Source organism: Pistacia vera, unplaced genomic scaffold (assembly GCF_008641045.1).
Source record: "Pistacia vera cultivar Batoury unplaced genomic scaffold, PisVer_v2 Contig489, whole genome shotgun sequence".
Taxonomy (NCBI): domain Eukaryota; kingdom Viridiplantae; phylum Streptophyta; class Magnoliopsida; order Sapindales; family Anacardiaceae; genus Pistacia; species Pistacia vera.
Window position 1 is genome coordinate 89,875 of NW_022196322.1, and position 72,089 is coordinate 161,963.

The 72,089-nt window shown below is 33.4% G+C and overlaps 1 protein-coding gene and 3 pseudogenes across 1 annotated transcript; all 4 read left to right on the plus strand.

Moving 5' to 3' along the window:
* The first annotated feature begins 16,674 nt into the window (after positions 1–16,674).
* Positions 16,675–20,778, plus strand: LOC116104957 (annotated as a pseudogene).
* Positions 20,779–21,956: 1,178 nt separating this feature from the next.
* On the plus strand, positions 21,957–27,162 carry LOC116104924 (annotated as a pseudogene).
* A 1,180-nt stretch (positions 27,163–28,342) lies between these two features.
* Positions 28,343–38,516, plus strand: LOC116104925 (annotated as a pseudogene).
* A 4,414-nt stretch (positions 38,517–42,930) lies between these two features.
* On the plus strand, positions 42,931–44,761 carry LOC116104926 (cleavage and polyadenylation specificity factor subunit 3-I-like; the record flags this gene model as incomplete). Its single annotated transcript, XM_031391351.1, has 1 exon — positions 42,931–44,761. A coding segment is annotated over one exon (1,647 nt), but the record flags the coding sequence as incomplete, so codon positions are not given.
* Between the last annotated feature and the right edge of the window lie 27,328 nt (positions 44,762–72,089).

The following is a 72,089-nucleotide window of genomic DNA, read 5'->3' on the forward strand; positions in this document are numbered from 1 at the left end:
GTCCAATGAAAAGAAGATCCCTCATTGGTTTCTACCATATCGCTCTCATCAACAGAGGCAGAATACAAAGCCATGGCCAAAACCACATGTTAGGTCACATGGATTCTTGGACTATTAAAGGATCTAAATCTACAAGTGGGGACACCAATTAAACTATATTGTGACAACAAAGCAACCAACGACATCGCAACCAATCATGTCTTCCATGAAAGAACAAAACATATAGAGATAGATTGCCACTTTGTTAGAGACACGATACAAGAAGGTATAATTAATACAGAGCACATCCGAACCACAGATCAACCGGTAGACATATTCACAAAACCATTGTGTTAGAGGCAACATTCGCATTTATTGGGCAAGCTTGGAGTTTATGACATTTATAAACCATGAGCTTGAGGGGTATTGTTGACATGTGAATGACTGTACACGCCATAATTAGAAGATTTGTAATATTTGATATTGTCCAGGTATGGTAGCTTAGCTAGAATTATATTATTGCCTTGTATGTATTGATTTATATTTATTCCTTTTATTTTATTTCCTTACATGTTACATTTACAATTGTATAAATTGTTACTCTTGTACATGAAATACAATATACAAAATCATTCCTCTCTCTTTCTTTCTTGCTTATATTCTCTCGGCATACTCAGCAACTAAAGTTGCTTCTCTTGCCTCTCATCTTCTTGCACTCTTTTGGTAACTCAGTCGCCTCTTCGTGCTACTCCAATATCAGATTCTTACAACTGCAATATTTAATTCTTAAATCACTTTCAAAAGCAAGGGTAAATTTTCATCTTCTCTCTTCAATCCATTGTAATGTTTTGACCAAAAGCTGCATAGAGATGGCTAGTAAAATTATCGCGGGTATCCTCACCTCTAAACTAAGGAACACATCATACTTGGTTTTGATGGTGATGAGAAAGCCATAGAAGAAAAATGCAACAAATTCACTTGACAGAACACAAAAATTATTCTTATTTTTAAGAATAGACTAACTGCAAAGATTATTATATAAACTAGAGAATACCAAGCAGCTGGAGTGTTGCCGAGTTTCATAATTGATAATTACTATTTATTTTCTTAATACCTGCTTTTTCTTTCCAAAAAATCTATTGGGAATCCATTGCAAGTCAAGTTTTCATTTCTGTGAATGGAATGTTGAAAATAGAGAATTAGGTGATATGATTATAAATGGCTGGATTCTGTAGACTGGCCTAGTCATTCTTGGACTTGGAATCATACCCTTCTTACATGGTGATATTGAATCATTTACGGATTGCAGAAGTGATATATGTCTCCTTAATTCAACATTCGTCCCTTACATGCACGGTGGGATCATAGCATTTTCCGTCCGTCCACCTTTCTTACTGGAAATCTTTTCGTTCATACTATTATGTGGTTAAATTAATACCAGCAGCTTAGAAATTCTGCAAAACTAATTTTTAAGGGACTTAGGATAGCAAGTATTGAGACCAAAAAAAAAAAAAAAAAAAAGGTTTTGTAATGTTAAGATTATTCATTAGAAGATGTTAGTTTTTTTTCTCTCTTTTCTCTGCTTTTGTATGCATATTTTCACAGAAAAAAATAGACGCCATGGGAGATTGAAATGTGATATTCGTACTCCCCACTCAATTTGTTAATTGATTTTTCACTAGATTTCTGCCATGGGGAAAGATGGAACTTTAGTAGTTTACTCATTTACTTGTCTCCTATTTACGTTAATGGTTTGTGTTGGAAATAACACAGAATAACATATATTCTAAAGTAATCCCAAGATCATAGTCACCCATTGCAATAACATTTGTATATAAACGAACTACAATGAATTTACACAGCATAAATACCTCTTCTCCTTATCTCTGAAGCAAAAAATTGACCCTGGAAGAATCAACTATATAGAGTATCTTCTTTTCAATTTTAGAGAGAGAGAGCGTGTTTTTTTCTTTGCGTATTGGTGAGTGTGTTACTGCCTAAAAGAAAGAACTTATCTTTTTTATATGGCAGCGGTTCGTGAGAAACTGCCAAAGGCAGTTTCCACTTCTCACGCCTCTTCATCATGGTGTATTTATCCAATATCTCCCACTCACCCATGATGGGACTATCTCTCTCTATGCTTCTTTAAGGTTCATACTTTAGTAAATATGCCTTGTGACCATGCATACTTCGAGAGCACGTTAGTCATATATATGTTAGAAATATATAACTTCTTGAATTGTGAAACTCAGGTTGTATGTTGTATGTAATACCCTAGATTACTTATCACATTTTTCTAACAATCTCATTTATAATAAATATCTGTTGTATTCATAATTATGTTTTGTCTTTACATAAAAATAAACATAATTGGTCGACCAATGAATACACGTGATTATAGTGTGATAATTCAAAAACGTAATCTTCCGCTTTTCTCGATTCTTGCAACTTTCATTTAACTTGCTTTTCTAGAAATGCCCCAGCAGATTGAATTTATCTTAATCCTTTGGTAACACTCTAAGATAGCAATCATTAAATGAGGTTTTCAAGAAACAGAATAAAGTAATAAGGGTATTCTATGAGATTTTATTCTTAAAAAACTCAGGGTCTCACACAATGTTAAAGTTGAGATTTTAACTTTCATTACCCCTTTGGTCAATGTTTTGCACATGTGGTATGAATCACATGCTACAGCATTTCCTCCTTTCCCATGGAGTGCATGTCTCTTTTCTTGTAAATGATGTACAGATTTCAGTTCAAACATACCTAATGTCTAACTTGAGTTCACTTTACATACTTTTAATTCATCAGAACTCTAATCTGGCAATTAGACAGATAAAGTGATCATTTATCACTTATGGTCATATTTCATTATGACATTATTTTAATTCTATTTTTAGGCGACGTTAAACATTTTAAGCTTGGCTCTCTATTATCACCGAGATAATAAGCTTAAAATCGTCTCATCTCCATTCCTACGAAGTAATGGAGGCGATTGCCTGTGTGAGAAGGCCAATCTTTTAACTGTCCGACATGCTTTTCAAAATAGACATATATATAATATTTACATAACTAATATGTATGTATGTATGTATGTATGTATATGTATATATATATACTTCTTCATGTATGTTCCATAATAATCTAAATTGAGCATTGACAATATTGTTATTTAATATTGATAAGACAAATGTGAACAATTTTGGGAAATCTCAAAGTATAAGTACATTCAACACCTACGTAAGCCTAGAGATCTAACATGTCTATTGAAAGTATCTCTTGGTATAGGCTTTGTGAATGGATCCGCAACCATGTCATGCGTAGATATGTACTTCATGTTCACCTCCTTTTGTGCCACCAAGTCTCGCACAAAATTATATTTGATATCTATGTGTTTCGTTTTACCATGATATTTGGGATCCTTAGTGTATGCTATTGCTGCTTAACTATCACAATTTATTCTTACTGGTTCAATAGGAACATTAATTATTCCCAGATGATTCATGAACCGTCTCAACCAAACGGCTTCTTGCACTGCAGTTGAAAATGCTACAAACTCAGCCTCCATTGTAGATAAGGTATACATGATTGTTTCTTACTGCTCCAAGATATGGCCCCACCATTTAGTAAAAAAACATATCCGAAAGTAGATTTCCTTTCATCTAAATCTCCTCCCCAATCAGCATCAGTGTAACCTCTCAAGTGTAAATCATTTCCTTGATAACATAATGAGTAATCAGCTGTCCCTTTTAGATATCTTAAAGTTCTCTTCACTGCTTTCCAATGTGCTTGTCGGACTGGTATCTACTTACCAACCCAACGGCATAACATAATGAGTAATCAGCTGGGTCGGACTGGTATCTACTTACCAACCCAACGGCATAACAGAAGTCGGCTCTAGTGCACATCATGGCGTACATGAGACTTCCAACAGCACTTGTATAAGGAACATTCTTCATTTGTTCCTTTTCTTGTGGAGTCTTCGGACACATTTTACCACTTAAAGCCTCGCCTTTCGCGATAGGGTTGTCTATGGGTTTACAATCTTGCATATGAAATCGTTCAAGAATTTTCTTAATGTACGGTTCTTGTGAAAGAGATACTAATTTTCTTGAGTGATCTCTTGAAATCTTGACTCCAAGAATATATGCAGCTTCACCCATATCTTTCATCTCAAAATGAGATGATAACCATCCTTTTATTTCATTGACAAATCTCTTATCATTTCCAGCTATAAGTATATCATCAATATATAATGATAATATAACAAATTTGTTATTGGACCTCTTTGTATATACACAGTGATCTTCATCTATCATTTTGAAATCATACGACATTATCACATTATGAAATCGAATATACCACTGTCTTGAGGATTGCTTGAGGCCATAAATTGACTTTAGAAGTCTACACACTTTGTGTTCTTGACCTTCTCTAATAAAACCTATTGGTTGGTCCATATAGATTTCTTCTTGTAATTCTCCATTGAGAAAAGCAGTCTTTACATCTATTTGATGCAATTCAAGATCCATGCTAGCAACTATAGCTAGAATAAGTCGGATTGAGGTAAACCGCACAACAGGTGAAAAAGTTTCTTCATAATCTATTCCTTCTTGTTATGTATACCCCTTTGTGACTAAGCGAGCTTTGTATCTTTCAATATTGCCATCAGCCTTACGCTTGATTTTGAGAACCCACTTGTTCCCAATGGCTTTACGTCCTTTTGGTAAATCAACCAATTCTCATACTTGGTTTGATTTCATAGACTCCAATTCTTCTTCCATTACTTTCATCCATTTTTCCTTAGAAGGTCAATTGAGAGCCTCTTTTACATTCCTTGGCTCTTCGTCATCTTGTGAAGTAACTAGAAAAATTTCCCCTCAATCTCAAATCGTTGACGTGGAACTTGTTTCCTATTTGATCGACGTATTGGAGATTGATTGGTGTTACTCCCACTTGGACCAACTATCATAGTTGGATCGCCAGTAAGGATGATGGAGGATCTGAAACTGATTCATCAACTTCCATATTGCTCCCACTGGGATGTAGTATAACCAACTAATTGTTGGCAACAGAATTGCCTTGGTCTTGTGTTTCATATAGAAACAAGTCTTTACCTATCTAGCCCTTCTTAGGAAAATCGGTTTCTAAGAATGTGACATCTCGTGATTCAAACTCAGTGATGCTACCACTTTCTTGTTCTCCTATGAAGACGTATACCTTTGAATGTTCTAAGTATCTTATGAAGATACATTTCTTCCCCCTTGGACCTCATTTTCCATAGTTATGGGAAGGATCATGAACATAGGCAGCACATCCCTATGGTTTTAGGAGACTCAAATCAGGTTTTTGATTTGTCCATAACTCATATGGTGTAGTAGTAATAGATTTGGATGGTACTCGATTGAGGATATATGTGGCAGTTAATAAGGCATCACCCCAAAAGGTGATAGGCAAGTTTGCTTGTGCCATCATAGACCTCACCATCTCAAGTAAGGTTCTGTTTCTATGTTCTGTAACGCCATTTTGTTGCAGAGTTCTTGAAATAGTTAATTGACTTTCTATTCCCATTTCATCACAAAAATTTCTGAACTGATCAGATAAATATTCACGACCTTGATCAGTTCGTAGGACTTTTATCTTTTTATATAATTGATTCTCAACTAAGTTTTTAAACTTCTGAAAGCATTTAAAGCTCCTGATTTTTGAGAAATCAAAAAAACATAACCATATTGAGTGAAATCATCTATAAATGTGATGAAATAAACAGCCCCATGTCTAGCCCTCACATTCGTTAGACCACATATGTCAGAATGAATTAGTTGCAATGGAACTTAAGCTCTTATCGCTTTTCCAAATGGTTTTCTTGCCCTTTTTCCAGCTAGGCAATGTTCACAAATAGTCAAGTCTACTTTTGTTAAGGATCCTAACAAGCCTTCTCTTGCTAGTATATTCATTCATTGTTGGCCAATAAGGCCAAGCCTTGCATGCCATACATTCACATCATCATTATTGGAAGATGTAATAAAGGAAAAACAAACATTACTATAATTATAACCAACGTCAAGTACTATAAAATCATCCGAAATATAACCACAACCATAGTATGTTGTGTCCAAAAATAAATGGACACCAGTACTGGAAAAGTTTAAATTAAAACCAAGTTTAACAAGTTCTATCACGGAAATCAAATTTCGACGAATATCGAGTGCAAATAACACGTCATGTAGGTATAGGATTCGACCTCCACGCATGATCAATTTGCATGTACCGATCCCTTTAACTTCCACTTTTGAATTGTTACCTACATATATCCATTTTGTTTCCCGTGCTATTCGTCGAAAATCCACGAAAGCACTCCTATCTTTTGCTATGTGGTCTGTTGCTGCTGAATCTACAGTCCACAAAGGATGAGATTCAGTTAGAAAAACAGAACTAGAAACATTTATATAACTTACTTGTGCAAACAAGTAATTTACCTTTTTCGATTCGCTACAATCGCGAGCAAAATGTCCCTTGTTACCACAATTATAACATTTCACCTTTGCCATGTTTCTCTTCCTGGCAGGATGCTTTCCTTTTCCATGTTTAAAAAACTTCCTCTTCTTCCCTTGAGCCTTATCAGAATTACCTTTTCTTTGGGATCCACCTTGGAATTTACGTTTAAATCCCTTCCCACCATGTGAACTGGAACCAGCCATATACACATCAGTATTTGCCTTACTCGCATTAAGGCGATCTTCTTCCAGTTCCAAATGGCGTATGAAATCTCTAAATTTCTGATGCCTCATTATGGGTAGGTGTATTTTCATATGTTCCCAATTTTGAGGCAATGATCTTATGACAGCTTGAACTGTTGTTCATCTGTAGGACATGACCTGCATCTCTCAATCACTTATCATGTTTGACAAATGCCGTAAATGTACTTCATGTGTGTTCAGGCTTCTTTTTATATGTGTCAAACTTGTAGTGAGTGACCGGAGTTGGTAATGGACGTACCGCCAAATTTGTAGCAAGGGCGGACCACATGTCCTTTACTAAATCGTAATCCGGTACTTTTCATGAGATCATTGTCCATGCTGCTCAACAAAGTGATGCGAGCAGTGGAATTCTTCTTCTTCCATATGTCATAAGCTGCACAGTCTGTCTATGTTGAGCCGTGACTCCTTCTTCAAGCTCTTCCATGGTTGAGTTAAAGCTTCAAGAACCTCTTGTTCTTCCAAACATATTGGATTTTCATGCTCCATATCTCATAATTGTCGCCGTTAAATTTTTCTCATTTATAAGTTCGGCGACAATGTTCTTAGATGCAGATGCCATTTCTAAAAAAAATTACACATTGGATAATGATGTTATTCAATGTTCGGAACATACATATACATTAAATAATTATATCAATATAATTGTATATTAGATTTGGAATCAAAAGTTAACAATGTCAACAATCATCATCCAAAATTCCAGTTTCCAATTATCATAGATATAATATTGCAATTCTAAAATTATATTTAGACACAATTATATAATATAAGTCAATAAATTCAAATAAAATTTTTAATAAAAAAAAAAAAACTAATTCCATTATGTAATAGAATCAACTTGTAATGAAATTAAAACAAACAATTTCCAAAACAAAAAAAATTAAGTGTACTGCCACATTCCTAAAACTGGGAAGGATCTGTAATCCTTATCCTAAGGTCTTTATAACTTGTAATTAACCCTAGGCAAGGGAACTCCCAGTTTCTTGTGAGTGTCCTTTACGAGTGGAGACTCCTATAGATGCACCAGCTATCTTTTTGGCACCCCAATCTATGTACTCCTTGATGTAGTTGTTGACTAAACGTCTATAATTTTTATTGTCATCTTTAAGTTTTGAACTTCAGCTTGGTCCAAACCATAAGGAGACCACGAGATTAGGGTAACCAAGAGTCTCTCTTAGAACTTGGTATTTCGATCTCCTTTATCCCCCTATCTAGATGATTTCCTGAATCTTTTCATTCACATGATGAAAGATTTACGAGTTACACCAACTCATCCTCTGTGTTCTCTTAAAAATAATGTGTGAGTTTGTAGAGTTCTAATCATGTTCGTAACCCTTTCTTTTGAGGGGTGTTTTAGCAACCATTGCACGTCTATAACGTAACATTTTTCTGTAACTACAAAAAAAAAAAAAAACTATTATTATCAATAAAGGTGACTATATTGTAAATAATATATATACGTGTTTATGGTTTTAACAACAAAAATTAGATCATATAACATACCAAGTATGCATTTTATTCTTATAGCAAAAGAAAAAAATTTAGAATACTTCAAGCGCCGCCAGAAGCGGCCACGCGCCGACAGGAGCTTCCACGCGCCCCACGGTCCGTTAGGTACTCCACGCGCTTGTCAGCGCCCCACACGAATTCGAGTCGGGTTCCACATTCAACTAAGTCAATCCTGACCGAGTTTGACCCGTGACTTGTTTGACTTATGGGTCAGGTGTTGACTAGGTTTGACTGACCGTTTGGTCTTATGGGCCAGGCGTTGACTGGGTGACTGACCGTTTGATCTTATGGTTGGGTTTGACTAATTACCGGTTTGACTAACCCGTTTGGTCATATGGGTCGGGTCCATGGGTCAACTTGACCCATTTATATTTTGGTTATTGGTTGGGCCGGAAAGGAATATATTGGGTTTGTGAGTTTGTTAACACAAAACAAAATAGCCAATGGTTAGGGAATTGGGCTTTAACGAGTCTTGGGTTCAAGTCTCACCAACCACGCTTATTTGCATTTTTTCTTTAAAAAAAAAGAAGTAAAACAAGAAATGACATGTCATTCATAAGGTTGGTCAAAACGACATGTCGGTCCTTGTCGTCTTCAACCTCTGTCCGGGTCTACAACTGGGTACCCGACCCGGAATTAACCCATACGAAATCCAAAACTTTAAAAGGCATATCTAAGTCATTTTAACTCCTTTTTATGATTCAAAAACCATTTTCTTCATAATTTCATAAGGAATTTAATAGTCTAATATCATTACCAAAAAGACAACTTTTACGTACAAAATTAAAAAATTCAGAACTGCATCTGAAAACCAGTAACATGCTTAACATAACAGTATGAATTTAAAACAATATGAATCATGGTCTGATACCAATGTTGGAAATAACACAGAATAACATATATTCTAAAGTAATCCTAAGATCATAGTCACCCATTGCAATATATTTGTATATAAACGAACTACAATGAATTTAACCGCATAATACCTCTTCTCCTTATCTCTGAAGCAAAAAATTGAACCGGAAGAATCAACTGCGAGAGTATCTTCTTTTCAATTTTAGAGAGAGAGAGCGAGTTTTTTTCTTTGCGTATTGGTGAGTGTTACTGCCTAAAAGAAAGAACTTATCTTTTTTATATGGTAGCGGTTCGTGAGAAACTGCCAAAGACAGTTTCCACTTCTCACGCCTCTCATCATGGGTGTATTATCAATAGTTTCGAACTAGGATTGGACAGGATAAAAAATTGAAACAAACACAGCCAGTTTTTAAGTGATAATTTTTAGTACCATGCGAACCAAAGTAATTTCCCAAAGGGGTAAATTATAAATGGACTTTTAACATAGCTTGAATAGAAATATGTAAGATTAATCTTCAAACTACAATGAATTTCATATTCAAAATCTTATATAATTACTTAAATCTAAATTACAAAAAATTTATATAAAATGAAATTACCACAATGGCAATTACAATTAGTATATATATATATAAATTATATATATATATAATATTAATGACAAATATAAACACTACGCTTGTACAGTTGTCTAATTGACTAGTACTAATCAAGGTGTTCCCAATTCTATTAAAGATCATTATGCCTAATATACAATCAAAATGTGATAATATAATGCTCTTCATAAAACTAGAGTTCATGGTATCTATTATGTGATAAACTTATATGATCTTGACATAAAATTCATATTTGTATGATATATATGTATCAATATATGATAGTGTTGATGCATGCTGAATTAAACAAACACAGTATGTGAATTCCCAAGGTATTAACTACTTTAGGTCATGGGGTCTACATATTTTTGTCTTGAAAAGACACCTCTAGATGGTGAGGTGTCTTTGTGATATAAACGACCAAGTCTTTGTCTCCTAACTAATGATTTTAACACCAACAAACAGTAATATATTAAGTAGTCGAGTTTTATATAATAATATTCATTTCACATTTTACAATAATACCATTTGAGATAAAAATTAATCAAGTTTAAGATAGTGGAAGAAATATTAATAATCACTTCTAAACATGGTCTCACAAAAAATCCATCTAGGTACCGATTTTGATCAATTTTTAAATATTATATGGAATTATTTATGTACAACTATTTTCTTTTGTTTTGTTCAATTTAATAAGGTTTTTTTTTTTAGGGAATACAAGAGAGATCCGTATCGATTTAATTTAACTGATTATCAATATGCATATATAAGAGGTGAAGTTACATGTGGATTAAGAAATAATATTGCAAATTCTTTTTTTTTTTTAATATTTTTCATCATCTTAACAATTAATACTCTAATTAGTAATTATAATGTATTATGTCATATAATCGTATATAATTCAACTCTAAGTCTTAAAATGATAAATTAACCCATAATTATTAAAATTATTTTTTTAATATATGTAAAAATAAAATAAAAATAAAAGGATTGATTATTATCTCTTTATTTCTCTTAATTTATCAATTTACTTCACTTAGAGCATCTCCAATGGGGTGAGCGGTTCCGGGTACCCTGCATTTTCCGGGGGAACCGGAACCGAACCGCACAGTGCAAGTTCCCACAAAAAAGGAACCGGAATCGCACAGTGCAAGTTCTTCATTTAAGGAACGGAACCTGCATTTTAGGTTCCGGTTCCTTTCCACGGTACCCTATAAAAAATCAATTACCCCCCTATTAGTTTAAAAAATAACAAAAAACACCTTATAAGTTTACAAAACACCCCTAACAAATTTTTCATTATTCATTCATTTGTGTCCAATGTAACTCATAACCTGTAATCTCTAAGCACACTTGAATTGTTAATCATTTAATTAAGTATTGTAATATGTGTTTATATAGAATGTTATAATTAATTAAATAATCATACCATAAATTTAATATAATGTTATAATAATTTGATTAAGTTTGTGTAATTAGTAAATTACTAATGTTTATAATATAATGTCATAATCAATTAAGTAATCATTTAATTATGTAATGTTATATAATTATATGATTATACTATAATAGTATAATGTGATGTTATAATGAATTAAGTAATCATACTATAAATCTATAATTTAATATTATAATTAATTAAATTTCAAATCATTTAATTAATATACTAATGTTATAAGGAATATTATAATTGATTAAGTATCATATTACAAATACATAAAGTAATGTTATAATTAATTAAATTTTAATCGTTTAATTAAGTATGTAATAGTTATGTAAATTACTAATGTTTATAATGATGTTATGAATTCATAATAATCAAGTAATTATGTAATCATTTAACTATATAATGCTATAATTAAATAAGTGATCATAATAATATGTATATATAATATTATAATTAATTGAGTATTATTTAACTATAATGTAATGCTTAATTAATGTTATAATGAATGTTTATAAGGTAATGTTATAATTAATTAAATTTCTTACATTAATTAGTATTGTGCTAATGTTATGAAGTAAATTAGTAATTACTAATGTTTAAACATATATCATAACTCATAATCAATTAAGTAATCATTTAATTATGTAATGTTATATTAATTATATGATCATACTATAATAATTATGTAATGTTAATGAATTAAGTAATCATACTAAATCTATAATTAATATTATAATTATTAAATTTCAAATCATTTGATTAATATACTATGTTTATAATGGAATGTTATAATGTGATATTGATTAAGTAATCATATTATAAATATAAGGTAATGTTAAATTAATTAAATTTAACGTTTAATTAAGTAATGAATAATAAGTAAATTACTAATGTTATAATGTAAGTTATAAATTCATAACTAATTATGTAATTATGTAATCATTTAACTATGCAATGCTATAATTAAGTAAGTGATCATAACATATATGTAATAATAATTATATATTTAATTGAGTAATTATTAACTATAATGTAATACTTAATTAATGTTTATAAGGTATATTATAATTAATTAAATTTCTTATCATTTAATTAAATTTGCAAATGTTTATGTAGTAAATTAGTATTACTAATTTTTAAAACATAATATCTACTCATAATCAATTAAGTAATCATTTAATATGTATGTTATATTAATTATATGATCATACTATAAGTATAATGTATGCTATAATGAATTAAGTATCATACATAAATCTATAATTTAATATATAATTAATTAAATTTCAAATCATTTGATTAATATACTAATGTTTATATGGAATGTTATAATTGATTAAGTAATTATATAAATATATAAGGTAATGTTATAATTAATTAAATTTTAATCGTTAATAATAATGTAATATATAGTAAATTACTAATGTTTTATAATGTAATGTTATAAATTCATAACTAATTAAGTAATTATGTATCATTTAACTATGTAATGCTTAATTAAGTAATGATCATAATATATAATGTAATATATAATATATAACTTTAATTGAGTAATTATTTAACTATAATGTAATGTTTAATTAATGTTTTAATGAAATATTTATAAGTGTAATGTTATAATTAATTAAATTTCTTATCATTTAATTAGTATTGTGTAATGTTTATTAGTAAATTAGTAATTACTAATGTTTAAAACATAATACATAACTCAAATCAATTAGTAATCATTTAATTATGTAATTTTATATTAATTATATGATCATACTAATATAGTATAATGTAATGTTATAATGAATTAAGTAATCATACTATAAATCTATAATTTAATATTAATTAATTAAATTTCAAACCATTTGATAATATACTAATGTTTATAATGGAATGTTATAATTGATTAAGTAATCATATTATAAATATAAAGTAATGTTATAATTAATTAAATTTTTAATCGTTTAATTAAGTAAGTAATAATATAGTAAATTAGTAATATACTAATATTTATAATGTAATGTTATAAATTCATAACTAATTTATGTAATTATTAATTATTTAACTATATAATGCTAATTAAGTAGTGATCATAATATATAATGTAATATAATAAATTTATAATTTAATTGAGTAATTATTTACTATAATGTAATGCTTATAATGTTTATAATGAAATGTTTATAAGGTAATGTTATGAGTTAATTAAATTTCTTATACATTTAATTAAGTATTATGCTAATGTTTATGTAGTAAATTAGTAATTACTAATATTTAAATATAATGACAATCAAAGTAATTATTTATATGTAATGTTATAATTAATTATATAATCATACTATAATGTAATGTTATAGTGAATTAACTATTAAGTAATCATACTATAATTTTTAATGTATATTATAATTAATTAAATTTTTAATCATTTAATTAAGTTTGTACTAATGTTTATAATAAAATGTTATAATTGATTAAGTAATATAATTAATTAAATTTATAATTATCTAAAGAATTAATTATATTTAATTATGTATAACTTATAAGTCAATAATTAAGTAGTAATCAATTAATGTAATGCTATAATTAATATACTACAAATCAATTAAGTAATGTTATAAATATATTAATTAATGTAATCATTTGACTATAATGTAATGTATAATTGATTAAGTATGATATTTAACTAGTAATTAAATTTATTAATGTTTATCAATTTATCTATATAATTAATTAATTACTAATTTATTATAGATATACTTAGAACTTGATAATTGAAGTAATAACTAAATATAGTATTTACTCAATCAAATATACTATTTATTCAAAAATAATTCTTTTAATAACATTAAAAATGTAAACACTTTTAATGGATATAATTCCAATTATTTCACTTAATTGATCAAAACTTAATATTAATGTATTATAATATATTAAAGCTTTTAATATGGTGTAATTTATATGTAATAAGTTAATTGTATTCGTGTATTTATTAATTAGGTATTCTAAAAATTAACTTTTTCTATTTAATTTTTTTTATATGTAAAATAATAGAAACTCCCCCATTATTTACATTTCACAAATATTTCTTATATCCAGTGTCCAAATAGGTTTTAACAGGTTCTAAAACAAGTCCAACAGGCCAAAGGTCAAACAGGTTCCAAGCAGGTTCCAAAACAGGTTCCAAACAGGTTCCAAACAGGTTCCAAACAGGTTCCAACTGGGTACCCCTACAGGTTCCAAACAGGGTACCCTTTTTACAGGTTCCGGTGTCCGGTTTCTCCATATGCAGAACCGGAACCGGAACTGCACAGTAGCGGTTTCCAAAAATTGGAACAGGAACCGGAATCGGAACCGCACAGTAGCGGTTCCAAAAAATTGGAACCGGAACCTACCCGCACAGTGCAGGTTCTGGGTAGGTTTCGGTTCCGGTTCCGATTTACCCCCCGGTTCCGGTTCTACCCGTACTCGTGCTCACCCCTATCTCCAATGGTGCTCTTTATTTTAAAAACATCTTTTATATAAATAAAGAGCATCTTTATTAATTTTTAAATATAAAAAAACACATTTTTTATTCAAATCAATAGACTCTAAATTAATGAAGATGCTCTTTATTTTTAAGAAAGAGACTTAACGGGAAAAGAATTATAAATAAAATGCATAAAAAACTTATAGTTTATTATTAAATTATGATAAAGTGAAATTTGACTCTCTAATGTAGAGAACCAACTCACTCTCTAATTTATATTTTAAAGATAAGAGTATGTTAGACTTTGTTTTATGAATAGGCTCTTTATAATAAAGAGTTTGGGTTATAAAGAGTCTTTGGAGATGCTCTTATATAAATATGTAAACCAAACTTTATAAGTTGCATAAATTTTTGTCATACTTATTTCAAATGGGCCGTGGCTTTTTAATACAATCGGCCCATAAGAGTTCATCATTGCAACTCATGTAAGACCATCTCTAACCCATGCACCCAATATTACACTAAAATGAATATTCTTTAGAATATTCTCTTTCTTTTCTTTTATTGTAATAACCAACAATTAATCTATTTCACTCATTATTTTAATATATATTAATTAAATATTAGGATGCTATTTTATTAAATAATAATTACTTTAAAAATATACTAATTTAATAAAATTAGCATTTATTAATCAAATAAACATTATAATTAATATAAAAAAACATTGCATCTAATATAAAATGATACCAAAAAAAAAAAAAAAATGACACAACAACACAAAATAAAATTAATTAATAGTATTTAATTTTCTGAATTAGTATTATCTTCCTACAAATGATCACTTAATGCATTTCGAAGAGCATGGTGAGTCTTTGTATCGTTGATTTGTCTATGTCGAGTAAGAAAATTTTGAAATCGAACATTTTCATCTACAATTTCAACTTCGGGAATTAGCGCTTCTATCGTCTTTTAATTTTAGTGTTTTTAAATTAGTTAATTTGTATTTGAGTATTATAGTTAATATTTGCATTGAATAAAGTTTTGTTTTTTAATTTTTCATCATTTTTAATTTATATCATTATTATGAATTTATTATTATAATATTAATATAAATAATATCAAATTAACTTAAATACAATAATCAAATTTGAGTGATTTTTGATGAAAAATTTAATAGTCAATAAACTTAACAAAATATAAAAAAAAAAAATTAATGATGCTACAGTACCACGCCAATTCGCGTAGAGCCTACTGTAGTGCACCAAAGTGTGGCGTGCCCTTGTAGCTCCACATCAATTTGGCGCAGCAAATAGCACTGGGTTGGACTTCAAATTTGCGTCATTTGGTGTTTTTACACAAAATGACGCAGGGTTGGAGATGCCCTAACTCAACTGCGAGATAGGCGGGGAAACGAAAGTGATTGAAAACTTTAAATTCTTGTTTGTACCCTCTCTGCCACGTTTTATCAAAAACCTTTGAGCACGGTAAGTTACTCCTTTTTCCTTACTCTTTTCTTTGTTCTTTTTTTAACTGGGTTTCATTTTTTGTGTGATATGGGTGAGGGTTTTGTATATTTGTCAAATATTTCAAGAACTCAATTGGTTCCGCTACAATTTTCATGGACATATTATATAATTTGTGAAATGGGAAGTGGGTATTTGGTATTATAGGTCTAGTTTTGAAAGATGTGTCTTTTCGTTGTTGAGGGGTGAAAGACTTTTTTTTTTTAATTGCATTTTGGTGTTACGGCAACCTCGTTTTAACGCTTCTACATGAACGCAAGGCTGAGACGCGGCCACTGGGCTGAACGCTGCAGAGCTATTGATTATTTATGGTTCCCTTAGACATTATTTAATTGATATTGTTAGTAAAAAGAAAGCAGAATGCTCACATTAGGTAATGCTACAGTATGAGGTTGCATGTTATGAATATGATGTTAATTGTCTTGTCGTTTCTGGTAATGTTGTTGGACTGCATTTCAATTTTTGTAGTTGGTTTCTTGATTGGGTGCTGAAAAACAATTTTTTGAATGTAACTTGCAGTGTGGCTTGAGCATTTCTCAATTAAAGAATGGCTTCAATGGGACAATTACCACCCTTAAAAGGCTGGATGGTCCCTCAAATAGAGAAGGGATCAACTTACTATAACCCCTTTAGGAGCCGGCAATGAAGTGGGTCGGTCCTGTGTGACATGTCCTACAAGGGGAAAAGTATTTGGTATGTCAGGCTTTAGATTTGAGTGTTTGCCATCTGTTTTTTATGAATTTTATTCTTAAAATGTGATGTAGAAGTAATTTTCCTGTTTTTAACTTGGCATGGATGATAGTTCGACTGTGGAATTCATCCTGCTTACTCGGCATGGCTGCTTTGCCTTACTTTGATGAGATTGATCCTTCAACAATAGACGTCCTTCTTATCACTCAGTATGTACCTTTTTACATATTTGTTTTCTTTTTCTTATGTTTAATTTCCATAATCATGTTTGATTGTTGACCAATTAAATCTATGAATATGTACTGGATGTCATGAAAAAAAATTTCAAGAATAATATTTTTGGGCAGTTAACTTTGCTTAGGGTTGAAATTAGGGTTTATAAAATTGTTTTAGTGTTTATGATTTAAGTTAGGCAAAGTTAGTAGGTCTCCTGTTGAACTGGGCTTAGTGTTTATGGTTTTGCATATGCTTATATAAGCTCTAACAATATTTGACAGCAGATTCTGAGTAAATAAAGGTGGAATCGGGAATTGTCGGCTCTTGTTTTTTCTTCCCTTCATTTGGTAATCTGCTAAATTCGATCCAAAATGGATCTATGCTTTACCCATTGGTTTAGGTTCAATGGTTTACAAAATTCTAACTTTAGCCAACATCATTTTTCCTTTCATATTCCCCTTTCATGTAGTATTTGATTTATCTTATTCGGCAGCTTCTTACTTCATTTGAGAAATATAGTAGAGCTTTTAATTAATAAAAAATTGACCTTTCTTTTTAGCTTAAGCTGTAGATTTTGGGTCACTATCATCTTAGTGATAAAAATTGTCGTAGCTCTTTTTTTGTCTCAAATTACATCGTCATGTAACTCCTGATGACTCTATATTCCTCTGCTTGCAGCTATCATCTGATCATGCTGCATCCCTACCTTATTTCTGAGAAGGTTTTTTGCATTCTTACTGTATTATACAAAATTATTCAATTTTTCTTCAGGGTTAAGCTATACATTTGAATTTTTATAGACCACATTCAAAGGCAGAGTGTTTATGACTCATGCAACAAGGCTATATACAAGCTGCTTTTGACAGATTATGTAAAGTGAGCAAAGTTTCAGTTGAAGACATGTTGTTGATGAGCAAGACATTATCGCTCCATGGATAAATTGAGGTGAGTTCATCATGTGCTGCATGTTTAAATTCTTTGGTATGCAGACTTCTGTTTTCCCTGAATACTTGGTTTCCATATCTCTCGATCTACATTCAGTTATTATAAAGTTTCCCTCGATCTTATACTGTTGTGAACTTTGGCTCTGTTTGTTTAGTTTTTTAGAGTAGTATTCTATATGAATAGGATTTTTGGAAAATAGGATAGATTTGAGAATGTTTTTGATATATTTTTGAAAATTTTGTGAAAATATTTAGATTATTTTTTAACCTCCTAGGTTTGTTAATTTAACGAAAACACCTCCATAATAAAGTTTTAAATTTACGAAACACACCCCCACCCACCCAACTATTGCCGACAGCCAGACCACCACCACCGAACGGTGGCCAGAAGCTGTAAGATAACGCCACAACCAGTTGGATCTGGCCGATCGTGCACGGATTGGCCTTTTTCGGTCATATGTATGACCAGATACTGGCGTTGATGACGGCCATATTTTGATTATTGTTGACGGCCAAGATATGGTCGTCATTACGGTCAAATTCTCTAGCCGTTAATGGTCAGATCTTTGGTTGAGGACAATCGGCGCACTACTAGCCAAATCAGCCGATCGTGCGTCGTTACGGTGCCGAGGTGGTTGCTGGTGGGAGGGTTGTTTTTGTTAATTTTAAAACTTTTATTGGAAGGTAATTGTTAATGTATTGAGTTGGATAGAATAAGATGGATTTGAAGAGAATTTAAATATTAAACAAATATGCATTTTGATAGGATTGGATAGGAATAGATAGGATAGTGGGAAAAATTGTGTGAATGTTGCATAGTTTATTTGATAGTTTTCAACTTTTACTCAACTTTTGGTGGGGTGTCAATTTTTTAACCTATAATTTGCTATACTTTTATTGTATCTAATCAGCTAACACAATGAATGTGGATAATAATTTTTTTTATTGACCCCAGGTTCTTGACTTTCATCAAACGTTGAGGTAAGTGGCATTAAGTTCTGGTGCATACTGCTGGCCATGTCCTTGGTGCTGCCATGTTTATGGTGGACATTGGGGTGTTCGAGTCTCTATACTGGAGATTATTCTCGAGAAGAGATCGCCATCTCCGTGCTGCTGGCTCCCACAATTCTCTCCTGATATATGCATAATTGATCCACTTATGGTGTCCAGCTCATCAACCACGGCACATTCGTGAGAAAGCGCTTCACTAATGTATATTCACACAACTATTTCTCATGGTGGTCGTGTTCTAATTCCAGCATTGCCCCTTGGCCGTGCCCAAGAGCTACTAATCCTTGATGAATATTGTCAAACCATCCTGAGCTCCACAATATTCCAATATATTATGCTTCTCCACTGCAAAAGTGTATGCTGTTTATCAGACATATATCCTTTCCATGAATGAGAGGATTCGCACCAGTTTGCAAACTCAAACCCTTCAAATTTAAGCACATTTCACCATTAAATAGCATGGAGGACTTCAATGATGTAGGCCCAGCGGTGGTGATGGCAGCCCTGGTGTATCGAGCGGCTTGTCACGACAATTATTTGACATATGGTGCTCTGATAAGAAAAATGCTTGTGTCATAACCGGGTTTGTTGTTGAAGGGACATTGGCGAATCCATAATTAGTGAACCAAAAGAAGTGACTCTTATGAATGGTTCACCGCTCCTCCAACATGCAGGTCCATTACATATCCGTCTCTGCCATGCAGCACTATGCTCAGACAAGTAATTTTTGAAAGAACTCATGCCTCCTAACATAATTCTTTTCATGGTGAATCGCATGAAATGGGGGGCTCAAATGACGCTTCTGACTGAGTTTGCGGATGCAACACCAAAATATCACCCAAGGATGTCAGTCTGTTGAAATGTATTTTATTCGAAAAATGGCCAAAACCATGGATGAGCTGGCCGAAAAAACCCCAGAAGCTGGTGAGACGGTCAGTGGTATCCTGTAAAGAAAGGATTCACTTATCAGTAATGGTCCTGATGATCTACACATCTTCTCACAGCTATCCACACAAAATATTACTCAAAGGATTGCTATCCCATACTCTGGTGCCTTAGGTGTGGTAAGTTTCGACTTGAACAGATATATGAGAGGTCCGAGTCATCAACAGTAGAGGAGTCTGGGGTTCCCACATTGCGATGCATGATCGAGTACTCTGAGCAAGACTCAGAGAAGCATCTTTCAATGCATTGGACTTCAGATCATAAGTGACATGGTATAGATCTCATTGTGGCACTCGTCTAAATATCAGTCGAGAGATCCCTAAGGTAGTCATTGATCTGAAGCTGTGAAATCTGAGGAAGAAAGTGGAAGAAAGTGGAAAAGGTTATTCATGCACTGCTTGTCTCACTCTTTGGAGATGTGAAATTAGGAGAGAAGAAAGCCGTGTAGGCGGTTGATGGAATGTGGCACATCTTGATATACAGAAGATGGTAGAGAGTGAAAATGAAGGCCTCAAGGAACAGATGTGAGAGACAGCGTTTCGACGATTAAAAGCGCTGTAAAGCCTATCCCACTGTCTGCATCTTAACATGTCTTTTCTTCTAATGTATTTCCCATCTCCACTAAACATGTTCCGGGATTTTGATGGAATTTTGGAGACCTTGATTTACTGCAGTTTATAATTTGTATGTTGTGTAGAATGTAGATTGTAATGAACTGGAACTTTTCAGCCGTCTTTTTGTATAACTTAGCACTGAATTAGACCATGGATACATCAACTCTTCTTCCACAATATCTTTGGTAATTGTTCTTGAAAGATTTTTTTTCAATAAATTAATGTTTTGCTTGTGTGCTTTTTTATGTGAAATAGAAAGAGTTTATAAGTTTAGAATAAGGGTTTGGGTACATTAATATGTTAGTAACATTATTGATAGTAATGTTTTAAAACCCAACTCGGGGTGAAACCCGGCAAAGTTTTCGGGTCCCGGGCTGACCGGTTTAACTGGTTTGACCGCTAGTCAAACCGGATGACAAAACCTTTTAAAATTCACAAATACACCCTTGACAATTATGTAAGTCCCTATAAGTTTGAAATTTATTAAACACACCCCAAATGCAAATCGTCCGGCCACTGATTGGCGGCGGCAACACCCCAGATGCAACCCCAATCATCCCTTGAGCCCATTCCCATTAAAATATACTTAAGATCTGGCCGAAATAGGTTCGATTTCGGTTAGATCTCACCGACGTTAGCGTTGACATTCCAGGCCAGATCTCATCAACGCCAGCGTCGGCAACCCTCCCCATCACTCAGAAATTACTCCCATGTTCCTCTCGACCAAAACCCACCTCACCCCACCCCCGTTAGCCTCACCGATCGTTGGAAAAATCCCATTGTTGTTGCGACCAGTTTTGTTTGATTTTTGGTCGATTTACTCACCGGAAATCAACTCCGTCACCACCATTGCATTCACCAAAACTTTATCTTCAAAAGCCCCAACATTCCAGTCGCCAATTGATTGCCGATAATCCTCCTAAATCCTAGGGTTTTGGGTGAATAGGAAAAGTATAAACCCGACCTGTTGAAGCTTCCGGGTCCCGGTTGAACCGGTCGAGCAGGGCCGGGTTTTAAAAAATTTATTGATAGTTAATCTATGTTAAATTAGAGTCCACCCAAAGACCGGTAATGTTACCGCTTACAAAACATTGTTTTAACTTGTATTAAAAACCTCATTATTATCTAAACTTATAACTAGACATGGACTCTGTGCATGGTACGAATATGTTTATTTAATATTTTTAAAGTTGATAGGTGGGTTAACGACCGTTTTTTTTTTTTATTATTGCATTTTGGTGTTACGGCAACCTCGTTTTAACGCTTCTACATGAACGCAAGGCTGAACGCGGCACCTAGGGCCTGAAACGCTGCAGAATGCTTTATTGATTATTTGTATGGTTTCCCTTTAGACATTAATTTAATTGATTATTTGTTAGTAAAAGAAAGCAGAATGCTCACATTAGGTAATGCTACAGTATGAGGTTGCATGTTATGAATATGATGTTAATTGTCTTGTCGTTTCTGGTAAGTTGTTGGACTGCATTTCAATTTTTTGTAGTTGGTTTCTTGATTGGTGGCTGAAAAACAATTTTTTGAATGTAACTTGCAGTGTGGCTTGAGCATTTCTCAATTAAAGAATGGCTTCAATGGGACACATTACCATCCCTTAAAAGGCTGGATGGTCCCTCAAATAGAGAGGGGATCAACTTACTAAACCCCTTTAGGAGCCGGCAATGAATGGGGTCGGTCCTGTTGTACATGCCTACAAGGGGAAAAGTTTTTGGTATGTCAGGCTTTAATTTAAGTGTTTGCCATCTGTTTTATAGAATTTTATTCTTAAATGTGATGTAGAGTAATTTCCTTTTTTAACTGGCATGGATGTAGTTCGACGTGGAATTCATCCTGCTTACTCGGCATGGCTGCTTTGCCTTACTTTGATAGATTGATCCTTCAACAATAGACGTCCTTCTTATCACTCAGTATGTACTTCTTTACATATTTGTTTTCTTTTCTTATGTTAATTTCCATAATCAATGTTTGATTGTTGACACTTAAATCTATAGTATGTACTGGAGTCATGAAAAAAAAGAATTTCAGAAATAATTTTTGGCGTTAACTTTTGCTTGGTTGAAATTAGGGTTTAATAAATTGTTTTAAGTGTTTATGATTTAAGTTAGGCAAAGTTTAGTAGGTCCTGTTGAACTGGGCTTAGTGTTTATGTTTTTGCATATGCTTTTAAGCTCTAACATATTTGACAGCAGATTCTGAGTAAATAAAGGTGGAATCGGGAATTGTCGGCTCTTGTTTTTTTTCTTCCCTTCATTGGTAATCTGCTAATTATCGATCCAATAGATGGATCTATGCTTTAACCATTGGTTTAGGTTCAATTGGTTTACAAAATTCTAACTTTAGCCACCATCATTTTTCCTTTCATATTCCCCTTTCATGTAGTATTTGATTTATCTTATTCGGCAGTTCTACTTCATTTGAGAAATTAGTAGAGCTTTTAATTAATAAAAATTGACCTTTCTTTTTAGCTTAAGCTGTGAGTTTTGGGGTCACTATCATCTTAGTGTAAAAAAAATTGTCGTAGCTCTTTTTTTGTCTCTCAAATTTACATCGTCATGTAACTCCTGATGACTCTATATTCCTCTGCTTGCAGCTATCATCGGGATCATCTGCATCCCTACCTTATTTTCTGGAGAAGGTTTTTGCATTCTTACTGTTAATACAAATTATTCATATTTTCTTCAGGGTTAAGCTAATACATTTGATTTTTTTAGACCACATTCAAAGGCAGTGTTTATGACTCATGCAACAAAGGCTATATCCAAGCTGCTTTTGACAGATTATGTAAAGTGAGCAAAGTTTCAGTTGAAGACATTGTTGATGAGCAAGACATTAATCCTCCATGGATAAAATTGAGGTGAGTTCATCATGTGCTGCATGTTTAAATTCTTTGGTAGCAGCCTTCTGTTTTCCCTGAATACTTGGTTTCCATATCTTCGATCTACATTCCGTTATTATAAGTTTCCCTCGATCTTATACTGTTGTGACCTTTGGCTCGTTTGTTTAGTTTTTAGAGTAGTATTCTATTAAATAGGATTTTTGGAAAATAGGATATGTTTTGAGAATGTTTTTGATATTTTGAAAATTTTGTGAAAATAATTTAGTTATTTTTAATCCTTTTTATTTTTCACCTCCTTAGGTTTTAATTTACGAACCCCCCTTGTTCTTTCAACCCCCACCCAACTATTGCCGACAGCCAGCCACCACCACCGAACGGTGGCCGAGATGTCAGATACGCACAACCCGTTGGATCTGGCCGATCGTGCACGATTTGGCCTTTTTTCGGTCATATGTATGACCAAAGATCGCCGTTGATGACGCCATATTTGATTATTGTTGACGCCAAGATTATGTCGTCATTACGGCAAATTCTCTAGCCGTTAATGGTCAGATCTTGGTTGAGGACAGATCGGCGCACTACTAGCCAACCAGCCGATCGTGCGTCGTTACGGTGCCGACGGTGGTTGCTGGTTGGTAGGGTTGTTTTTTGTTAATTTTAAAACTTTTATTGAGAAGGTAATTTGTTAATGTATTGAGTTGGATAGAATAGATTGGATTTGAAGAGAATTTTAATATTAAACAATATGCATTTTGATAGGATGTGGATAGATAATAGTAGGATGTGGGAAATAATGTGTGATATGTTGCTATAATTTTATTTGATAGTTTTCAACTTTTAATCAACTTATGGTGGGTGTCAATTTTGTTAACCTATAATTTGCTATACTTTTATTGTATCTAATCATCTAACCAATAATGGAAATAATTTTTTTTTATTGACCCCAGGTTCTTGACTTTCATACAAACGGTTGAGGTAGTGGCATTAAGTTCTGGTGCTATATGCTGGCCATGTCCTTGGGCTGCCATGTTTATGGACATTGCGGGTGTTCGGTCCTCTATACTGAGATTATTCTCGAGAAGAAGATCGCCATCTCCGTGCTGCTGAGCTCCCACAATTCTCTCCTGATATATGCATTTGAATCCACTTATGGTGTCCAGCTCCATCAACCACGGCACATTCGTGAGAAGCGCTCACTAATGTTTATTCACCAACTATTTCTCATGGTGGTCTGTTTCTAATCCAGCATTTGCCCTTGGCCGTGCCCAAGAGCTTCTCCTAATCCTTGATGAATATTGGTCAACCATCCTGACTCCACAATATTCCAATATATTATGCTTCTCCACTTGCCAAAAAGTGTATGGCTGTTTTATCAATATATCCTTTCCATGAATGAAGGATTCGCAACCAGTTTGCAAACTCAAACCCCTTCAAATTTAAGCACATTTCACCATTAAGGCATGGAGGACTTCAAGATGTAGGCCCAGCGTGTGATGGCGCCCTGGTGTACTTCAGAGCGGCTTGTCACGCAATTATTTGACATATGGTGCTCTGATAAGAAAAATGCTTGTGTCATACCGGGTTATGTTGTTGAGGGACATTGGCGAAATCCATAATTAGTGAACCAAAAAAGTGACTCTTATGAATGTTCACCGCTCCTCTCACATGCAGGTCCATTACATATCCTTCTCTGCCCATGCAGACTATGCTCAGACAGTACATTTTTGAAGAACTCATGCCTCCTAACATAATTCTTGTTCATGGTGAATCGCATGAATGGGGAGGCTCATGAAGCTTCTGACTGAGTTTGCGGATTGCACAACCAAAATTATCACCCAAGGAATTGTCAGTCTGTTGAAATGTATTTTAATTCGGAAAAATGGCCAAAACCATTGGAAGGCTGGCCGAGAAAACCCGAGCTGGTGAGACGGTCATTGGTAACTTGTAAAGAAAGGATTCACTTATCAGATAATGGCTCTGATGATCTCCATCTTCTCACAGCTATCCCACAACAATATTACTCAAAGGATTGCTATCCCATACTCTGGTTGCCTTAGGTGTGGTAAGTTTCGACTTGAACAGATATATGAAGGGTCGAGTCATCAACAGATGAGTCTGGGGTTCCCACATTGCAGTGCATGATCGAGTAACTCTGAAGCAAGACTAGAGAAGCATCTTTCATGCATGTGGACTTCAGATCCTATAAGTGACTGGTATCAGATTCTATTGTGCACTCGTTCTAATATCAGTCGAGAGATCCTAAGGTAGTCATTGATCTGAGGCTGTGAATCTGAGGAAGAAAGTGGAAAGAAAGTGGAAAGGTTATTCATGCACTGCTTGTCTCACTCTTTGGAGATGTGAAATTAGGATAGAATGGAAAGCTCGTGATAGGCGTTGAGTGGAATGTGGCACATCTTGATATACAGAGTGAGATGTGTAGAGTGAATGAAGGCCTCAAGGAACAGAGTGAGAACAGCGTTTCGCTGTACCCCCTACAGGTTCCAAACAGGGTACCCTTTTTACAGGTTCCGGTTCCGGTTTCTCCATATGCAAGAACCGGAACCGGAACTGCACAGTAGCGGTTCCAAAAAATTGGAACAGGAACCGGAATCGGAACCGCACAGTAGCGGTTCCAAAAAATTGGAACCGGAACCTACCCGCACAGTGCAGGTTCTGGGTAGGTTTCGGTTCCGGTTCCGATTCTTACCCCCGGTTCCGGTTCTACCCGCTACTCGTGCTCACCCCTATCTCCAATGGTGCTCTTTATTTTAAAGAACATCTTTTATATAAATAAAGAGCATCTTTATTAATTTTTAAATATAAAGAACACATTTTTTATTCAAATCCAATAGACTCTTTAAATTTAATGAAGATGCTCTTTATTTTTAAGAAAGAGACTTAACGGGAAAAAGAATTAATAAATAAAATGCATAAAAACTTATAGTTTATTAATTAAAATTATGATAAAGAGTGAAATTTGACTCTCTAAATGTAGAGAACCAAACTCACTCTCTAATTTATATTTTAAAGATAAAGAGTATGTTAGACTCTTGTTTTATGAATAGGCTCTTTATAATAAAGAGTTTGGGTTATATAAAGAGTCATTTGGAGATGCTCTTATATAATTATATGTAAACCAAACTTTATAAAGTTGCATAAAATTTTGTCATACTTATTTCAAATGGGCCGTGGGCTTTTTAATACAATCGGCCCATAAGAGTTCATCATCTGCAACTCATGTAAGACCATCTCTAACCCATTGCACCAAATATTACACTAAAATGAATATTCTTTAGAATATTCTCTTTCTTTTTCTTTTATTGTAATAACCAACAATTAATCTATTTCACTCATTATTTATATATATATATTAATTAAATATTAGGAATGCTATTTTTATTAAATAATAATTACTTTAAAAATTATACTAATTTAATAAAATTAAGCATTTATTTAATCAAATAAACATTATAATTAATATAAAAAAACATTGCATCTAATATAAAATGATACCAAAAAAAAAAAAAAATGACAACAACAACACAAAAATAAAATTTTATATTAATAGTAATTTAATTTTCTGAATTAGTATATTCTTCCTACAAATGATCAATTAATGCATTTCGAAGAGCATGGTGAGTCTTTGTATCGTTGATTTGTCTATGTCGAGTAAGAAAATTTTGAAATCGAACATTTTCATCAATTACAATTTCAACTTCGGGAATTAGCGCTTCTATCTGTTCTTTTAATTTTAGTGTTTTTAAATTAGTATTAATTTGTATTTTGAGTTATTATAGTTTAATATTTGCATTGAATAAAGTTTTGTTTTTTAATTTTTCATCATTTTTTAAATTATATCATTATTATGAATTTATTATTATAAATATTAATATAAATAATAATCAAATTAACTTAAATACAAATAATCAAATTTGATGTGATTTTTGATGAAAAATTTAATAGTCAAATAAACTTAACAAAATATAAAAAAAAAAAATTAATGATGCTACAGTACCACGCCAATTCGCTGTAGAGCCTACTGTAGTGCACCAAATGTGGCGTGCCCTTGTAGCTCCACATCAATTTGGCGCAGCAAATAGCACTGGGTTGGACTTCAAATTTGCGTCATTTTGGTGTTTTTACACCAAAATGACGCAGGGTTGGAGATGCCCTAACTCAACTGCGAGATAGGCGGGGAAACGAAAGTGATTGAAAACTTTAAATTCTTGTTTGTACCCTCTCTGCACCGTTTTATCAAAAACCTTTGAGCACGGTAAGTTACTCCTTTCTTCCTTACTCTTTTCTTTGTTCTTTTTTTACTGGGTTTCATTTTTTGTGTGATATGGGGTGAGGGTTTTGTATAATTTGTCAAATATTTCAAGAACTCAATTTGGTTCCGCTACAATTTTCATGGACATTATTTATATAATTTGTGAAATGGGAAGTGGGTATTTGGTATTTATAGGTCTAGTTTTGAAAGATGTGTCTTTTCTGTTGTTGAGGGGTGAAAGACTTTTTTTTTTTAATTGCATTTTGGTGTTACGGACCTCGTTTTAACGCTTCACATGAAACGCAAGGCGTGAGACGCGGCACCTAAGGCTGAAAGCGGCAGAATGCTTTATTGATTATTTGTATGGTTTCCCTTTAGACATTAATTTATTGATTATTTGTTAGTAAAAAAAGCAGAATGCTCACATTAGGTAATGCTACAGTATGAGGTTGCATGTTATGAATATGATGTTAATGTCTTGTCGTTTCTGGTAAGGTTGTTGGACTGCATTTCAATTTTTTGTAGTTGGTTTCTTGATTGGTGCTAAAAACAATTTTTTGAATGTAACTTGCAGTGTGGCTTGAGCATTTCTCAAATTAAAGAATGGCTTCAATGGGACAATTACCTCCCTTAAAAGGCTGGATGGTCCCTCAATAGAGAAGGGATCAACTACTATAACCCCTTTAGGAGCCGGCAATGAAGTGGTCGGTCCTGTGTGTACATGTCCTACAAGGGGAAAAGTATTTTGGTATGTCAGGCTTTAGATTTGAAGTGTTTCCATCTGTTTTTATGAATTTTATTCTTATGTGATGTAAGTAATTTTTCCTGTTTTTAACTTGGCATGGATGAGTTCGACGTGGAATTCATCCTGCTTACTCGGGCATGGCTGCTTTGCCTTACTTTGATGAGATTGATCCTTCAACAATAGACGTCCTTCTTATCACTCAGTATGTACTTCTTTACATATTTGTTTTCTTTTTTCTTATGTTAATTTCCATAATCAATGTTGATTGTTGACACCAATTAAATCTATGAATATGTACTGGATGTCATGAAAAAAGAATTTCAAGAATAATATTTTTGGGCAGTTAACTTTTGCTTAGGGTTGAAATTAGGGTTTATAAAATTGTTTTAAGTGTTTATGATTTAAGTTAGGCAAAGTTTAGTAGGTCTCCTGTTGAACTGGCTTAGTGTTTATGGTTTTGCATATGCTTATATGCTCTCAATATTTGACAGCAGATTCTGAGTAAAATAAAGGTGGAATGGGAATTGTCGGCTCTTGTTTTTTCTTCTTCCCTTCATTGGTAATCTGCTAATTCGATCCAATAATGGATCTATGCTTTAACCATTGGTTTAGTTCAATTGGTTTACAAAATTCTAACTTTAGCCAACATCATTTTTCCTTTCATATTCCCCTTTCATGTATATTTGATTTATCTTATTCGGCAGTTCTTACTTCATTTGAGAAATTAGTAGAGCTTTTAATTAATAAAAATTGACCTTTCTTTTTAGCTTAAGCTGTAAGATTTTGGGGTTCACTATCATCTTAGGTGATAAAAATTGTCGTAGCTCTTTTTTTGTCTCTCAATTTACATCGTCATGTACTCCTGATGACTCTATATTCCTCTGCTTGCAGCTATCATCTGGATCATGCTGCATCCCTACCTTATTTTCTGGAGAAGGTTTTTTGCATTCTTACTGTATTAATACAAAATTATTCATATTTTTCTTCAGGGTTAAGCTATACATTTGAATTTTTTATGACCAACATTCAAAGGCAGAGTGTTTATGACTCATGCAACAAAGGCTATATACAAGCTGCTTTTGACAGATATGTGAAAGTGAGCAAAGTTTCAGTTGAAGACTGTTGTTTGATGAGCAAGACATTATCGCTCCAGGATAAAATTGAGGTGAGTTCATCATGTGCTGCATGTTTAAATTTCTTTGGTATGCAGACTTCTGTTTTCCCTGAATACTTGGTTTCCATATCCTCGATCTACATTCCAGTTATTATATTTCCCCTCGAATCTTATACGGTTGTGAACTTTGGCTCGTTTGTTTAGTTTTTTAGAGTAGTATCTATTAGAATAGGATTTTTGGAAAATAGGATATGATTTTGAGAATGTTTTTGATATATTTTTTGAAAATATTTTGTGAAAATATTTAGATTATTTTTTAACCTCCTAGGTTGTTAATTTAACTGAACACCTCCATAATAAAGTTTATAAATTTACGAAAACACCCCCACACCACCCAACTATTGCCGACAGCCCGCCACCCACACCGGACGTGGCCAGAAGCTGTCAAGATACGCACAACCAGTTGGATCTGGCCGATCGTGCACGATTGGCCTTTTTCTGTCATATGTATGACCACAGATCTGGCCGTTGATGACGGCCATATTTTGATTATTGTTGACGGCCAAGATATGGTCGTCATAACGCTCAAATTTCTCTAGCCGTTAATGGTCAGATCTTGGTTGAGGACAGATCGGCGCACTACTAGCCAAATCCAGCCGATCGTGCGTCGTTACGGTGCCGACGGTGGTTGCTGGTTGGTAGGTTGTTTTGTTAATTTTAAAACTTTTATTGAGAAAGGTAATTGTTAATGTATTGAGTTGGATAGAATAAGATTGGATTTAAAGAGAATTTAAAATATTAAACAAATATGCATTTTGATAGGATTGGATAGGATAATAAGATAGGATAGTGGGAAATAATGTGTGATATGTTGCTATATTTTATTTGATAGTTTTCAACTTTTAATCAACTATGGTGGGTGTCAATTTTTGTAACCTATAATTTGCTATACTTTTTGTATCTAATCCTCTAACCAATGAATGTGATAATAATTTTTTTTTATTGACCCCAGGTTCTTGACTTTCATCAAACGGTTGAGGTAAGTGGCATTAAGTTCTGGTGCTATACTGCTGGCCATGTCCTTGGTGCTGCCATGTTTATGGTGCATTGCGGGTGTTCGAGTCCTCTATACTGGAATTATTCTCGAGAAAAATCGCCATCTCCGTGCTGCTGAGCTCCCACAATTCTCTCCTGATATATGCATATTGAATCCACTTATGGTGTCCAGCTCCATCAACCACGGCACATTCGTGAGAAGCGCTTCACTATGTTTTTCACACTATTTCTCATGGTGGTCGTGTTCTAATTCCAGCATTTGCCCTTGGCCGTGCCAAGAGCTTCTCCTAATCCTGATGAATATTGGTCAACACCATCCTGAGCTCCACAATACCAAATATTATGCTTCTCCACTTGCCAAAAAGTGTATGCTGTTTATCAGACATATATCCTTTCCATGAATGAGAGATTCGCAACCAGTTTGCAAACTCAAACCCCTTCAAATTTAAGCACATTCACCATTAAATAGCATGGAGGACTTCAATGATGTAGGCCCAGCGGTGGTGATGGCCACCCTGGTGTACTTCAGGCGGCTTGTCACGCCAATTATTTGACATATGTGCTCTGATAAGAAATGCTTGTGTCATACCGGGTTAGTTGTTGAAGACATTGGCGAAATCCATAATAGTGAACCAAAAGAAGTGACTCTTATGAATGGTCTCACCGCTCCTCTCAACATGCAGTCCATTACATATCCTTCTCTGCTCCGCTGCAGACTATGCTCAGACAGTACATTTTTTGAAAGAACTCATGCCTCCTAACATAATTCTTGTTCATGGTGAATCGCATAATGGGGAGGCTCAAATGAGCTTCTGACTGAGTTTGCGGATTGCAACACCAAAATTATCACCCAAGGAATTGTCAGTCTGTTGAAATGTATTTTAATTCGGAAGATGGCCAAAACCATTGGAAGGCTGGCCGAGAAAACCCAGAAGCTGGTGAGACGTCAGTGGATATACTTGTAAAGAAAGGATTCACTTATCAGATAATGGCTCCTGATGATCTCCACTCTTCCACGCTATCCCAACAATATACTCAAAGGATTGCTATCCCATACTCTGGTGCCTTAGGTGTGGTTAAAGTTTCGACTTGAACAGATATGTAGAGTGTCGATCATCAACAATGGGAGTCTGGGGTTCCCACATTGCGAGTGCATGATCGTGTAACTCTGAAGCAAGACTCGAGAAGCACCTTTCACTGCATTGGACTTCAGATCTCTAGTGTACATGGTATCAGATTCTATTGTGGCACTCGTTCTAAATATCAGTCGAGAGATCCTAAGGTAGTCATTGAATCTGAAGCGGTGAAATCTGAGGAAGAAAGTGGGAAGAAAGTGGAAAAGGTTATTCATGCACTGCTTGTCTCACTCTTTGGAGATGTGAAATTGAGAGAATGGAAAGCTCGTGATAGGCGTTGATGGGAATGTGGCACATCTGGATATACAGTGAGATGTTGAGAGTGAAATGAAGCCTCAAGGAAAGAGTGAGAACAGCTTTTCGACGATTCAAAGCGCTGTAAGCCTATCCCACTGTCTGCATCTTAACATGTCTTTTCTTCTAATGTATTTCCCATCTCCACTAAACATGTCCGGGGATTTTGATGGAATTTGGAGACCTTGATTTACTGCAGTTTATAATTTGTATGTTGTGTAGAATGTAGATTGTAATGAACTGGAACTTTTCAGCCGTCCTTTTTGTATAACTTAGCACTGAATAGACCATGGATACATCAACTCTTCTCCCCAATATCTTTGGTAATTGTTCTTGAAAGATTTTTTTCAATAAATTAATGTTTTGCTTGTGTGCTTTTTTTATGTGAAATAGAAAGAGTTTATAAGTTTAGAATAAGGGTTTGGGTACATTAAATGTTAGTAACATTATTGATAGTAATGTTTTAAACCCACTCGGGTGAAACCCGGCAAATTTTCGGGTCCCGGCTGACCGGTTTAACTGGTTTGACCGCTAGTCAAACCGGATGACAAAACCTTTTAAAATTCACAAATACACCCTTGACAATTATGTAAGTCCCTATAAGTTTGAATTTATTAAACACACCCCAAATGCAAATCGTCCGCCACTGATTGGCGGCGGCACACCCCAGATGCAACCCCAATCATCCCTTGAGCCCATTCCCATTAATATTACTTAAGATCTGGCCGAAATAGTTCGATTTCGTTGATCTCACCGCGTTAGCGTTGACATTCCAGGCCAGATCTCATCAACGCCACGTCGGCAACCCCCCCATCACTCAGAAATTACTCCCATGTTCCTCTCGACCAAAACCCACCTCCCCCACCCCGTTAGCCTCACCGATCGTTGGAAAAATCCCATGTTGTTGCGACCAGTTTTGTTTGATTTTTTGGCGATTACTCACCGGAAATCAACTCCGTCACCACCATTGCATTCACCAAAACTTTATCTTCAAAAGCCCAACATTCCAGTCGCCAATTGATTGCCGATAATCCTCCTAAATCTAGGTTTTGGGTGAATAGGAAAAGTATAACCCGACCTGTTGAAGCTTCCGGTCCCGGTTGAACGGTCGAGCAGGCCGGGTTTTAAAAATTTATTGATAGTTAATCTATGTTAAATTAGAGTCCACCCAAAGACCGGTAATGTTACCGCTTACAAAACATTGTTTTAACTTGTATTAAAAACCTCATTATTATCTAAACTATAACTGACTGGACTCTGTGCATGGTACGATATGTTTATTTAATATTTTTAAAATAGGTTGTAACAAATTTACTCTAACATAATAAAGTAATTAGATTAAGTGATAATATTCGTTAAATTATACAGTTTCAGAGTAATATAAATTCTATATATATACAGAGTTATGTTAAGATAAAATTATAATTGTATCTTTATATTATTATGTCAATAATTTATCAAGATCAATATTTAAACTTAAAATTTATATTGAGCTTTCGCAATTTCTGTAAGTTAATTCATTTTCAAGTTTGACATTGACTGGTAATTTTTTTTTCTCACAGTATAGGATTCATATATCTTTAAAATCAGTATCCTCAGCCAAGGTTTGAAAACAAACATCTGTTCACACAGTTCATTCAAAGACTTTGTTTGTTTACCATTGAGAATATGATAACTCAATTAATTTCTAGGTTAATAATTGTAGAACTACAAAACAAAATATGGAGACTAACTTCCATCTTTATACTTCTTATTTAAAATGGTTAGATTTTTGGAATGCTTGTTAATGTACTTATATAATTATTAATACCTCATCCAATGTGTGAAGATGGAAGATATAATCAAAACCAAGTGTCAAGATGGAGAATTTTTAGTAGATTCATTAAACAGTAAATGTAATGCGTCAATTAAGGAAAAATTTTCAATCAATTAATAAGACATAAAATCAGATAAAGTTAACATAGAGAATAATACTTTTATTATAAAAGAAATGTAACATCGTTTTTCATATTGTGAAGTGGGTTTAGATGAGTAGATGGGGGGGGGGGGGGGGGTGTTTATTTTCTATTTCTCTTATAGTTGTTCAGTTCCTCTAGTGCAAATGCATATTCTCTTTTGTTTATGTTATAGATAATATCCATGGCAGATTGCATGATTTCTAACATCTGGTCAATAACTTCTCTGAATTTGTCTCTAGCAGTATATAAATCATCTAGATTGGTGTCAACTTTTTTGAAATTTTCGTCAATTCCAGCATTCCCTGAAAAATGTCTAAACCAATTGCAGAAACAATATACAATCAAAGTTTATAAATATATGGAAATGGTAACATGAATTTGTAAATATAATTATGAAATGAACTCTCGACATATCAAAAAAGTTTTTTTTTTTTTTTTTGTTTTATGGTTTTTATATTCCTGCGAATATGTATTATCGTTTTGTTAGACATTTTCGAATTAAGTTGTGGAGAAGAAATGAATAATTAAAGCGTATGGTATTTGAAGAAAGTTAAATGGGTGATTGATGTCAGAGTAATATTTATAGGTGAATAGGATACGGAGAGGTGGAATCTGAATAGACAACTGTAATAAATAAACGTGTCGATCGAAAAAGTGTTAATAATTATTTGGATAAGGTAATACGAAACGTTAGTAGACTATCTGTACAATATTAAAGAAAACCGTAATAAATATGTTGTTAAGTGTGCAACATATTAGTTAGATAGTTAATGATGGTTTGGCAAGATGTTGAGATATTATAATAAATAAACATTGTGATTTACTAATAATAAAATCTTTTTGATACATTTTTAAAGGAAGGGCAATAAATATTTTGTTAAGCATCCAAGTAAAAGATGATATGATGATGTCATAATATGTTTATTAATTTTTTAATTGTGGTTCAGCAATATGGTTATGAAACATGCATATAGTTCGGCTTGGGTCTTGTTTAATCAATAATGCTATAAAAGTTTTTTTTTTTTTTAAATCTGTAATAGAAATGGTTATTTATAGTTTTTTTTAAATTAAGATTATAATATATTTAGATTGATGTTTGTTGAATATGTTTAATTTTTTTTAACATTTTCATAAACAATTTTGTCTAATATTGTTATTATATATCTATTAAAGTATTAAATATTGTTTATGTTTTATCTGGTATTTTAGTCTTGTAATTAAAATTTTGTTACTTTACAGAATATATCTTGATTTGTTTTATCTAAATAGAAATAGAAAACAAACAGATGAAATAAATTTGAACTAATCTTTAATGCGAGAATTTTTGTCATAGTATAAAATTCCAATGGTTCCTTCACATCCATAATCTTCATATTGATTTTGAAAACGTATGTCTATCTATACAGTTTATTCAAAGTTTTTGGGATTATTTTCTGATCGTTGCCTTGTTTGTTTAGTAGTTGAGAACATGACAACCCAATCAATTTATGGGGTACTGTATCAAACAATATAAAAGTTGCTCTAAGAAAATTAATAGACATCTAGTAACAGATAAACACATTGATTGAAAAAATGTTGGCAATTTATTGGGTAATGGGATATGAAATGGTAGCAAACTGTTTGTAGCGCATTAAAGGAAAGCATAATAAATAGTTAACAATGGTTCGACAGGCGGTTTTCCAAAATATGTTGTGGTTTGGCGTGGAATTTAATATAATCAATAATGAAATGGAAATTTTTTTTGATATGTTATAGGAACAATATTTAGATTGTTGTTTGTCAAACGTGTTTGATTATTGAGATTCTCATAATCATTGGTGTTTAACATTTTTATTAAATATTGTTTACGTTTTACTGATCATTGTAATTTTGTGATTAATTTTTCTTTACAAGTTATTAATTATTTGGATCAATCGTAGATAATTGAGTGAGTTTTAACTTCTACTTTCAGATTAAACTAAAAAGCATTTAAATTTTTACGTGTGCAAGAAATTACATAAGAAACTTACTTAAAATTAAATTTCATACAAACTATTTGGTAATCCATGTTACATCTATGACATGTGATATTTTCTGGTGACGTTGATTTGTCCTAGTGTATACGATTTTGATTATCCTTGTTGCAAGTCCCAAATATTTGTCTTTTAATGAGAATTGTGGCAGTTGCAGTCAGGGACTTGAATTCTTCCCTGCAATATTTCAGTTTGTAGAAATGATTAGGTAGTTTTATTAATTTCATTAGAATTTGTATACCTTTGTTTTCATGTACAGTAAGCAGAGCAATGGCAATGTGATATATTGCTTGCATTTTATATATTTGGCAAACTGCAATCAGTAGTTGTAATCCCATATGTGTATCATGTTTGATGAAGAACAAATGTGTTCCAAACAGTAGCAAAGCTTGTTTATTTTCTACTTCTGCAAGTGTCTTTAGAATTGAAAGTCCCGCTATTGTTATTGTTGGCAGTTTGTGTTGTTTTGAGATGTTCCTTCTTGGTAATATCTGCTTTATGTTTGCTTGTTTGTTCAGAGATTTGCACTTGTAAATTGTACAGTAAATAATGGTTTTGAAGCACAAGATTCGCAATAATTAAAAAGAAAAATCCATAGTTGGGAATCACGATACCATTACCTGTATGATTAAGGAATTAAGAATAAATAAGTGTGCCAAATATGATTCAGTTAAAAATGGATCCTAAAACACATTTTGGTTTTTGTGTATTAGAAAACTATTAACAACTAAAGATACACATGGTTCGGCATAACCATTTGTATGGTTAATCATTATCGTTATAAGACTCTTGCCGAACAAACCACTATCCTATTGTTATTAGTTGTATGTTTAACCGTTTTGTATAAATATCATTTTCAGTATGACCAAGAAAATAATGAAATCAATAAATTAATGAAATACGATGGTTTTAGTAAAACTTACATTAACCGTATTGCTTGTAAAGCGGTGTCGTCTTTGTCAATTGCTTTTACAATGATTCGTTGTCGAATTTCTGATGGTAATTGAAATAGATCTGTGGGGTTATTTTTAGTTCTTTTGTAAGGAATCATGATCTTTTGGTGCTGCTTTTTGAATGCAAGTATATGGAAATTATATTGTTGATATGGTATCTATGGTTTATATAGTTCGCGTGTGGGTAGCGAATTTTTTTGTTGTATTTCAACTTCTTAGATAATGTTATGTTAATTATTAATGAGAGTCAGTGTTGTTATCTGAATCTGTTTTTAATAGTTTTGTAAATTAATGATGGTTGTATTAATCATTTAATGTTAAGTATTAATCAAATTTAAATGTAAAAGGTCAGAATTCATCTGAATTTCTATATAGGTACATTAAGCATTTGATACATTTGATTAGTACGAATTTTTTTAAAGCAGTGGGAAACAGTTAACGTTTCATCAAAATAAATATCTGCTTTTATGAATTCCATTAATATCGTATAAATATCTACATAAACAGTATCATTTATTTTATCAACACTTTAATAAAAATAGTACATTAAGAATGACATTAAATATCAGAATACCAAACATCATCAAAATATCGAACACATCAATCAAAAAGTAAGTACATTAACCCATAATTAAACCCAAATTCTAATATTCTGATTTTTAATAATAATGTCACATTAAAAATATCACATAATAGTACAATGCACCAATCAACAATAAATAAACATGGTGATTTAATAATAATGATATCTTATTGGCACAGTTTTAAAGGAAACGATAATAAATATTTTGTTAAATATCCAAGTCAGAGATGTCATGATGATGTGATAATATATTAATGAAGTAGTTAATTGTAGTTCGGCAATATGGTTATAAAATATTTATACGGTTTGGCATTGGTCTTGTTTAATTGTTTATGTTTTATTGAGCATCTTAGTTTTTTAATTAAAATTTTGTTGATTCACATCAAAACATATTTTGATTTGATTTGTTTTGTTTAATTAGGAATACAAAAGAAACATATGGAATATGAATAAAGATGTTATAACAAATAAACATGGTTGTTTAAGAAGAATAAAATCCTATTGGCACAAGTTTAATAGAAAGGATAATAAGAATAGATTGGAAAAGGTGGTAAAAATGTATATGCATTAAAATATGACATCGAATATCAAAGACATGCTGCAAAAATAATATTGATTGTACAATTAGACCATATAATATTCAGGTAGTCTTCTCAACTTGCATGAGTGATTTAATAACATATGTCTACAATTGATATTAATAATCATAGAGGTACAATTATTAATTTTATCTTAACATCTGGTTAATTATTTCTCTAAATTTGTGTTGGTATCACTTTAATATTATTTGATGGAATGTGGCACATCTTGATATACAGAAGTGGAGATGTTAAGTGAAAATGAAGGCCTCAAGGAAAGAGTGAGAACAGCGTTTCGACGAATTCAAAGCGCTGTAAAGCCTATCCCACTGTCGCATCTTAACATGTCTTTTTCTTCTAATGTATTTCCCATCTCCACTAAACATGTTCCGGATTTTGATGGAATTTTGGAACCTTGATTTACTGCAGTTTATATTTGTATGTTGTGTAAGGTAGATTGTAATGACGGAACTTTTCAGCCTCTTTTGTATACTTAGCACTGAATTAGACATGGATACATCAACTCTTCTTCCACAATATCTTTGGTAATTGTTCTTGAAAGATTTTTTTCAAAATATAATGTTTTGCTTGTGCTTTTTTGTGAAATAGAAAGAGTTTTTAAGTTTAGAATAAGGGTTTGGGTACATTAATATGTTAGTAACATTATTGATAGAATGTTTAAAACCCACTCGGGGTGAAACCGGCAAAGTTTCGGGTCCCGGTGACCGGTTAACGGTTTGACGCTAGTCAACCGGTGACAAAACCTTTTAAAATTCACAAATACACCCTTGACAATTAGTAAGTCCTATAAGTTTGAAATTTATTAAACACACCCCAAATGCAATCGCCGCCATGATTGGCGGCGGCAAACCCCAGAGCAACCCCAATCATCCCTTGAGCCCATTCCCATTAAAATATACTTAAGATCTGGCCGAAATAGGTTCATTTCGGGATCTCACCGCGTTAGCGTTGCATTCCAGGCCAGATCTCATCAACGCCACGTCGCAACCCTCCCATCACCAGAAATACTCCCATCTTCCTCCCACCAAAACCACCTCACCCCACCCCCGTTAGCCTCACCGATCGTGAAAAATCCCATTGTTGTTGCGCCAGTTTTGTTTGATTTTCGGTCGATTTACTCACCGGAAATCAACTCCGCACCACCATTGCATTCACCAAAACTTTATCTTCAAAAGCCCCAACATTTTGCCGTCGCAATTGATGCCGATAATCTCCTACATCCTAGGGTTTTGGGTGAATAGAAAAGTATAAACCAACCTGTTGAAGCTTCCGGTCCCGTTGAACGGCGAGCAGGCCGGGTTTTAAAAAATTGATTGATAGTTAATCTATGTTAATTAGAGTCCACCCAAAGACCGTAATGTACGCTACAAAACTTGTTTTAACTTGTATTAAAAACCTCATATTATCAAACTTATAACTAGATGGCTCTGTGTGGTACGAATATGTTTATTTAATATTTTTAAAATAGGTTGTAAACAAATTACTCTAACATAATAAAGTAATAGATTAAGTGATAATATTCGTTAAGTTATACAGTTTCAGAGTAAATATAAATTCTATAATATATACAGAGTTATGTTAAGTAAAATTAATAATTGTATCTTTATAATTATTAATGTCAATTATATTATCAGATCAATTATTTAAACTTAAAATTTATTGAGCTTTCCAATTTCTGTAAGTTATTCATTTTCAAGTTTGACATTGACTGGTAATTTTTTTTTTCTCACAGTATAGGAGTTATATATTTCTTTAAATCAGTAATCCTCAGCCAAGTTTGAAAACAACATCTGTCACACAGTTCATTCAAGACTTTGTTTTTTTTCATTGAGAATATGATCAATTAATTTCTGGTTAATAATTGTAGAACTACAAAACAAAATATGAGAGACTAACTTCCATCTTTATACTTCTTATTTAAAATGGTTAGATTTTTGGAATGCCAGTAATGTACTTATATAATTATTAAATACTCATCCAATGTGTGAAGATGGAAGAATTAAATCAAAACCAACTGTCAAGATGGAGATTTTTAGTAGATCATTAAACAGTAAATGTAATGCGCAATTAAAGGAAAATTTTCAATCAATTATAAGTAACATTAAAATCAAGATAAAGTTGAACATAGAGAATAATACTTTATTATAAAAGAAATAAGTACACGGTTTTTCATATTGTGAAGTGGGTTTAGATGATGTAGATGGTGTTTATTTTCTATTTCTCTTATAGTTGTTCATTCCTCTAGTGCAAATCATATTCTCTTTTGTTTATGTTATAGATAATATCCATGGCAGATTGCATATTTCTAACATCTGTCATAACTTCTCTGAATTTGTCTCTAGCAGTATATAAATCATCTAGATTGGTGCAACTTTTTTGAAATTTCTCAATTCCAGCATTCCCTGAAAAATGTCTAAACCAATTGCGAAACAATATACAATCAAATTATAAATTATGGAAAGGTCACTGAATTTGTAAATATAATTATGAAAGAACTCTCGACAATCAAAAAGTTTTTTTTTTTTTTGTTTATGGTTTTTATATCCTGGCGAATATGTATTATCGTTGTGTTAAGACATTTTCGAATTAAGTTGTGGAGAAGAATGAATAATTAAAGCGTATGGTATTTGAAGAAAGTTAAATGGGTGATTGATGTCAGAGTAATATTTATAGGTGAATGGATAGAGAGGTGGAATCTGATAGAAACTGTAATAAATAAACTGTCGATCGAAAAAGTGTAATAATTTTTGGATAGGTACTACGAAACGTTAGTAGACTATCTGTACAATATTAAAGAAAACCGTAATAAATATGTGTTAGTGTGCAACATATTAGTTAGTAGTTAATGATGTTTGGCAAGATGTTGAGATTTATAATAAATAAACATTGTGATTTACTAATAATAAAATCTTTTTGATACATTTTTAAAGGAAGGGCAATAAATATTTGTTAAGATCCAAGTAAAGATGATAGATGATGTCATAATAGTTTATTAATTTTTTAATTTGGTTCAGCAATATGGTTATGAACATGCATATATTCGGCTTGGTCTTGTTTATCAATAATGCTAAAAAGTTTTTTTTTTTTAAATCTGTAATAGAAATGTGTTTTTATAGTTTTTTTTTAATTAGATTATAATTATTTAGATTGATGTTTGTTGATATGTTTAATTTTTTTAACTTTTCATAAACAATTTTGTCTAATATTGTTATTATATATCTATTAAGTATTAAATATTGTTATGTTTTATCTGGTATTTTATCTTGTAATTAAAATTTTGTTACTTTACAGAATATATCTTGATTTGTTTTACTAAATAGAAATAGAAAACAAACAGATGAAATAAATTTGAACTAATCTTTAATGCGAGAATTTTTGTCATAGTATAATTCCAATGGTTCCTTCACATCCATAATCTTCATATTGATTTTGAAAGTATGTCTATCTATACAGTTTATTCAAAGTTTTTGGGATTATTTTCTGATCGTTGCCTTGTTTGTTTAGAGTTGGAACATGACACCCAATCATTTTGGGGTACTGTATCAACAATATAAAAGTTGCTCTAGAAAATTAATAGACATCTAAGTAACAGATAACATTGATTGAAAAAGTGTTGGCAATTTATTGGTAATGGGATAGAAATGGTAGCAAACTGTTTGTAGCGCATTAAAGGAAAGCGTAAATAATAGTTACAATGGTTCGACAGGCGGTTTTCAAAATATGTTGTGGTTTGGCTGGAATTTAATATATCAATAATGAAATGGAAATTTTTTTGATATGTTATAGGAACATTTAGATTGTTGTTTGTCAAACTTGTTTGATTATTGAGATTCTCATAATCATTGTGTTTAACATTTTTATTTTAAATTTCTTTGGTATGCAGACTTCTGTTTTCCCTGAATACTTGGTTTCCATATCTCTCGATCTACATTCAGTTATTATAAAGTTTCCCTCGAATCTTATACTGTTGTGAACTTTGGCTCTGTTTGTTTAGTTTTTTAGAGTAGTATTCTATTATGAATAGGATTTTTGGAAAATAGGATATGATTTTGAGAATGTTTTTGATATATTTTTTGAAAATATTTTGTGAAAATATTTAGATTATTTTTTAACCTCCTAGGTTTGTTAATTTAACTGAACACCTCCATAATAAAGTTTATAAATTTACGAAAACACCCCCACCCACCCAACTATTGCCGACAGCCAGCCACCACCACCGAACGGTGGCCAGAAGCTGTCAAGATAACGCACAACCAGTTGGATCTGGCCGATCGTGCACGGATTTGGCCTTTTTCGGTCATATGTATGACCACAGATCTGGCCGTTGATGACGGCCATATTTTGATTATTGTTGACGGCCAAGATATGGTCGTCATTAACGGTCAAATTTCTCTAGCCGTTAATGGTCAGATCTTTGGTTGAGGACAGATCGGCGCACTACTAGCCAAATCCAGCCGATCGTGCGTCGTTACGGTGCCGACGGTGGTTGCTGGTTGGTAGGGTTGTTTTTGTTAATTTTAAAACTTTTATTGAGAAAGGTAATTGTTAATGTATTGAGTTGGATAGAATAAGATTGGATTTTGAAGAGAATTTTAAATATTAAAACAAATATGCATTTTGATAGGATTGGATAGGATAATAAGATAGGATAGTGGGAAAATAATGTGTGATATGTTGCTATAATTTTATTTGATAGTTTTCAACTTTTAATCAACTTATGGTGGGTGTCAATTTTTTAACCTATAATTTGCTATACTTTTATTGTATCTAATCATCTAACCAATGAATGTGATAATAATTTTTTTTTATTGACCCCAGGTTCTTGACTTTCATCAAACGGTTGAGGTAAGTGGCATTAAGTTCTGGTGCTATACTGCTGGCCATGTCCTTGGTGCTGCCATGTTTATGGTGGACATTGCGGGTGTTCGAGTCCTCTATACTGGAGATTATTCTCGAGAAGAAGATCGCCATCTCCGTGCTGCTGAGCTCCCACAATTCTCTCCTGATATATGCATAATTGAATCCACTTATGGTGTCCAGCTCCATCAACCACGGCACATTCGTGAGAAGCGCTTCACTAATGTTATTCACACAACTATTTCTCATGGTGGTCGTGTTCTAATTCCAGCATTTGCCCTTGGCCGTGCCCAAGAGCTTCTCCTAATCCTTGATGAATATTGGTCAAACCATCCTGAGCTCCACAATATTCCAATATATTATGCTTCTCCACTTGCCAAAAAGTGTATGGCTGTTTATCAGACATATATCCTTTCCATGAATGAGAGGATTCGCAACCAGTTTGCAAACTCAAACCCCTTCAAATTTAAGCACATTTCACCATTAAATAGCATGGAGGACTTCAATGATGTAGGCCCAGCGGTGGTGATGGCCAGCCCTGGTGGACTTCAGAGCGGCTTGTCACGACAATTATTTGACATATGGTGCTCTGATAAGAAAAATGCTTGTGTCATACCGGGTTATGTTGTTGAAGGGACATTGGCGAAATCCATAATTAGTGAACCAAAAGAAGTGACTCTTATGAATGGTCTCACCGCTCCTCTCAACATGCAGGTCCATTACATATCCTTCTCTGCCCATGCAGACTATGCTCAGACAAGTACATTTTTGAAAGAACTCATGCCTCCTAACATAATTCTTGTTCATGGTGAATCGCATGAAATGGGGAGGCTCAAAATGAAGCTTCTGACTGAGTTTGCGGATTGCAACACCAAAATTATCACCCCAAGGAATTGTCAGTCTGTTGAAATGTATTTTAATTCGGAAAAGATGGCCAAAACCATTGGAAGGCTGGCCGAGAAAACCCCAGAAGTTGGTGAGACGGTCAGTGGTATACTTGTAAAGAAAGGATTCACTTATCAGATAATGGCTTCTGATGATCTCCACTTCTTCTCACAGCTATCCACAGCAAATATTACTCAAAGGATTACTATCCCATACTCTGGTGCCTTAGGTGTGGTAAAGTTTCGACTTGAACAGATATATGAGAGTGTCGAGTCATCAACAGATGAGGAGTCTGGGTTTCCCACATTGCGAGTGCATGATCGAGTAACTCTGAAGCAAGACTCAGAGAAGCATCTTTCAATGCATTGGACTTCAGATCCTATAAGTGACATGGTATCCGATTCTATAGTGGCACTCGTTCTAAATATCAGTCGAGAGTTCCCCAAGGTAGTCATTGAATCTGAAGCTGTGAAATCTGAGGAAGAAAGTGGGAAGAAAGTGGAAAAGGTTATTCATGCACTGCTTGTCTCACTCTTTGGAGATGTGAAATTAGGAGAGAATGGAAAGCTCGTGATAGGCGTTGATGGGAATGTGGCACATCTTGATATACAGAGTGGAGATGTTGAGAGTGAAAATGAAGGCCTCAAGGAAAGAGTGAGAACAGCGTTTCGACGAATTCAAAGCGCTGTAAAGCCTATCCCACTGTCTGCATCTTAACATGTCTTTTCTTCTAATGTATTTCCCATCTCCACTAAACATGTTCCGGGATTTTGATGGAATTTTGGAGACCTTGATTTACTGCAGTTTATAATTTGTATGTTGTGTAGAATGTAGATTGTAATGAACTGGAACTTTTCAGCCGTCTTTTTGTATAACTTAGCACTGAATTAGACCATGGATACATCAACTCTTCTTCCACAATATCTTTGGTAATTGTTCTTGAAAGATTTTTTTTCAATAAATTAATGTTTTGCTGTGTGCTTTTTTATGTGAAATAGAAAGAGTTTATAAGTTTAGAATAACGGTTTGGGTACATTAATATGTTAGTAACATTATTGATAGCAATGTTTTAAAACTAACCCGGGGTGAAACCCGGCAAAGTTTCCGAGTCCCGGGTTGACCGGCTTAACCGGTTTGACAGCTAGTCAAACCGGTTGACAAAAACTTTTAAAATTCAGCAAATACACGCTTGACAATTACAGTAAGTCCTTATAAGTTTGAAATTTATTAAACACACCCCAAATGCAAATCATCCGGCCATTGATTGGCGGCGGCAACACCCTAAAGGCAACCCCAATCATCCCTTGAGCCCATTCCCATTAAAATATACCTAAGATCTGGCCGAAATAGGTTCTATTTCGGCCAGATCTCACCCATGTCGACGTTGGCATTCCAGGCCAGATCTCATCAACGCCAGCATCGGCAACCCTCCCCATCACCCAGAAATCACTCCCATCTTCCTCCCAACCAAAACCCACCTCACCTTACCCCCGTTAGCCTCACCAATCGCCGGAAAAATCTCATTGTTGCTGCGGCCAGTTTTGTTCGATTTTCGGTCGATTTACTCACCGGAAATCAACTCCGTCACCACCATTGCATTCACCAAAACTTTATCTTCAAAAGCCCCTACATTTTGGCCGTCAATTGATCGCCGATAATCATCCTACATCCTAGGGTTTTGGGTGAATAGGAAAAGTATAAACCCAACCCGTTGAAGCTTCCAAGTCCCGGTTGAAGCGGCCGGGCAGGGCCGGGTTTTAAAACATTGATTGATAGTTAATCTATGTTAAATTAGAGTCCACCCAAAGACCAGTAATGTTATCGCTTACAAAACATAGTTTTAACTTGTATTAAAAACCTCATTATTATCTAAACTTATAACTAGATATGGGGTCTGTGTGTGGCACGAATATGTTTATTTAATATTTTTAAAATAGGTTGTAAACAAATTTACTCTAACATAATAAAGTAATTAGATTAAGTGATAATAATCGTTAAATTATACAAGTTTCAGAGTAAATATAAATTCTATAAATATACAGAGTTATGTTAAGATAAAATTAATAATTGTATCTTTATAATTATTAATGTCAATTAATATTATCAAGATCAATTATTTAAACTTAAAATTTACATTGAGCTTTCACAATTTCTGTAAGTTATATTCATTTTCAAGTTTGACATTGACTGGTAATTTTTTTTTTCTCACAGTATAGGAGTTATATATTTCTTTAAAATCAGTAATCCTCAGCCAAGGTTTGAAAACAAACGTCTGTTCACACAGTTCATTCAAAGACTTTGTTTGTTTTACAGTTGAGAATATGATAACTCAATTAATTTCTGGGTTAATAATTGTAGAACTACAAAACAAAATATGAAGAGACTAACTTCCATCTTTATACGTTCTTATTTAAAATGGTTAGATTTTTGGAATGCCTATGTAATGTACTTATATAATTATTACTAATACTCATCCAATGTGTGAAGATGGAAGAATTAAATCAAAACCAACGTGTCAAGATGGAGAATTTTTAGTAGATTCATTAAACAGTAAATGTAATGCGTCAATTAAAGGAACAATTTTCAATCAATTAATGAGTAACATTAAAATCAAGATAAAGTTGAACATAGAGAATAATACTTTTATTATAAAAGAAATAAGTACAACGGTTTTTCATATTGTGAAGTGGGTTTAGATGATGTAGATGGTGTTTATTTTCTATTTCTCTTATAGTTGTTCAATTCCTCTAGTGCAAATACATATTCTCTTTTGTTTATGTTATAGATAATATCCATGGCAGATTGCATAATTTCTAACATCTAGTCAATAACTTCTCTGAATTTGTCTCTAGCAGTATGTAAATCATCTAGATTGGTGTCAACTTTTTTGAAATTTCCCTCAATTCCAGCATTCCCTGAAAAATGTCTAAACCAATTGCAGAAACAATATACAATCAAATTTTATAAATATATGGAAACGGTAACATGAATCTGTAAATATAATTATGAAACGAACTCTCGACATATCAAAAAGTTTTTTTTTTATGGTTTTTATATTCCTGTGAATATGTATTATCGTTTTGTTTGACATTTTGTAATTTAGGATACAAAAGATGTGGAACATTCATACCTTTCGGTTGCCTTGGTGGAGAATTACTGTTATTAAGGTCGTTGCTGATATTCGTTGCAGATTCTTTTGGTTGTGATGTTTTGTTAGACATTTTCGAATTAAGTTGTGGAGAAGAAATGAACAATTAAAGCGTATGGTGTTTGAAGAAAGTTAAATGGGTGATTGATGTCAGAGTAATATTTATAGGTGAATAGGATACGAAGAGGTGGAATCTGAATAGATAACTGGTAATAAATAAACATGTCGATCGAAAAAGTGTTAATAATTGCTTGGATAAGGTACTACGAAACGTTAGTAGACTATCTGTACAATATTAAAGAAAACCGTAATAAATATGTTGTTAAGTGTGCAACATATTAGTTAGGTAGTTAATGATGATTTGGCAAGATGTTGAGATATTATAATAAATAAACATTGTGATTTACTAATAATAAAATCTTTTTTATACATTTTTAAAGGAAGGGCAATAAATATTTTGTTAAGTATCCAAGTAAAAGATGATACGATGATGTCATAATATGTTTATTAATTTTTTAATTTTGGTTCAGCAATATGGTTATGAAACATGCATATATTTCGGCTTGGATCTTGTTTAATCAATAATGCTTTAAAAGATTTTTTTTAAATCTGTAATAGAAATGGTTATTTATAGTTTTTTTTTAAATTAAGATTATAATATATTTAGATTGATGTTTGTTGAATATGTTTAATTTTTTTAACATTTTCATAAACAATTTTGTCTAATATTGTTATTATATATCTGTTAAAGTATTAAATATTGTTTATGTTTTATCTGGTATTTTAATCTTGTAATTAAAATTTTGTTACTTTACATTAGAATATATCTTGATTTGTTTTATCTAAATAGAAATAGAAAACAAACAGATGAAATAAATTTGAACTAATCTTTAATGCGAGAATTTTTGTCATAGTATAAAATTCCAATGGTTCCTTCACATCCATAATCCTCATATTGATCTTGAAAATGTATGTCTATCTATACAGTTTATTCAAAGTTTTTGGGATTATTTTCTGATCGTTGCCTTGTTTGTTTAGCAGTTGAGAACATGACAACCTAATCAATTTCTGGGGTACTGTATCAAACAATATAAAAGTTGCTCTGAGAAAATTAATAGACATCTAGTAACAGATAAACACATTGATTGAAAAAGTGTTGGCAATTTATTGGGTAATGGGATACGAAATGGTAGCAAACTGTTTGTAGCGCATTAAAGGAAAGCGTAATAAATAGTTAACAATGGTTCGACAGGTGGGTTTCCAAAATATGTTGTGGTTTGGCTTGGAATTTAATCTAATAAATAATGAAATGGAAATTTTTTTTGATATGCTATAGGAACAGCATTTAGATTGTTGTTTGTCGAACGTGTTTGATTATTGAGATTCTCATAATCATTGGTGTTTAACATTTTTATTAAATATTGTTTACGTTTTACTGATCATTGTAATTTTGTGATTAATTTTTCTTTACAAGTTATTAATTATTTGGATCAATCGTAGATAATTGAGTGAGTTTTAACTTCTACTTTCAGATTAAACTAAAAAGCATTTAAATTTTTATGTGTGCAAGAAATTACATAAGAAACTTACTAAAAATTAAATTTCATACAAACTATTTGGTAATCCATGTTACATCTATGACATGTGATATTTTCTGGTGATGTTGATTTGTCCTAGTGTATACGATTTTGATTATCCTTGTTGCAAGTCCCAAATATTTGTCTTTTATTGAGAATTGTGGCAGTTGGAGTCAGAGACTTGAATTCTTCCCTGCAATATTTCAGTTTGTAGAAATGATTAGGTAGTTTTACTAATTTCATTAGAATTTGTATACCTTTGTTGTCATGTACAGTAAGCAGAGCAATGGCAGTGTGATATATTGCTTGCATTTTATATTTTTGGCAAACTGCAATCAGCAGTTGTAATCCCATATGTGTATCATGTTTGATGAAGAACAAATGTGTTCCAAGTAGTAGCAAAGCTTGTTTATTTTCTACTTTTGCAAGTTTCTTCAGAATTGAAAGTCCCGCTATTGTTATTGTTGGCAGTTTGTGTTGTTTTGAGATGTCCCTTCTTTGTAATATTTGCTTTATGTTTGCTTGTTTGTTTAGAGATTTGCACTTGTAAATTGTACAGTAAATAATGGTTTTGAAGCACAAGATTCGCAATAATTAAAAAGAAAAATCCATAGTTGGGAATCACAATACCATTACCTGTATGATTAAGGAATTAAGAATAAATAAGTGTGCCAAATATGATTCAGTTAAAAATGGATCCTAAAAAGCATTTTGGTTTTTGTGTATTAGAAAACTATTAACAACTAAAGATGCACATGGTTCGGCATAACCATTTGTATGGTTAACCATTATCGTTATAAGACTCTTGCTGAACAAACCACTATCCTATTGTTATTAGTTGTATGTTTAACCGTTTTGTATAAATAGCATTTTCTGTATGACCAAGAAAATAATGAAATCAATAGATTAATGAAATACGATGGTTTTAGTAAAACTTACGTTAACCGTATTGCTTGAAAACCGGTGTCGTCTTTGTCAATTGCTTTTACAATAATTCGTTGTAGAATTTCTGATGGTAATTGAAATAGATCTGTGGGGTTTTTTTTAGTTCTTTTGTAAGGAATCATGATGTTTTGGTGCTGCTTTTTGAATGCAAGTATATGGAAATTATATTGTCGATATGGTATCTCTGGTTTATATAGTTTGCGTGTGGGTAGCGAATTTTTTATGAGAGTCAGTGTTGTTATCTGAATCTGTTTTTAATAGTTTTGTAAATTAATGATGGTTGTATTAATCATTTAATGTTAAGTATTAATCAAATTTAAATATAAACGGTCCGCATTCATCTAAATTTCTATATAGGTACATTAAGCATTTGATACATTTGATTAGTACGAATTTTTTTAAACCAGTGGGAATTAACGTTTCATCAAAATAAATATCTGTTTTTATGAATTCCATTAATATCGTATAAATATCTACATAGACAGTATCATTTATTTGATCAACACTTTAATAAAAACAGTATATTAAGAACGATATTAAGTATCAGAATACCAAACATCATCAAAATATCGAACACATCAATCAAAAAGTAAGTACATTAACCCATAATTAAACCCAAATTCTAATATTCTGATTTTTAATGATAATGTCACATTAAAAATATCACATAATAGTACAATGCACCGATCAACAATAAATAAACATGGTAATTAAATAATAATGATATCTTATTGGCACAGTTTTAAAGGAAGCGATAATAAATATTTTGTTAAATATCCAAGTCAGAGATGTCATGATGATGAGATAATATATTAATTAAGTAGTTAATTGTAGTTTGGCAATATGGTTATAAAATATTTATACGGTTTGGCATTGGTCTTGTTTAATTGTTTATGTTTTATTGAGTATCTTAGTTTTTTTAATTAAAATTTTGTTGATTCACATCATAACATATTTTGATTTGTTTTTTTTTAATTAGGAATACAAAAGAAACATATGGAATATGAATAAAGATGTTATAATAAATAAAGATGGTTGTTTAAGAAGAATAAAATCTTATTGGCACAAGTTTAATAGAAAGGATAATAAGAATAGATTGGAAAAGGTGGTAAAAATGTATATGCATTAAAATATGACATCGAATATCAAAGACATGTCTGCAAAAATAATATCGATTGTACAATTAGACCATATAATATTCAGGTAGTCTTCTCAACTTACATGAGTGATTTAATAACATATGTCTACAATTGATATTAATAATCATAGAGGTACAATTATTAATTTTATCTTAACATCTGGTTAATGATTTCTCTGAATTTGTCTTGGTATCACTTTAATATTATGTAAATTATTTATTTAAAATTTTTAATTATTTGTTTTTTTTTTGAGAATACAAAAGGTGCTTTGGGAAAATGGATAGATGTCTAGTAATAAGTAAACACGTCAATTGAAAAAACATTAATAACTTTTTGGATAAGAGGATATGAAATGGCAGCAAACCATTTGCACAAGATCCAAAAAAAAGCGTAATAAATATTTTGTTAAGTATTCAAGTCAGAAACTTCATGATGATATTATAATATATTGGTTGGATAGTGAATAATGGTTCGGCAACCATGCTCCAAATGAATGTTATCGTTCGGCATGGGATTTAATTTGGTTTGTAATAGAATGAAAGTTTTTTTCAATGTGTGATAGGAATGCTTATTTATAGATTTTGTTAATTTATATTATAATATATTTAGATTGATATTTGTCAAACATGTGTAGACAATTCATTGAGTTTTAACTTCTATTTTCAGAATAAATTAAAAAGCATTTAAATTTTTACATATGTAATAAATCATATAAGGAACTTACTAAAAATTATATTTCATACATACTATCATGTAATCTACGTTACATCTTCGACATGTGATATTTTCTGGTGACGTTGATCTATCCCAATGTATACGATTTTGATTCTCTTTGTTGCAAGTCCGAAATAATCTCCTTTTAATGAGAATTGTCGCAATTTGAGTCATGGACTTGAATACTTCCCTGCAATTTTTTCAGTTTGTGGAATTGATTGGTTGGTTTCATGTAATGTCTTACTAGGCAAGTATTCACTGAGTATCTTATAGAGAGAATCCAGAGAATTGCTAGCTTAAAAAAAAAGTGTTCGTCTAAATTTTTTATCCTTAATCCAGTTATAACATACTATTACACAATGACTATTTCTCACATAAATAAATCCACATTAAATTCTTCAATGAGACAGTGTGTGCAATCCTCTCGCCAGCTTGACGTCTCCCGACCACTACAATCTAATACCTGCAAAAATAAGGAAAGCAACAGGGTGAGTTATAAATGCTTAGTAAGTAAACCAAATCTAACTATGCTCTTACTTTGCTATCCCCATTTTCGCTGTACTGCTTCTAAATTTCTGCTTGCTTTCTCTCTTTATTCTCAGGCGTACTACTTAGTAGTCTTCTATTTTTCTCAAATCTTTCTAAATCCTTCTAAGGCTATGCTATTCTTTATTATTTTATTTCTCTTCTTTGCAAGATTATAACTTTCTGTTTCTTTCTCTACTCAACAAATCGCTAAGTTTCCTTGCTATTTGTCATGTTTCTAATTCCTGTTCTTTTCTAGCATGTATCTAATTTTTGTTATTTTCTTGTATATCTTTAATTTCTTTTATATTCTCATAGGCTTTTATTTTATTTTCTTCTCTGTTTTCGTGGGCTTCTATTTTCTTTTCTTCTCTATTCTCATGGGTTTCTATTTTCTTTTCTTTTTTATTCTCATGGCTTCAATTTTCTTATCTTGGCTAGTCAGACATGCAATAATAAAATAAACCGTTTAATCTATGCATAAATGTATGAGATGCAATGCACATAAAATGTCTGATGCATATGCAAATGATCATGTTTGTATTCTTTCTGAAAATTCTTTTCTAATTCTTTCTCTTTGTTTATGAAATTCTTTCTGTTTTCTATTTATTATTCTATTTTTCTTTCTTTCTGAAATTTTTTCTATTTTCTATTTCTTATTCTATTTTTTATTTCTTTTTGAAATTCTTTCTGTATTCTATTCTGGTTTGCTGATCAGACTAGGCTGAGGCATGGATTTGGAACCCTGGTCGTATGAGCATATTCTGAAATTCTTTTTGGGTACAGTCCTCATCCACATACACTTCTAACGGACTGTACAAATTTTATTTTTCTATTCTGAGGCCGCTCACTGATGGCGGCATGCATGTGAGAAACTTCTGCATCTCTGTCGCCACCAACTAACGCAGGGAATGCTCACAGGTTCCCCATCGCAACAGCCCTCTGAAAACATGCTTTGTAAATCTGCAAAATAACTAGCTAGACATTTTTCAATACTTTAAAATTTTCTAAAATATATGCTATGCTATGTCATGCATTTATATGCTGTCTATGCATGATCCCAAAATACGTGTTTGACTCTAGCATGTATTCTATTAATTCTAAGGCTTTTATTTCTATACTTTTCTAAAAAGCCCAAAGTTCTATTATAGTAACACGCTTAACTTAAACATTTTCTATTTTATTATTTATTTCTTAATTCTATGCATCATGTGTACATACGCGATTCTATAATTTCTACATAATTCTGTAATTCTTCAATTCTATCATGCTATGTAAAATGTACACGTACACAATTACATTATCTCTCACAAATACTACTCTTCTATAATTCTATTAGTAAGATATTAAAACGGCACAATTCAACTAGGGAATGAATTCTACATTTTGGGCAATTTAATTTCTTCTATAAAAATCTATGCCACAACTTAGGTATTAAGTCTACTAACTTGCCCAATTATGCTACTAGATTTTCTCAAACTTATATGTCACATAACCATGTCATTAAGCAACTCTCTAATATTTTTCTAATGTAACAAACATGCCTTGTACAACTTTCTAAATACAAATCTTAATGCCATAAATTTGCATTCTCTTACATGACCAACAACTTCAATTGTTATACATGCCCTTCTTTCTTCTTTTCTTTTGGGTACATTCTATACATTAATCTATATTGCCATATTAGTCATTGTAAATTCGATCTAACAAAATGGCACAACATATATACTTTGGCTAAATGCTAATTTATTTCTAAAATTCTTAACTAAACTTTTGGCCAATACAAAATATTCTCAAGATCTTCTAGCAAATTCTGTGGCTTGTAATATATAATAAGGCATGAAAACTGTACTCATACCAATCAATTTCTAAAATGGTCATGTATTTAATACATAAACTAAACTTCTATTTCTTTGATATTTATACTTGGGAATACTTTTCTATTCTTTATACAATAAAACCATTTATTACATATTGTTTATAACTAACTCAAAACAAGAAACAACAATATCCTCATTTGGCCAAGCCATTCTTTGAATGATCTTTCTAATTTCAAGCATACAAGCTTGACAATTTATTGTGGTATGTTCTAATATTGCAGTATAATTACCCATCCTTCACTATCATCAATATAGTACACTATTGCAACAATTTAATATGCAATTCTTGCCATAATTTTTCTAAAGTCATAAGTTTCAAAACTCATAATTCAATGACTAAATACAATATGCCATTCAAACAAATGCTAAAAGTTCAAGCAATTTGAACCATGCACTAAGGCCATTTATTTCATTGAACTAAAATAACCAAGTGTTATTCTAAATTTTGGCATAACAAAATGCACTCTTGAATACTAAAATTTACACTTGGTTAAGCCTAACATAACCTTTCAACTCCAATTCTTTCCTTTCTCTAACAATTTCTTCAATAAAATTTAACAAACTCATGCATGCATTTCTCTTTGAATTTTCATCAAACAATTCACATGCACATGCAAATGCTTGGTTGGCCACACTTCCACGTCTCTCCAAATCCACCAAAATTGGAGCAAAAACTCACTAAATTTAAATTCAAATCTGGCCGGATTCAACACTTCAAAATTTCATCAACAATTCTTTCATATTTCATCCACAATTCCGCCAAATCACTATATACACATGAACTACTTCTCATGGCTGGAATTTTACACATCATTCAACATTAAAACAGCCAATAATTCTCACCATACAATCACATACAAAAGAATCAATCTACACAATTATTGCTCAAATCAAAACTAAAATTGGATTTACTTACCTTGAATTTGTACATCACTAGTGATATAACTTCCCTTTGCTAAAATTCTCTTCCTCTTGGACCTAAATCATATGAAACCATAAGAATGTAAAACTTTAAAGTTTAATCACACACCTTGGTGCTAGAATCTTACCTTTGGATGCTTTAGGATTGAAAATCTACACAAATTTAAGCCAAATCCTATGAATTCTCTTTGAAATTTGATGAAGAAGTTTGAGAGAAATTGGATGAGGGGTGGCGTGTACAAGGGACGGAAATGGCTAGGGTTTAGTCTATTGAAACCTTATAACTATATATATGCCGTTGCACTTTCATAATAATTCCAATTATGCCATACGTGCAATTACCGATATACCCTTACTTTCAATGGATTTAACACATGTTCTTGGTCATTTTCACTTCCCACTTTTTCAACTAGTTGTGAGTGAAAAGACCATTTTACCCTTATTCTTTAATTTCTTTCTATTGCTTTACAAACACATATTTATCTCGGCATCACATCACGTGTATTTTCCATTGTCTTTCTACCACTCTATTCTCATGGCTAGCACACTTAATACATTATATTTATCATACTCACTTTTAACTTGAACACGTGATTCTATGTGAAATGACCATTTTGCCCCTATTGAAACTTTTATGGAGTTCCTCTATAAAACTAGTTAAATATATTCACTATGACTATAAAATAAGTCCTACCATATTTCTGAATGTGGGTATTACATTTCACTAATTTCATCAGAAATTTTATACCTCTACTATTGTGCATAGTGATTAGAGCAACGACGGTTTGATACATTGCTTGTTGGTCATTTTGTTTGCTAGCTGCAATACGTAGTTGTAATCCTCTATTTCTATCATGTTCCACGAAGAACAAATGTGTTCCAAGCAGTAGCGAAGCATGTTTATTTTCTGCTTCTGCAAGGATCTTCAGAATTGAAAGCTTTGCCATTGTTATTGCTGGTAGTTTGTGTCGTTGTTTGAAGATGTTTCTTCTATGTAAGACTTCGTTTACGTTTGTTTGTTCGTTTAGAGATTTGCACCTGTAAATTGTAAGGTAAATAATGGTTTTCAAACACAAGATCCACAAAAAAAAAAAAAAAAAAAAAAAAAAAAAAACTGTAAATAATGGTTTCAATAGTTGGTAATCATAATATCATTACCTGTATGATTAAGAAATTAACAATAAAAAAGTGTACAAAATATGGTTCAGTTAAATATCGATTCTAACATGTATTTTGGTTTTTATGTATTAAAAAACTGTTAAAAACTAAAGACACAAGTGATTCGGCATAATCCGTTTCAATTGTTAGGAGTTGAAATACGGTTTTCTGTATGATTAACAAAATAATAAAATCAATAGATTAACGAAATATGATGATATTAGTAAAACTTATGTCAACCGTATTGCTTGAAGAGCGGTGTTGTTATTCTGAGTTGCTTTTGCAATGATTCATTGCACAATTTGTGATGGTAATTGTAATAGATTTGTGGGTTGTGTTTTCATTCTTTTGTAAGGAATCATGATGTCTTCGTGGCCTTTTTTTTTTTTTTTTTTTTGGTGTAAGTATATGGAAATTATGATGTTATTACGGTCTTAGTGGTTTATATAATTTTTGTGTGGATACTGGATAGCGAACAATTTTCAGTGTGTTCTGATTTGGTAGATAATATCGTGCTAATTATTAATGAGAGTCAGTACTATCATTTGAATCTCGTTTTTAGTATTTTTGTAAATTAATCATGGTATTTTTATTTTGTTGAACATTAAATATTTGATTTTGTTATATATATCATATATGGTTGTTTCATTGTTGTTTCCACCGAGAAAAATTGATTATTCTATTCAACGAATATAAAGCTTTTTGGTCTTAATCATTTAATGTTAAGTATTAATTTATCTTAAATTTAAACGGTTTGCATTCATCTATATTTGTACGTAGGTATATTAAGTATTTGATACATTCGATTAGTATGAATATTTTTAAAGGCATATGAAATAATGTATTGAATTATATTTTATGCATTCTACATGGATTATGTGGACATCTTATGCAGGTGTGCCGATACTTTGAAACTTCTATGAGATAATCGGGCAACTGGTCAAATGGAAGAGGGTGCCTCTGCTATAAGAAGATGGGAGGACCTGGACACTGACATATTGGTGAAAATCTTCCTATCTTTTGATGTCTTCAAGTTGACTTCAGGGATTGCTCACATTTGTATGTCTGTCAAGTTTTTGGTGCCATTGTTGGGGACTGTTAAGTTGCTCTGTGATTTCAAGTGACTTTGCCTTGATTTATGTTGCTTGTATGTGTTTAATTTTTGTTGTTTTTGCTTGTTTAATTTTTGTTTTATGCATGTTGATGTTTGGATTCTTTTTAGTGTGTTTTATTTCATTTTCAGCATTTTATTTTGTGCGTTGTTTTATTTGCTTTTATTTTGTTTTCAGTTTGTATAAACTTTATTTACTTTTATATTGATTTCATTTTTTTCTTATTTGTGTGTTTGTTTTTAATTTCTGTAAACTTTATGATGACTAACAGACAACATGGATTCTATTCCAAGACACCATGTGTTCTTTCTTTTGTGTTGGTGGATTTCATGTTGATTACAGGATGCGCATTCAATGGAGTTACTTCCAGTGCTTTACGATCTATTAATCAAGGGGGGTAACTCGTTTCTTTCCCTTTTCACCTCTACTTTGTGTCGATGGCTACATTAGAGACAATGTAGGAATTCGGTTAGGGGTGGGAAAGTATGAAATTCATGTTTATGCATGCCTATAAATTTTTTGTGATTTTGTGGAATCTTTGTGTTTCTTGGATTATGTCAAATGTCTATTAGATAACATGATTGCATAACATGTAGTGAATAGGAAAGGTCAATTTTTACCTTAGTCAAAGAATTATTCTGGATTTTGGTTTTGTTGTAGTTTAAAACTCTCAGGTATGTGGTCTGTTTGGTTGGTTGATTCTAGCATTTAGGGATGTTTTGTGTGTAATCTTCCTACAATTTTTGTGAGGTCCCTAAACTTCTAGAACCTATTTGATGGTCACTTGAGGCGAAATCCTAGATGACGCATGATTAAAGAAATAACTTAGGCCATCTTTGGACCGTTTGTGTCTTTCAAGCCAACCTTATATGTTATTATCCTTAGTCACCCTATTGAGCCTTATTATATACATTTTGCCTTGATTTTCTTTCTTTTAACCTGCAATAGCCTACCACTTTAACCCTTAAACACATTTCCTACCTATGCTATTCTTTTAAGAGGATTAATCTAAATTGATGAAAGTGAACAAATGTCTGTGGTTTTGAGCTTTGTTATAAAATTTTGTGAAGATGTACGAAAGAACGGGTTAGGGGTTGTTGTGTGGGAAAAAGGGGAATTAGGCAATATCATTAGTTCCTAAGTTATTTATTTTTATTATTATTCCAAAAAAAAAAATAAAAAAAATAAAAAAAACAATAAGGAAGCATGAATATGGTACATATTCAATTGTGGTTGGGGAGAGTGATGCAATAAAATAAATAAAATGTAATAACTCTCTCTAGCTAGTATACTTTGGAAAAATATATTATGAAATCACTAAATATGTTATAGAAAACATATATGTACATAAGTATAAGATAGTGGGCCCAAAAATAAATTTGACTTTATATACAAATCTCTACATCAAGTACCATAGTACAAAAAAAAAAACTCAAAATACAGTCAGACAGTGTTGCCTTTCTCCTCCGCTACTTGACATCTGATCCAACTGCATCTTATCTACTACCTGCAAAAATAGTGAAATCAATGGTGTGAGCACTAATTGCACAGTAAGTAAACCCACAATACTTCTATTCTTTCTCCGTTACTCAGATCCTGGATTTTCTTTCCTTACACCAAACTTCTCAATTCTTTTTTGCCCTTTATAAGATTCTAGTTTCTCACTTACCGATATGTAAGCACAAATAGGGAAACTAACTCGGGATAGTAGAAATGGCATGATGCATATGCACAAATGTATAAATGTTTTCTATGCATTGTATTTTCTTTTCTGTTTTTTTGTTTTCTTATTCTGCTTTCTTTCTTTTTTCTGTGTTTCTTTCTTTTTATGTTTCTCTTCTTTCTTTTCTGTTTTTCTTGCTTTTCTATTCTTTCTTTCTTTTCTATTCTTTTCTATTCTTTTCTTTCTCTATTCTTTTCTTTCTTTTCTTTTCTATTCTTGTTTGCCGATTGGACTCAGTTGAGGCATGGATTCAGAACCCTGGCTGTGTGAGTGGGTACAGTCCTCATCTACATGCACTTCTAACGGACTGTACAAATTCTTCTCTCTTATTCTGAGGCCGCTCACTAAAGGCGGCGTGCATGTGGGATATTCTTCTTCTCGGTCACTCACAGGTTCCCCATCGCAACAACCTTCTCTTCTCTTGTCTTTTTACATTTCTTTAAATAAATTTCATATTTGAACTTCTTTAATTATATTCTTTAGAGGATGATTCTACAATTTATTTCTTTTCTTTATTTCTCTTTATTCTTTAATGTTCTCATATATGTGTATGTGCATGGAAATATGCTCATTCTTTGCTATTCTTTCTAAATGCAAATGTGAGAATGTGAGAATGCATTATGGCATATAAAGATATCAATAGGGAACTAGTATTCTCTACCAACAATATTCACATACTTGAAATCAATCATAGATTATTAGACTAAAAATAAACTAATAAATTGGAAGCATTCTTGAGGTTGTCATACTGCACAGGTCATATTCAAGAAGGCATATCTCGAGTTACAGAGATCGGATTGTTATGATCTTAGTCTCATTTTAAAGCTTAGAGAAAGGGCTACAACTTTTATGTTTAGGTCTCAACCCAGTTCGATAGGTAAGATGGCCAAAAATCACTCAAAATGTCAGGGATTTGATAGGGCAACCTTGGTAACATGCCTACTTTAAGGCTTTTCCATACCTATTTACCTCCACTTACTCCCTAACCTTTCCTAACCATTCTCCCCTGTGAAAAAATGTTAAAAGATCAATAATAGACAATCAAACTTCAATTCTTGCCTTTCTCTAACCCTTTCTTCATTAGGGTTTAGCCAACTCATGCATGCAATTTCCTTTTGGATTTTCATCAAACACTTCATATGCACATGCAACTACCATGTTGGCTACACTTCCACAACTCTCTAATTCAACCAAATTGTGATCCAAAAACTCACTAAATTTAGTATCAAACCTGGCCAAATTTCTCACTTCTCTATACTCCAACAATTTCATCACAAAATCTTCCACAACTTCACCAAATCATCACATAACCATATACTACTTCTCATGGCTAGAATTTATACATCAATAACCATCAAAAACAGCCCATAATTCTCTCATACCATCACATACAAACATGTAAAAATTCATTCAACACAAGTCTTGCTCAAATTAAGATTAAAATTAGGTTTACTTACCTTGAATATGTGAGATCACTTCCCTTTTGCTCAAAATCTCTTCCTCTTGGATCTAGATCATATAAAAACCATAAAAATTTAAAACTTTAAAGTTTAGTCACACTCATTTTGCTAGAATCTTACCTTAGGATGCTTTAGGATTGAAAATCTATGAAAATCCAAGCCAAATCCTATGATTTCCCTTTGAAATTTAGTGAAGAAAATTGAGAGAAAATGTAGGAGAAGATGGCGTGAACAAGGGCTGCATTTTGGTTAGGGTTTCTTCAAATGAAACCTTATATCAAATAATATAAGCATGTATTCCCATTTTGCCCTTGTACTTTCTATGAAATTCCATCTATGTCCTTTATCAATTACTAAAATACCCTCTTTTTTAGTATCTTCTTCACATTATTTTGCTTCCTTTTACTTCCCACTTTTTCATCTAATTAGGAGTGAAAATACCATTTTACCCTTAATGAACTTTTAACGAATTTTCTTCACATTTGTCTGAGGTAACTTCAAAGAAATCCAACTAAGGGTATTAGGGCATAAGTAAAATTATGTACCTTGATGTTAGTGTTACATAAATAACGGGTTTCGGGTTTGAGAGAATAAGTTGTTTTGAGCTATTGTGTTCTTTGAAATGTAAGATTATTCCTCTTAATTGCTTGAATCCTTTACGTTCTTTCATAACCCAATACCTAGGCCTAACGTTACAAGCTTAATAAAGCCCTAATGATCTGAAGTTGTGTGTTATTCTACATTAGTGGAGAGTGATCTGAAAAGTAGGCCTATGGAGTTGTGTTTCCAAAGTTTTCATATTTATGGTATCAAAAATTTGTTTTCTTTATGGAAGTTGCACATGAGACTACCTCTAAGGCTAGGGTTGACAGTTTTTTGTGTGACTGTGTGGTTGAGAGTGGAGGATGAAGATGAAACTGATGTTTAGGGTGTTCCTAGATGGGGGGTAATTATTGCTTATTCTTTTTGCTATATGTGTATGCTCTATATGAGACACATTTATTGCTTAAATCCAGGAAATCTTTATTTTGAATATATGTGTGTTAGGACTTGTAGGATGTTTGTGGGTAACATTGCTGAAAAGCCTCACGAGACTATAACTCGTCCACTAGGGAGACCTAGGGGTTCAAAGGCTTATTGCATACGCTAAATGCAATCGTGTCAACCTACGGAAGTGGTTTAGTTAGGATAGTTTAGTTAGGTTAGATTCTATTTTTATATCGCTTTCATTGCTAGGGAAAAGCAATAAGTTGGTTAGGGGTTGTGTTGAGTGTTGGAAACGCAGATTTATTTAGTTATTCGGGAGTGAAACTGTAAGGAATTTAAGGTTTAATGCATGATTTATTGTGTAATTTCTTGCATGTTTTGTTATCTTCTAGAATCGCCAGTGTTGTGTGTGTCTTCAAGTGTTCAGGTGCACAAAGATGGATTATTCGTGCTTGTGTTGGTGTTCGAACATCCTGGACCCATTCAAGTACGGATAAATCAAGGTGAGAAGTAAAAGTGTGCAATTTCGGCTTTGCACCCCAACACACTTTTCTTAGCCGTGGCGTGGTACAATTTTTATCGAAGAAGAAATCGCCTGAAACACACTAGGGGCACAATTCAACTGTGTCATAGCGCAACTAAACCTGGCCAAGGCGCAAATCGCACAGAATGTAAAAATGTCGCATTTCCAACCCTAATTTCGGTGACTAGTATTTACAAGTATGCCATTTTGTCTAAAAACTATATAAAGGTAGCTTTAGTCCATTTTTAGTGAGTTTTGAGGTTTGATATACACATTTTGGAGAGAATACATTTGGGGCTTCTTGGAAAGGTGGAGCTTGGAGTTTACGATTATGGTTCCAGGTGTAATCATTTCTTTTCCTTTATGTTGTAGTTTGTTTTATAGGGATTTGATGTAATCTAATTGAAGGCTTGTGTTTTATTGTTATTCTATTTGTTTGTGTTGAAATAGGTGACCTAGAGCCAATCAATTATTGTGGAATTGACTCTTTGTAATAATGTTCATTAATCAGTAAAAGACATTTTATTCTATATCATGTAAAGCATATTGATATGTATTGATATATGTCCTTAGGATGGTAGAACCATAACGAGGGCATCAAGTGTTTCAAATCTTGATAGTGAGAACCCTATGATCACATATGGTGGCCATTCTAGAAATGTCTGTAGCCCCAATATTATTCTGACCAAGGACACATATAATACGGTAAGGCTATCATAGTGTTGAATGACTCTGTCAAAAGGCAGTGACTGATCTCACTTGTCAAGGTTGTTTGTCGACAACCTAGTGCAACACATGGGTGCTTGCTATAGGCAAGTTCACTAGACTGACCCACCAAAGGATTTCATATAGATGGTAACCCTAGTGTCTATGGAACAAATCCTCTAATGAATGGTGGTGCATGTGATCTTTAGACTTGAGATCACCGGTGCGCCTTGTGTACCGATTAGTGTAGTTTGACACTAGCCTAACGTAGTTCTATTTAAAGCTATCAATACAGTAGTGATTGGTTACATCGAGGAGTGTATCAAGACTATGGTGGATAGATAGAGGATTCATCACTCCGGGGTACGAGAGAAGTTATCTCACAGCGCGATTTAGTGTATGTCAACGACACTAAAGTTGTGGCCACAATGGGATTGAGTTGTTGCCCAATCTAATTATTATTCCGATCATTAGTCCAGTAACTGAATACAAAGGTATCGAGGATAACTGAGGTTGGCACTATTTATGTACCTCAGTCTCGATGAGATAACAGATGATGAAAGGATTCGATTGCATGGTAACCATATCATTGATAGGTAGCTATTTCGCTGAATCCGAATCTATCGGGTGGCCATGATGCCTTGCTAGAGGTCAATCTTAGTATGTGTATAGTGAGACGATTGATTAGTGTCAATGGCGATACTACTCACTGCCGGTATGATAAGGAGGCTGCGGGTCACACACTTAGGAGACAATTTAGGGATGGTAAATTTTGGAAGGGCATATTTGTCTTTTAGACAAATGGGCATATTGATAATTTTGTTGTATAATTAAATTTACTAAGGTTATACCCAATGTCCAATTTTATTATTGGAGTAATTTAGCAAAATTACAAATTTAATTATTAAAGTTAATATTAATACTTAACTAAATAATTAAATAAGGGTTAATATGCAATTCTACCTAATGTTTGGTTGATGCTAAACTCGAGGGGTGGAATGGATATTTTACTTATTATATAAGTAAAGAAAATTTAGGTTTTCTAACCTAAGAATTCATTCAACTGTGAGTGAATGTTTTTGAGAGAATTTACTCTCTCTTCTTCTCTTCACTTTATCCTTCCAAATACTTGATTCCTTGAAGCGAAAAATTGATTCTAGCAAAATCAATTCTTGGTCTCTAACGTACTATCTTCGAATGGCCGCAGTAATACCTTAGAAACAAGAGGCGTCGTGCCTATCTTGATTAGCTCTGTGAATGGCTTATTTATGTCTATGTGAATTGGTTCCTTCGTTATTTAGACTAGGCTATACGTCACTAGCTAGTTTAGATGATGAAAGGTACTAGGTTTAACCCGATGATGTATGAACCCTAGAATGGAGTGGGGAGAATGATGATAAATATGATGGAGTTAGAGCTCTAAGATTCTTTGTATTGTAAGTAAATGAACAAATTCGGTAGCGGAAAAACACAATAAAATCATACTTTTAAAATTGAATCTGTCATTACTCCAAACCCAAAATCCGAGCAAAGATTATAACGTCTTTGCATGTTATAACGAAAACAGTGCAAACAAAAATCTATACTTAGTTAAAAACAAATCCATACAAGGATTCAAAATACTTACGCACGTTTGGAGGCTCCTTCAAATGTCTCTGATTTTATTTCGCTTCTCGATTCAAAATAAAACCGCATGAACGTTGATTTACATGAAGATAATCCGGAGAACCGACAAGTGTTTTGCTAGAACAAGTGAAGGCTTCAAGAATCAAGGTTTTTTCAATGAATCCAGAAGAGAAAGAATATTTGTCTTCAATCAATGAGTGGGAACGTGAGAGAGAGAGTAAAAGGGTGGCTAGGGTTTTAATTATTGAATAATCATCTTCTATTGTTTTAATTTATGTTACACTTATATAGTGTAACAATTAAAACCCTATTCTAATAAGGAATAGTCATGGGCTCCAACCCTAATTCACCCTTGCAACCAAACACCCTTTAATTGGTATTTTAAATTTTAATTAATTATTATTATTATTATTAAAATAAATTAATATATATAATAATATATTAACATTTAATTAATAATAATAATCCATTTAAATATATGCGCACATATATTTAAATATAATCTCACTAATTTTAATTTTAATATTAAAATTAAATACAGGCAACAACCTCAGCAAATTTAATTGCACTGTGAGATTACAAAAATACCCTTTCGTCCTAAAAGACGAAAATACCTATTTCACAAAACGATTCTTAAATTATCTTCTAAGTGTGTGACCCGTAGGCTCCTTATCATATCGACAGTGAGTAGTTTCATGATTAACACTAATTAATTGTCTCACTACTCACAGACTAAGATTGGCCCCTAGCAAGGCATCATGGCCACCCGATATATTTGGATTCAGCGAAATAGCTACCTATTAACGATATGGTTACCGTGCAATCAAATCCTTTCATCATCTATTATTTCATCGAGGCTGGGGTACAGAAATAGTGTCAACCTCATTTATCTTTGGTATCTTTGTATTTAGTTATTAGATCAATGATCGGAATAATAAATTGGATTGAGCAACACCTCAATCCCACTATGGCCATAGCTTTAGTGTCATTGTCATTCATTGAATTGCGTCGTGAGATAACTTCTCCTATACTCGGGAGTGATGAGTCCTTTGTCGATCCACCATAGTCTTGATACACTCCTCAATGTAGCCAATCACTACCGTATTGATCGCTCTGAATAGAACTATGTTGGGCTAGTGTCAAATTATACCAATCGGTGCGCAAGGCACTCTGTTGATCTCAAGTATAAGGATCACATGCACCACCATTTGTTAGAGGATTTGTTCCATAGACACTGGGGTTACCATCTATATGGAATCCTCTAGTGGGTCTATCCAGTGAACTTGCCTACAACAAACACCCATGTGTTGCACCAGGTTGTTGGTAAACAACCTTGACAAGTGAGATCGGTCATTGTCTTTCGATAGGGTCGTTCAACACTATGATAGTCTTACCATATTATCTGTGTCCTTGGTCAGAATAATATTGGGGCTACAGACATTTCTAGAATGGCCACCATATGTGATCATAGAGTTCTCACTATCAAGATCTGAAACACCTGATATCCTCGCCACGGTTCCACCATCCTAAGGACATATATCAATACACACAATTATGATTTACATGATATAGAAGAAAATTGCCTTTTATTGATTAATAAACATTATTACAGAGAACAACTTCCTCTTTATCAACCCTAAAGTATGAGGAAGACATTACTATTAGAATCAGATTATAGAACAATTGTAGTATGTAAGTTTTATACACAATTTACCTCACCTCATTAGTCGAAATGGAAATGCGCTTATATGGCCACTTTTCCATAAGTAGTTCATCACCCAATTTCCAATACATCCCACTGTCTCTCCAAAGCCACGAGAACAACTTACAGAGTGGCTGCATCGTCATGTCCAGCTCTGTCTTCTGACAACAACTCCAATTGCAATCAAGGATATGCACCAAGCCCTCATCTAGTAGCCAAACAACAGTTATCCAATGCATTTGCTTGATGTTCAGGACTTAGTATACCCTTTTCACCTTTGCCCAGCTATTGCCATATTTGGGCCTCTCCTTTCTGAGATACTGCATCATCCTGCCATCAAACTCATAATCTACAAGGACACCTTCAAAATCCTTTGTAGCCATTCTTTTTCGCTTGGTTCCCCTTGTTGCTACTCCATCATTCATCGTTTTCATTAAGGCCTCATATATGCTTACTAGGCTTTGGCCAAAAGACATGTTGGTGATGGCACATTGCTGATAAAAAATATCAGCATTAGTAGTTTGTCGCATCCTCACAAGTTCAACACCTCGTCAATGTGCTGCATCAAATCAAAACAAGATGATAAGTGTCTTAGCAAATACAAGTGGTTTGTTTTTTCTAAACAGATTGCTTAAGCGATTTGTTTAGAAAAAATAGATCACTTAAGCGATAACAGAATACGTTATGGGAAACATAAGGAAAAATAACTCACCAAGTCATCAGGCAAGTAGCCCATTCTTAACATCTGATCAAACCACTTCTGGGGCTAATCCTTGGTCTTGCACTTGACACAAGCATCAATTATTTTGTCATTGTAATAGGCCTAAAATGATTTTTTTTGTTCCTCATCTATTGGCCTAAATAAATCAACCTTTAACTCTTTCAATTTAACTTCCTAACTTCCTCCGACTTTCTCCTCATCATCCTTTTTAAATTCCCCACTTCCATCAACTTCCTCTTTATCTTTCTTTTTTTTCCTCTTCTTATCATACCTTATTTCAGTGAATGGAGATTTCACATGCTTGCTCTTCCGGCTCTCTCTTTTCTTCAGTTGCACTTCAACCATTTCCAAAACCACATCAAGTTTCTCCTCCACCCTTTACATCCTCTTTTCCGTTTTATCAACCTTCTCACAAACGGTATTGAAAATGTCAAACCTGTGGTATAGGTCATTTATGAGGTCAATCAATTCAGACTACAGATGCCTTGGCAAATCGATACTTGGTGTGCCAGTTTGCAATTGGGAAGAGGCTTACGAACTTGACCATCCACATCTTTGTCCTCATCCATTTCACTTACTACAACTTTGGCCTCAAAAACATGTTCCAATAGCGGCCCTGCAATTGCAGTCAAATAAGTGACTCCTTCTAGGTCCCGCCTCAGGCGGTATATGCTCTCATTGGAAACATCTTCCAATGGTACGAACGACGTAACATAATCCATGAGCAATTCACCTCTAGTAGGAGTTATGAACAAATGGACCACTCCCTACAATAAGAAAAAAAATCAACCAAATCTACAAAATTATTTAATCTATTAATCAACATATATCTTAAGCAATGTTTAAAAACAAGTACATATTCAAAAAACAAATCCTTCAACCTTACCCAAGCCACTTGAATTTCCACTTCTATTTTATCATAATCCTAATGGGTGTTCTTCTCCGTATGCCACCGCAACATTCTAGGAAGTGGGATCGGTATCTCTCCGATGTCTCCTTCCCCCCCCCCCCCCCCCCCCCCCCCCCCTTTCCTTCCCTTCCCTCCCAATACACATGCCTTACCAAGGACAGGGATAGCCTCATACAACCAAACCTACATGTTAAAAAAAAAAAAAAAATCCATATCAAATTTAAAACACATATAATACAAAAAAAAAAAAAATAACAAAAACTTATTAATATTTACCTGCATTGCCCATGGAAAGCCAGACAAATTACAAGTGTCGCTTTATCCTTCTCCACGTATTGGCTATGTTTTATCACCATATCTTTTCCTCTGAGGGAATCAATGATTAACTGGAACGATAACCTTCCCCATGGATAAGAATTAATGAATTCAACGTTACTTGCAAATTGCACCCAGTCAAGATTAACAGCTTCCATTGCGTCACAAGCCATAAAGATGGAATGTACGAACCATATCAAACACATTCTTGACTTCTCTGAAGAGGTATAATTATTTTCTTTCACATCTAACCTCTCACGCATCAAACAAAATGATGTCCCTCTAGAATCTTTGTTACAAAATTTTCGGTTGCTTTGCTCTTCTTTACCCTCTCTTCCACTTCTGCTTCTGAAAATGGCCTGCAATTAAGGCATGTCATCAAATAAAATTCCATCATCCCAAAATGCTCCGACTTCCCATCCACCACAAACCACATTTCATTTCTCTTTTTGCATCTAACTGGGTGCAAGAAAAGATAGTGTGCAACCTGCCCCCAAGTGCTTAAATTTCCTCATATTTTCCTCCAAGTTGTGGATGGTTTATCTTGTAGACACCAACAGGATACTGTTGTTGGTACAGTTTGCCCTGAGGTAGATAATCTTGTGCACTCGTGCACTCATCCAATCATTTGGAGAGGCCTAAATTGGTGAGTGTTAATCCTGAAGGAGCTTTGTTTCTAGAATCTAAAATTTTAAAACCATTAGAGTGCAAAATATCGAGTGGGTCAAATCATTTGAATGGGGCAGGAAAGCGGTCAAATGGCATTGTTGCACCTGATCGGTGAATTGTTGTTCTAGATATCAGTCAGGAGAATTCAGTAACTAAAATTTATCCACCTAGAGAAGAGTTTTAGCTATTAGAGACTTTCCTCCATTTTGTAGGCCAAATGCTCCATGTCTTGGTAAGGAAGAGTTCAGAGAAATGATTACTTCTTTGAAGAGTTTGGACGAAGAGAATTATGTTACTGAAGAAAGGTCTTTGAGAGGGACAATGGAGACTAATGTGAAACAAATGGAGGAGGATGGTTATCATGGGTATACATTCAAGAGTAAGTTGAATGGTGATGTTTCTAGAATCATATATGATCAAGATCTATTCGATCATAAAGGACATGCAACCATTGGAATGAAGAAACATGAGGAGTTTGGAACTTCGCCTAAGAGCATTATGAAGGTTATTAAGGAAGATGCTGGAAAAGACATCTTTACATCTCCACGAGGTACTTAACATTATAGGTTTGACTATAAGGTTGGTTCAAAATCAAGCCACAAGGATGTTGGAGTTTTGGACGAAAATCTAGTGAGTGATATTGTAGTTCATGCAGAGGACAAATAGTTTGATAAGAATTGTTCATATTTTTTAGGAAGTGGTAATCAATTCACAAAGGAAGATCCTAATTATTCACTGGTTGCATCGAATTTGGTTATTGTGCACGGTCTCATGGCATCCCCAAATTGTCCTTGGAGATAGGGGAAAGAGGCCTTCAAATGTAATCTCACTGTTGTTACTAGTGAAAGAAAAAGTAAGAAGCATGGTATGCTGCCAATACAGAAATCTGCTTTCAAGAGAAAGAATGAAGGAGAGAACTCTAGAAGACCACTCAATAAGAAGAATTTATCACCAAATAGAGAGGCAGATCAAGCTATGGTTTCGTTTCTGATTTGGGCTGGGGAAGATTCTCTTGTAAATGATGGGGAAAATAAAAATTTTCAGGTGTATCAGAGATCTCTTACGTTTGATGTGAACCTTTTTCCTTCACATCCAAGTAGTTCAATGAGTGAAGGCACTTACAATGTTACTAGCGCTCGAAACAAAGTGAGGGAAACATTGTGCCTTTTCCAAGTTCTCTGTAGGAAGCTGTTGTAGGAAGAAGAAGCAAAAGTGAATGGGCAAAACGATCATAAGAGAATTGATTATCTAGCTGCAAGAGTTCTCAAAAACAAAGGGAAATATGTCAAAGATGGCAATAAAATCATTGGGTCTGTTCCGGGAGTTAAAGTTGGTGATGAGTTTCATTATAAGATAGAGCTCAATATTATTGGTCTTCATCGCCCATCTCAAGGTGGTATTGATTATGTCAAGCATAAAGGAAAGTTTCTTGCTACGAGTATTGTAGCATCTAGGGTTTATGATGATGACTTGGATAACTCAGATGTACTGACTTACACGGGTCAATGAGGGAATGTGATCAATAGAGGGAAAAAACCAGAAGAGGAAAAGCTTGAATGAGGGAATCTTGCTTTGCTAACTGTTAGAGCCAAAAAATGTCTTCGGCCTAAATAGGATAACACTTCTGGCAACGAGGAAAAGCCCAGGCCCAATCCCGATGCGGCCCAAGTTAGAACTTCCCGGATAAGGCCCAATCAATACGAAGTATAGTTGGTCCAAACCATCTGGGCATGGGCCTCCTAATCCCAGTACACTTACTGGACCTTTGGTCAAACTCAGAGCCCACGGCCACCTACAGATCACATTCCTACTCAAACACTGATAAGGTAGTCCACTACCATCCCAACTCCTCCAAGGTCCGTGTTAAAGTCATACTTGGACTCTCTTTCACACTAGGATAATGGGGCCAAAAGATATATCCCTGGAGGAAACGGATTACTATGAGAACTCCCAGTCCCACCAAGATTCGGAGACTAAACAGTCACTATTTAAACAGAGGCCAACCTTCTCACAAGGGAGATTACATTACACCTTCAGACCCCAGAGTTCCCACTTGAGAACTTCACATTACAGCCGTAGTCATAGTCCCCGACTACATTTCTGGTAACCTCTCTATTCCCCAGCCCTCACTAAATCAGCCTCTTTCAGCCTTGCTGACTTGAGCGTCAGAGTGCTTACGGCAAACACCACCCCGGTGTTTTCCGTCGCTTCACGTTTGTTTCTCTACGTGTGCAGGTATAGCAGATCGTTAGTGGCCTCAACCTTACGGGATCAGTCTCTCTTTTTGTTAATGTAGATTTTTACATCTACAGTTTGGCGTCTACCATGGGGCCTCTAGCAATCATTCGGTTCAATAAACCCTGCTACGTAAAGGAACTTTCCATGGCTGACAATTCTGACAACGCTAACCCCAGCCTCGAGGCCAAACTGGAAGCTTTGACTGCCCTCATGCAACAAAACTCAGATAAGGTGGCCGCACTGGAAGCTGAGAACACTGCCATCCAGACCAAAAATGCCTCCATCAAGGCCGAAAACTAGTCTCTGAAAGAGAAGGTAAGTCAGTTTTATGATCTTGAGCTTCTGCCTTGTCAGGTACCACCCAATCGGTTTCGTGCCTTGGTGCCATCTATGCAACCTTTCTACACCCCAAAGCACAGACCCATGACCTCAGATAAAAGGTCGCGTCAATTATGTTCATCGATGGTCGACAAGTCGGTCCTGACTCATGGAGAAAGTGATCTGCCAACGAAACCTTACTCGGTCAATCCGCCTCAGGCACCAGATCAAGGCTTCCAAGTGACAAAAAGCTCGCTACAACAAGAACCGCCCATCATCGCCATCCCACCTCACCTTCACTCAACCATCCCTACACAAACTCCATTCAGCTCAGTTCACCCTCGCAGGTCGAGTGGTCACCCACACCAAACTATCCCCTTCGAGTCCATCCATCCCGACAAGCCGACCGAGTACCAAACAACCCCCCTGACCATTCATGTAGGGCGAAACACCCGATCAATTACAATAGGAGTCACCCAATCGGAGGGAATGAGCGGTGATCCAAGCTACCAAGCAATACACAAAGGAATGATCCACCAAGCTACACCACTCAGATTGACCCAACAAAATGTGCCGAGTGTGAATCCTTTGACCGACCAAGTTAAGCGAGATGACCTACTAGTATCCCCCTCTCCCATGGAACAGATATTGGCCAAGAGACTAGCCGACGTAGAGGTAGTGATGAGGCGCATACCAGGAATGCTGATCCCTACCAAAAAGAGCAGGCCTCACTGCTACGTCGATTCGCCCTTCATGGATGTGATCGTGCTAGCTGACATGCCCCACAAATTCACTATCCCTAGCATGAAGCCCTATGACGGAACAACTGACCCAGATGATCACATAGCCTCGTACAAGTAGCAAATGTTCATTGTCTCAATACCCCGAGCGCTGAGAGAAGTCTGCATGTGTAAGAGTTTTGGTTCAAGTTTATCTGGTCCAACTCTTCAGTGGTACGCCAATCTCCCGAACAGTTCCATCGACTCATTCGCACAACTCTCGGACACCTTCGTGGAGCAATTTGCCAGTAGCAAGAAACTTGAGAAACTATCAGCCGACCTGTACAAAGTATACCAGAGAAGGGGGGAGCTACTGAGAGAGTACGTCAGCAGATTCAACAAAGAAAAAATTTCCATTCCTTCCTGCAACCCGAGACAGCAGTAGACGCCTTCAAGAAGGGTCTCCTCCCGAATGGAGAATTATACAAAGAGCT